Source organism: Centroberyx affinis, unplaced genomic scaffold, assembly GCF_046629955.1.
Source record: "Centroberyx affinis isolate AG114_WGS23_722 - 3 ecotype Tasmania unplaced genomic scaffold, CSIRO-AGI_Caff_v1 ptg002993l_1, whole genome shotgun sequence".
Lineage (NCBI taxonomy): Eukaryota > Metazoa > Chordata > Actinopteri > Beryciformes > Berycidae > Centroberyx > Centroberyx affinis.
In genome coordinates, this window is record NW_027281097.1 from 47,010 (window position 1) to 119,098 (window position 72,089).

The window sequence follows — 72,089 nt, forward strand, 5'->3', positions numbered from 1 at the left end:
GGAAATACAACATCGCCAGATATGTGGCTCAAAAATAGAAATCAACCACTGTCTGAACTAAGTGAGAACGAGCTGGAAAGCACTTTTATGAATGGGAAACTTGGAAGAAATAATGATTTCGTTCACAAGGGGAAACGTGGAATTAACACCGGCACACAGAAGGAGCACAAGGCCCACGGAGACAAAGCATCTGGGCCAGAGGTGAAGGAGAAAGATATACCCCTTGTGGGAGATGGTGCTATCAGCGCTGTGAACAATGAAAGGATCATCGCATGCAGCTATCCAAGTGCCATGGTCAGTGATATAACTGAACTTTTCTCCCAGGTGTCTAACCACCCAGGAATCAAACAAGTTATTGTACATGTGGGAGCCGCTGACACCAGCAAAGGGGAATCAGAACTGCTAAAACAAGATTTCTCCAAACTTTTTAACAGACTTGATGAGCTAGAAATGCAGTCATTTATCAGTGGGCCTCTTCCAACAATTGACAGAAAGATAAATGAATTCAGCCGCCTACTTGCACTGAATACGTGGCTCTCTAATGCCTGTGAGTCTCAAGGGATACATTTCATTGATAACTTCAACCTGTTTTGGGAACGTGATGATCTCTTCAAAGGAAAGGGTCCCCACCTAAACAGACGTGGAATTAGATGGCTGACAGACAATTTTCTACACTGTCTGAGGCACCAAACATCTTCCTGCCCTACTCTCCATCAGCGAAAGGCTCCTCCGCAGAAAGAGTGCCAGCTCCAGGGTGACAACAGTGACCCTGCTCCACCTGCCCTCTCTGTGGATCCCCCCTCCACACTCCCCCCACCTCTGCCCTGGACTCCCCCACCTCTATTCCCACTCCCTTCTGACTCTCCAGCATCCCTGTCAGTACTCTCCTGTCTCTCCTCTTAGGTTCTCAAGCCAGATGGAGGACTTGGTGAAGTCTGGGAACTAGTTTCTACCAGCAAATGTAGCGAGTTTGCATCATTTTTTAATGACAAGATTCAAGGCATCAGACATGCTATTAACTCCTCAATGCCAAACAAAAAAGCATCATCACGGCAGTCTTCCAGAAGTAACTTGGTAGGTATGACACAATTTAATCCCATTGATGACAAAACACTCGAAGAAACTGTCTCCAATCTCAAATCATCCACCTGTTGCCTTGATGTTTTACCCACTAGCTTCCTTAAAACAGTTTTGAGCAGCCTGGTGAAAGAAGTAATACTTGTAGTTAACAATTCTCTCCAATCTGGCATTTTTCCAAAGGCTTTGAAAACTACAGTCATTAAGCCTCTCCTAAAGAAGAGCAGATTCGCCTGAACAATGACTCAGGCAAAGTCTCTGTTTTAGTACTGTTGGATCTTAGTGCTGCCTTTGACACTGTGGACCATACAATTCTATTACAAAGATTAGAAAACTGGGTGGGACTCTCTGGAACTGTCCTTCAGTGGTTCAAGTCATATCTTCATGACAGAAAGTACTTTGTCTCCATTGGAAACTGTGTGTCCGAGCAGATGGCCATGACCTGCGGGTCCATTTTGGGACCTCTCTTGTTCAATTTCTATATGCTTCCTTTAGGCCAAATCCTACAAAATAATAAAGTAGCCTACCATAATTATGCAGATGACATGCAAATCTACATATAACTTATCACAGGCTCATGGTCACAGGTGACTATGGACCTGTTGAATCTCTGTGTCACTGCATCGAACAAATCAATGACTGGATGCAACAAAATTTTCTCCAACTAAACAGAGATAAGACCGAGATAATTGTCTTTGGAGCACAGAAAGAAAGACAGAATGTCGGCTCTCACCTTGACTCCCTGTCTCTCATAACTAAGAGTCAAGCCAGAAATCTTGCCGTTATCCTGGACTCAGATTTAAATTTCAATAGCCACATCAAATCGGTAACTTCGTCAGCTTACTACCATCTAAAAAATATTGCAAGAGTCAGAGGAATAATGTCCAAACAAGACCTAGTAAGGCTTACCCATGCCTTTATTTCCAGTAGATTGGATTACTGCAATGGTCTGTTCACAGGGCTTTCAAAAAAAGCTCTTCAGCAACTCCAACTTATTCAGAACGCCGCTGCCAGGGTCCTCACGAAAACTAGGAAATACGACCACATTACACCAGTTCTAAAATCCTTACACTGGCTACCAGTCACTCGGAGAATTGATTTCAAAATCTTGCTGCTTGTCTACAAATCACTCTGTGGCTCTGGGCCCAATTACATCTGACATGCTTGTGCCATAAGAACCTTCTAGGACCCCCTGGGCTGGCCTACTGGCTGTCCCAAGAGTTAGAACAAAACACGGTGAAGCATCGTTTTGTTATCATGCAACACAGACCTGGAATAACCTCCCAGATGATATTAGACAAGCCCCGACTCTGACCACTTTTAAGTCAAAGCTAAAAACTTTCCTATTTTACACTGCCTACTCTACCCTGTAATGGCTAAAAACGTATCTTTTCAACTTCGCTTTTAAATAGCTTTCATTTTAACTGTTTCTGTTCAGGATCCCAACAGAGGTGACACAGGCAAGTACGAATTTTCATTTGTCTTGTCCGGGTAATGCTTACTTGCGCATGAGTGAACACTATACGTGGGGGAGACAGAGCTTTACCCTGTATGATTCTCATCCATCTGTGGATGGTGAGGTTTTTGACCAAGAGGATAATCTATGATTCTCGTCTGCCTTAGGCAGTGAGATCTGATGTAAATATCAGATCAAGAGTAGAATCAGGAAGGACAGGGGAAAAGAAAATTCAAGAAAAACATATGGGTTCACTCACAATGTGCATCTAAAAGTGGGAGTATTTGTTGTGTTCTTTTATCTTTCTATTTCACTTGATTTGCTGCACTAGTTTACTTTTTAAGGCTTTTATCTTTTGTATCTCTTGTCTGTACTTTTGCACTTTTTAATTGTAAATCCTTTACTGTATTTGTATTACTCTGTAAAGCACTTTGAATTGCCCCAGTGTATGAAATGTGCTATACAAATAAAGCTGCCTTGCCTTGCCTTGCCTTGAATCAGCCAATCAAAATAGGAGCAAGGATCAATCACTGGGGACAGCAGTGAAGAATGGAGTACTGCTGGAGAAGGGAAGATTTCTTCCTTGCCCAAGCTAAATAAATCATCTTGCCGCTGCACAATAGCAGGTGTGTGGGAGGAAGTCTGCAGGGAGCATGGAAACAGTGATTAGCAAAGCGGATCCACTTATAGAAAATCCACCTTCATTATTTTTTCCAGACCTCTACGATAACATGTGCTGTATGTTTTCTTGTGCTTTCTTATTGCCAAAACTTTCATGTAATACTACATAATAGTAAACATTTCACATGGCAATATGCAATAATGGTGATAGGTTAGCTTATGTGAAATGGTTGCATACTGACTTAACAGTGATGAACAATGGAAATAACAAAACAAAGTTCATAAAATATGTATAGGCATTTTTTATAAGGGAAATCAATCAGAGTTCAGTCTCACTTTTCAACCTTTCCCTGTAGAGATTATTTCACTTATTATTCACTTTGTATTATCCAGTAAGAATGCAGAGCATGGAAACTATTTATTTCTCATCCTTGAATGCACAAACGTATTTAAGATCGATATTATGAAGCAATGTTCTATTGATCTGTGTTTTATGAAATACAGTGCTGAAATATACGAAATGCTGTGAAAAGACGAGACGACCTTGACTGCCTTTGCGAAGTCTGGTTCGCCTTCGCTCCTGATCAAGACTGCAGACTTGTGTCTGATATGTTTGAGTCAGACAGATACCTGGGAAAATGTGACCACTTGACAGTTAATGTGGGTTTCAGTGGCTGACAGAATCAATCGTGAGACTTGAGTTGAATGGACAACAGATCTTCCTGTTGTGCTACACACGAACAGAAAAAAAAACCCTGCTGCAGTCAATCCACACATGTATGCACACACACGCAAACACACACACACACACACACACACACAGATTTTTGTTTAATGTAGAGCCAGAGGAACCGGCTGATTGTTAATTGGGCCAGTGGATAAAAGGGCTCAGGGGACAGAGCCATTTGCCCGAGGCAAGAACTTGGCATGAGGTGGCCATCTAGTCTCAAGTCCCTGTGGTTGAACTGAGCACACTAGAAACAATTAACAACCTTGCATTAGTAAATACACATGTTTTCCCCCAAAAAACCCAAACATTAGCTGCACATTATCTTAGGTTGCAGGGACATGAGTGATATTACAAATGGAGATTGCAAATTCACATGAGCACATTTCTCTCTCTCGCCCCTCTCCTCTCTCAACACACACACACACCCCTGTTACATCAGCCTACAGCCATCTATCCCTATACTGTACTTAGCAGCAGGGAAGTAGGGGGGAAGCTGTGGGGGAAGCTGTGATGTAGCTGCAGTCTTTTTAATGAGGAGCTCTTGTGAGAGCTCTTGCACTGGCCTTTATAACAACCAGCTGTTCACATCCAAATGACCACTTACAGCCCAATGGGACCTTCCTTACATTCCACTACAAGAAGAGGATTGGATTTGTAATAATGGAGGCATATGTCCAACCCCAAAAAGAACTATAGTTTTCCTGTAAATTTAAGGTGCTGTACAAATATCACACATATAGGAATGTTACAGAAATATTATAGGAATAGCCTATTCCTCCGTAAAGCACCACACATAGGGTCACTATAAACACACGATGGAGTACAGACACTATAAACTCCTATTGGAATGTTGTAGGAATATTAGTCGTTTTTCGTTCAGGTGAGGCCATCGTATATTGAAAATCAATAAAAAGCCTAACCACCCTGAGGATGATTAGAGGAATTCTCCAGGGTGCTGAAAAGTGTCCCCTTTCTCATCTGAGAGAGGAAACAACGGGACACACCCGCCGGAGCCCATTGGTACAACGTCACGCAGAGAAAATACCCGAGCGAAGGAGGTAAATGAATTACAAATGAAACGAGGAGGCGGAGAGAGGGAAAGCTGAGGATGCAGGTTTGGTCCATAACACAGGCTCCCCACTCGAACCACAGCAGCAGCAGCTAAACCTCGGTGAATAGGCTACGGTGCAACTTCCACTGGTCTCATCAGCTGACGACGAGGAGATGCGTCCGCAAAAGCTTTGATTCGAGCCCCCCCCCACCCCCTCCCATCTGTACCGAGGAGCATCCCGCACACTGAATTCACTCCGACGGGCAGGCAGACGGGCGAGCTGACACAAGCCAGACACGATGCGCGGATCTGCCCGACATGGGACAGCCGTGGGATTTATAGTGTTGCTCAACGCGCTGCTCCTTGCGACGCAGGCTGCAGAAGAAGGACTCTTCACAGACCATCTGCTGGTTCAGTTGCACGAAGGCGCACAGGATGAAGCGCACCAACTTGCAACACAACATGGGTTCCAGAGTGCCCGAAAGGTAGGGATGCTCGGATAAAATTGTGATGCATGCGTGTCAGCAATGAGCTATTTTTGTTTCTTCTTGATAAAGCCAACCGTTCATGACTGATGTATTGTTGCATATCAAAATGTTCATATCATCAATGATTTGGCTCCACTACTAAAAAACAAAGCTACTATCCTATCACTGTTACATATAGTCCACTGTATTTAGCCACACAGCCAGTCCAGTAGACCAGGTCTAATTACATACTGAGCAGGTCCTCGAGGTTTCCTTTTGGTTTGACTTACATTTACACTTTTGCTTTGACTTCATTAAAATGACGTCATCCCTACTAAAACGCAGGGCCTGGTGGCCATGCCGCCTAAAGGGTTATGGCCCCTAGAAACTTGACTCTGTTCAGGCCAAATTGGTCTATTTTGAAACACATGAGACATTCCCATTTCAGTGTCCTTTGATGGTCAGAATCAAATTAACCCGGAGTCATCCTGTAAAAGGTGTCTCTTTGAATAAACAGCGTAATCACCAAGGTGCCAAGGGATTCCACTCATATGGAGGCCTAGTGTGAGCTCATCCTTAATATGATGGATTTTATCTGTGCACATTCACTCACTAAATTTCATCAAAACATGCTGAGAATCTGCTTATATTTGTTGCCTTACTCAGATCCGCTTCTTTTTCTAAAGGGTAACCCTTTCACATGAAATTAATAAGAAATACATCTCTTTCTCTGTCTTTCTCTCACACCACACACACACACACACACACACACAAGCACACATACACACAAGCATACACACACACACACACACACACACACACAGCATATACACACATTACGTGCCTATGAGGGCCTTGTCTGAGTACATGGCATTTTACTCAGCCAGGCCAATATATCTTATTAAACAGCTTGATAAATGCAGCACCCATCACCCCATGTCAAAAAATGTAACAAGCCATTCATGGCTGAGCCATGGAAATAATCCCCTGACAGTGTGTGCCTTGTCACATGTCAAAATAAATGTGTGGGTGAAATTGGCTGGAGCGTTAGCCAGTGAGGCGTAGCAGCGAACAGAGGGGTGCTGGTGCTGTTATGAATGAGGATTTTCACCTCCACAATCAAAAATCCTGCTCCATTCTGCAACTCATCATAATTTGTGTGTGGTTTTGTTTTGAGGATGGCTATCAGCATCATTGGCTTCACTGGTGTAGCATCACCAAGTCTCTGATTGCTAGTTCCTTTTCTTGTAGGCACTAGATCGTCCCCCCATCCACTGCTCCCCTGCCTGCCAGGTTATGTAATCGGCAGCTATATTTGTCTTAATGGGATATGCATCATTAAACAATGTCTGTGCCATTTGAATTATCTGCTATTGTTGCTTAATTAACTAGACCAGGACACAATACTGGTACACACACTCACACACACATACACATATAAATGTGTGCACAAAGAAAGATAAAAGAGAGAAAGGAGAGAGAGAGAGAGAGATCTGCAATCAGCCAATATTAGACAAATCCTTAATGCCAAAAAGAGCATTCAGTGGAAGCCCAGTATTTTGGCAGCATTTTTCTTAGCTTTGTTGCTCTTTGCGTCACACATGAACCACAACTGCACTTTCTGGGGATAACAATAGAATTATAGAGAAGTGGAAGATAAGAATAATCCCCAATCCTTCCATAAGAATTTCATTTTCACATTATATCTGACAGCAAAATCTGAAAGCATTTATTTTGAGGATTGACCTGTAGCCTGAGTGTTACTAAAGCATAAGGGTCTTTAATCTGTGCACAGCGCCTTGGGGAAAGCTGTGGATGATGCATCTCATTTCCCTGCCCTTGTGATTTATTATGGTTGATTCCAGCACTGCACTCCACTGCCTTAAAATAGACCCCACACTAGAGCAAAGGGATTGGTACCCTTGCTACCTGAATGATGACCTTGTTTCCTTCTCTTCCATTTATTATCTATTCTGATTTGCCATTCACACACTTTCTGTCTCTCTGCCGCACACCCTCTGTGCTTGTTGCCTCTGTGTTATTGTGTATTTTTAATCTCTCTCCTCCTGTTCCTGCTCCTTCTCTCCTTCTCTCTCTCTCTCTTTATTTTCCCAGCTTCCTTTTGGAGAGGGGCTTTTTCACTTCTATCCCCAGGACACCTCAAAGAGGCGGAGCAAACGCAGCGCCCGCCACAGGCAGCGCCTCCAAAAAGACAGCAGGGTAAGCATACATGCATGCACACGCACACGGATAGATACACACAGGGAAATGTACACTGTGTCTTTCCTGACCACTGCTGCTGTCATGGCTTCCCTTTCCTTTGCATGACAATGGTTTGTTTGAGGCTGGTGTCTACATATATTACTTTGAAGAAAGAGGATTATTGCATCGTTATATTATTGCATTGTGCTGATATTACTGTATGTCTATGTAATTTTTAATTACACTATACTACAATATACAGTATTAACTGTTTACATTTTCTGCTGTGCAAAGTTGATGTCAGGAGCATTGGTCTGCAATGAATCACTTATGATTACAGCATTCATTAGGAATGGTTGTGATTAATTTCAGTGGTATCAGCACTTAGCAGCAGGAAATCATTCCATCAAACCCCATAGTGATAAAGATGTGCTGTCTTCGTCCATCAAACAAAAAGTTATAATTAATTCTTTCAGAGACTTAATGCTGAATAATGATGAAAACTGAATGAGCATGTGTCAATTGGCCATTTTAATGAGTTGTGGTTGATATGTAGAACACAAGCTGAAAAGACCAATGTTTGCCTTTGCAAATATGTATCAAAAATATATATGCAATCCATGCATATTTTACACTAAAATCTACTCACATACCAATGATACAATGAATACTGTTCAGGAAATCAAAGGCGAGTCATTTCTTTGCAGTTGTGCACCAGCAATATGTAAATGTCCATGGAGCATGTTCTGTAAACATGGATCTCATTGTAACACATTCACCTAGTATTATTTGGTAAAGACAGTAGTGCAGTCTTGCTTTGTAGAATTTATATATTCTAGAATCTAATATATATATAGCTATATAGATTAGAGAAGGTCGTCCCTGATTTTATCTCATCTTGTTTAGACTGCTGCAACTCCCTCTAGTCCTGCTAAAGGTTAACTAATTCAGTATCTTCTTTTAAACCACTTCTTAAAACACATTTTGATTGACTTGTTTTCTTATTTTTGATTTTTGATTTATTATTATTATTATTATTATTGTTGTTATTATAATAATTATTATTATCATTGTTATTATTATTATTATTATGATTATTAGTGGTAGTAGTAGTAGTATTTGCGTTGTCTTACAAGTTTTGTTCTAATATGAGATTCACCATTTGAAAAATGTGATACCTACTCTTACAAAATGACAACTGACATGAAAGTAAAACTAATTTTGGAAAAACATTTTTAAGTTATAAGCTATTGTAAGCTGTGTACCTACCTAAATACAAAAGATGGAATCTTTTGTATTTTTGAACAAATGAGTGATGAGCTTAAAGTTAAAAAAAAAAAAAAATCTAAAAATGGATACATACTGTATGTTCTTGTCTGTTTATCATCAAACACTTTGCTCTGCCTGCACACAACAGAGAGATCTGTGCTGTCTTCAAGCTCATCTCTAAAATAAAACTGTTTGGCTGTGTGCTGAGTGTGTGTTTAGTACTGTCCACTGTTGGAGGTGGGGAAAGCGGGGGTCCTGCTGCAGACAATGAACTAACCTCTGTAATTGTGGTTGTGAGAGGTGCTAATGAAAATAAATGTGAGCCACTCCACCGAGCTAATACGGCTAATGGAAGTGAGACAGCACGGACACGGGCAGGTCTACGTTCCAGATGCTGGGTTTTAATCAGATGCTTGACATGCTCATATGCAACACTGCAGTTATTGATTTCTGTGGATCTCTGAAATGGATGAGGTCAGCTCATCCGATTTAATGTTGCCTGTTTATCATTCTGAAGTGTCCCCCTCCCATTTGTCCGGGTGGTATAGTGACAGTGTGTGGAAATTTCACTCCTTTATGGAAAGAGTATACATTTATTTTCTTTTTTCTTAAAGATTATTTGTTGGGCATTTTCACCTTTAATCAATTCAAAGTAGAGATAGACAGGAAAGATTGTGAGAGAGGGGGAGATGACATACACCCCATACATACACCCCATACATTTATTTTCTGAGCCACATTTACACCACAGTTTGGTCAAAAGGAAACTATTATTTTTTATTAATTATTATTATTATGAACAACTTTGTTGCATCTGGACTTCTATGAAGAGAAATAATAAATGAAGGTAAGGTTATATGTAAAAGAAGAATGACACCCGTTTTAAAATGGTGTGTTGAGTCCATTTTGATTTGGAAGGAGTCGTTGCACACTCATAGCCTCAATGCAGTTAATACACCAAAAAAACAAAACAAAACAATGTTCCCACATAGCAATGTTCAATGCAGTGTCTATTGGATGTATGTGTTAGTGTCTTGGGAGCCCATTAGTTTGTAGGACTCTCTCTTAGTGGAGCATGCTGACCTACTTCTGACTCTTTTTGTCTCTTTTTATCTTTTCTCTGTGCCTCTTCTTCATGCCTTTAAGACTGCTCGCTGTATGTTGCTGCCCTTTCTTGTCCTCCCTGTCACCCTCGTCTTTTTTTCACGATGGCACATCCTTTTATACTATACATCCGTCTTCACATCCATGCTTTCCACGCATTCATCCATGTGTGCATGCATGTGTGTATCTATCCATCCATCCATCCATCCATCCATGCGTCAATATTTTTTGCATAAAACCATAAGACACTTACATTCATAAGCCATTTAGGACATACTAGGCACTGGTTGTGGGAAATAAAGGTGGATGATAGAAAAATGAATAAATCCATGTCCAACATAAGCAGCATCGCTGAGCCTCGAAAGACACATGATTGAGAAAGACAAAAGGGAAATGAGGATGAGGAGAAGGGAGAAAGACAGCTCAGCTCTTTGATTTGAGGTGAACTGAGGCGTTGCGAGTTCTGAGCAGGCAGTGGGCAAAGGCAGAGAGTGTGGCGGTGCACGGACTCTGTTTGATGATGTGAGTGGGCGGTGTGACAAGCTGGGTCAAGGCCTGTCTCAAGGGAAACACCAGCTACCCTGCCATGTGATGGAAGAAATTGATGATGGACAGACGGAGGGAGGGAAATGCAGGGACAATAAAGAAAGTGTTTGTAGATTATCTGCAAATGTGAAGCTAAAAATGAGACGACAGAAGTAGAAACAGGCAGATTTGACAGGTGTACAAGAGATTGAAAAAGGGTAAATGAAAAATTTGCTTCACCATTTAGAAATTTTCCAAGGCAGAAGGTAAATAAGCAAAAAAAATACAATGATTTTATTTTGCCTTTTGTCTTTGGAAGGATTTACTGATGTGTTGATTTATGCTTTCTGATTGCTGCACTTACGCTGTGAAAGAAGGATCTGGATGAATAGGCTTTGGCCATTTAAAAGGCTGTCTTAAGTGCTGCTCTCTTATCTGTGGTGGTAAACACATTGGACAGAGCCTGTGTCTCTCAGTCTCACTTGAGTAAATTTGCTATGGGTGAGCGCAGGAAGAATATTTGGCAATAGAAACCAAATTTCAAAATGTAACTTTGAAACTTTGAACAAGATGTTTAAATTATTCTTCTATTATTGGCATCACCAAGCGTGATTCATTTGGATACAAATGTAGAAGTCAAGAAAATGGCTACAATGTATCATAATTCCGATAAGGCCTTCACAGAAGGGATTTCACAAATTTAGGATTAATTTGTAGCTCATGATGACAACCTTATATCTCACTTTGTGTTCTATGTGTTTTAAGTGTTTTACTTGTGGTTCATTTTTAACCATTCTAGTCCCTCTCTGTCTGTTTTAAGTGAGCTTGCCAAAGCAAATCCCAATCAACCAAGTTGAAATGGCAATAAAGTATTGAACATGAACTTACCATGATGTTATGTAAATCCATATTTTCTGTTCTTTCCAACACACACACACACACACACACACACACACACACACACACACACACACACACACACACACACACAAGGAGATCTAAACCTTCAAATTAAACTACATTGTCCTTGAGTCAGTGACAAACAGAGCACAGTGCTTTCTTCGTAATAAATTTCAGATCGAGAGGTTCACACCGGGCTGAAAATTAGTCATCTTTTGCTAAAGAGAAAATAAAACACTTGTTTTAGCTATTACTCTCATGCATATTAGATGCCTCTGCCTTCCTTAACCTCCTCAACCTGCCCAGTGTTTCTAAAGGTGTGAAAGTGTTTCTTTGATTAGATTCAGTGAAGCGTTTGTTACCTTGTATGAATTGGGATTCGATTTCACATTTGAATTGCTGAGTTGTTGAGTGAATTCTTGAGTGTGATGCCAGATGCTACATATGTGGAAATAGAGTATCATTGTAAAAAATGCCATCTAAGACATTTATCCCTATCTATGTTCTCTGTCCTATGTTATCCTCTAGTTTTGCTTAAGTGGTAGGAGCTATTGTGGCAACTGTCAATAAGCTTTTTTTTTTTACTCTAAATCACAGCTGTTCTTTGGCTTTCATCCTCCTCTATGTCTGTTTGATAATACAAAGAAAAACAAGGAAATTTGTGATTGTAATTGCGGAGGCTTTTTGTCTGGAATGGAAGCCTGTACTGGGGGGAAAAAAAGCTCCATCTCATGTGTGGCAGGTGAGGTGGGAGTGGGGGGCCTTGGCTCCAGCTGCAGCCCTCCTGATTGGGAGGAAGAGAATAGCTCCCTTGATTTATACGATGTTTTCCCTTAAAGGAATAGTCCACCCCAAAATGAAAATACACTCATTACCTACTCACCCGCATGTCAGTTGAAACACCGGTGAAGTTGGTATGTCCACATTAACACACAGCGAGTTAGCTAGCACAGCTCCATGTCAGCCTTCTCCAAAACAGCTGCAGTGGCCGGGAGCTGGTTCTGTAGAGTTCCATAAAGGGCAAAAAATGACAAAGAAATTACTCCAAACAGCTTGTGCAGCATAAATGTTTTGTAGTCAAATGATTGCACTGTGGGTCCAAAAGTCCAATATTTACCTCATTATCTCCTAGATTATCCCCACTTACAAAGCTGCAGTTGGCCTACAGTGATCAGTGGCAGAAGAGTCTTGCTGCCTTCAAGTGCTCCTACTTCCAAAAATGGACCTTGAAACAAAAGTATCTTTTTTTGGTGACTATTTTAGAAACAAATGCCACAGAGCTACTTTGTGCTGCAATTTTAATATGTTTATTGGCTAAAAGGTGTTGTATATGCATGACACCTAAAAGTTAAACAAAGACTGAGAATGTCACATCTTGGCATTGTGGGTATCATGTCAAATTTGACTTTCCCATTTGTATTTACCACTTTATTGGGTCGTTCAAGGGTTGTACCCGTAATTACAATATTTCCGACAGCATTTGAAGGCAGCATCTGTTTGCTACTGTAGGGTGACTGTTGGTGCATTGTAGAACAAATCCTTGTCAGTGAGTAAGATCTAGGAGATAAAGAAGTAAATATTGGACTTTTGCAATCGTTTGGCCTCACAACACTTGGATTATGCTGCACAGGCTGTTTCAAATAATTTTATGGTCGTTTTTTGAGGACAATAAAGAACCAGTTCCCGGCCACTTGTTTTGGAGAAGGCTGACATGGAGCTGCATCAGCTGACTCGCTGTGTGTTATGTGGACATACAAACTTCACTGGTGTTTCGACTGATAGGATTCATTTTTGCGTGAACTATTCCTTTAATGGTACAGTACAGCAGAGATGGGGTTACTGATTTTCCACGCACAGAGCAGCACACTCCTACATCTAACCTATCAAAATATATTCTATTTTTAGTGATGTGTTCCAGCATTACTTGTGGAACTGAGTTTATTTTGGCCCTGTGTAGAGCAACAGCCCTTTAGTAATATGTTTGGAGAGATCATTTGGTGACATTAAACTGCTCATGGCACAACCTGCTATTTGATCAATTATTTATATGCTTCCTCCCCCAGGTGAAGAATGTCTTTGAACAAGAGGGATTTAGCCGTCAGAAACGAGGCTACAGAAATATCAATGATATTGAAGTCAACATGAGTGACCCCCTATTCACCAAACAGTGGTATCTGGTGAGTAATCAGCCAAGCAGCCGTCTGCATGCCGCCTGACCTTTAGCACCAGCCCACATTCTTCTGCCTTAATTATTCCGAGGCCAGGCATATTCACCACTAGTTCCTGAATCAACCTTGTTATTCTTTCTTTAATTAGCCCAGCCAATACCGTCCACGTCATCTCATTGTTACATCCATGCCAGCTAGCTTCCGCCCCTCTTGTTTACCCCAACTGGCAAGCGTGACTTTTATGCCGCGGCAAGCTTGCCGTCATTCATTTGGCACGTCAGATTAAGCACTGTGCAGCGGAGATGCAGCAAAGTGCTATATCATTGACATTTACTTCCCCTTCTCCTCACCTCCGCTCTCCCACCCCCACCAATCCTTATTCATAGCACACACACACCCCCCCCCCCCCCCCCCCCCCCCCCACACACACACACACACACACACACACACACTCACATCCATGTACGCACACACATCCTCCATGTTGACTGTTTCTCTAATGGTGGCTCACCTGGGTGCCATGCGTCACGGCTGTTCTCCATATTGTCCGACTGATTAGATAAACACAGGCCAGGCGGATGGGACCCCTGGGCTGGACCTTAATGTGGCTGAGGCTTGGGAACTGGGCTACACGGGCAAAGGAGTTACCATCGCAATCATGGATGATGGTGGGTATTTGCAGTTATAATGAGTATAATACAATAAATATAAGAAAGAACAATTGCTTTAAGGTCTCCAGAATAAGTTTGGTGACCACTGATACGCAGCATGTGTTGGATACAATTGGCTTGGAGTGATTTGTCATTCACTGATTAAGGTGATTAGTCACTACATCAGATTGTGATGCATTAAAAGGACCAAAATTTGCAAAAGCTACGTAGGCACTTGTGACAAATTAAAATTAGACTTTGATAGCTATTGCATTTCTATCAATTAATGCTTTGTCACAGCAAGTATTTATTTTACATTGATGCCAACCATTTTATTCCCAAAACTGATTCATGTCAAAATCACATTTCAGGCATTGACTATCTACATCCGGATCTGGCATCAAATTACGTGAGTTTTCCATTTTTATCATTATATATTTAAACTCTCTCCTGGAATTCTTTTACTGGTGTTAATATTGGAAACAGCGGTTCAGGTGGTGGATTTCACAGATGTCATGTGGTGCGCCACTGGCAATGGCAGGTGTATTCCAAGTTGCCTTCATGGCTGCCGAGTCTCCTTGTATTCCTGGAGGACGCAGAGACAGGCAGACGGCCAGCCAAGCTGTTTAATGTTAATGCACACTGCGCCGTGGCAGGCACAATGGCAGGCCGATCTGTCACAAGCAGAGATAATGCCAGGGTAGTTGGCGCTGCATAATGTGAAGCTCTATCTCCAGAATACTGATAAAACCTTAAAGGACAGGGAGGATTGCTAAACGGAACAAGGAAATACAGAAGACTTAGTTTGATTTGACTATAAAGTTTTTGACAGCCAGTATTTTTTTTGTTTGTTTGCTTCCTTTGGTGTTGCTGGACTGCAAACTTATGACCTTGTGCTAGCTGTTTTGAGTGTCAGCTAGAGGCGTGACTCATGTTATGGCAGCCCTGAGTCTTGGAAAGATGTGTTTGCAGTGGGTTGCCAGTATAACTGGAAGGTGTTGTGTTCTTTAATGCAAGTCCAAATGCAAACCTGCTCCCAAAGAAACTGAGGTAAAGCTTTTGTGAAAGGGTGAGTTACAATGTTGCGGTGGGATCAAAACATTGAAAATGATGCTCATGTTGCCTTCCTTTTTAACTAGAATTTTCATATGTGTAGATTAAGAAGCACCAATAGTATGTATACTAAATATTGTTAAAATTTTGTTTAAGAGATAATAAAGAGAGAGTCCTGATGCCGTGCACTTTCTATTTTGCTTTTCTGCCTTAGGTTATGCACACTATGTGGTCCTTTTTCATGCAGCTTGCGTAAGTGTGTGTGTATTTGTGTGTGTGTGTGTGTGTGTGTGTGTGTGTGTGTGTGTATGTGTGTACTTGCCAATAATGTTTGCCTAGGCCTTGCATGCTTCTTGCCTGTGAACAGAGATGAGCCTTAGCCCAAAAATAACACTCAGCCTCAGCTGGGGTGATGCAGGAGCATGCTCCACCGGACTGATGGATCATGCTGTGCACAGATCTAAAGTGTGTGTGTGTGTGTCTGTGTGAGAGAGAGAGAGAGAGACAGAGAGAGAGAGAGTGTCTCTCTGTGTGTGTAATCCTATTTTGTTACCATCGTCACAGTCTTTTGCAGTCCCACAAAGACCTCCCACTATCAGCTGAATAAAAACATTAAAAAAATTAAATGCTTAATATGGCACATGGGGTTCATCACATCATTCAGTTAGGTTTAAATTGTGTGTGTGGGTGTGTGTGCGTACTTTCTCACCTTCACTTCCTTGTCAACGTGGAGTCCGTTTATGATATATTTCTTTCAATTATCTTGGAACACTGCAATCAGCCACTATCAATTGCTTGTATATGTGGGGGCGTTTCATTGTGAGCCTCTTATTGTTCGAGATTTCCCATTTGCTGTGATGCTCGTACTGTAACAGCTCATAAAATGCATTTTAGTACGGTGAATTATTTTGGAGATTGCGTGTGTCCTGAGATGAGAAATTTCTAACTTGGTAGTTCAATTTCATGCCAGATCTCACTGCAAATACCAATAGTCACAGTACTTTAAATTGTTTGGATAAAGAAATATGTCAGTGCAGATTGCTAGTATTGTAGTTTACTACTTAGAGATGTAATAGCAGATATATTGTTTATTCTGTACTTGTAACAGATCACGGTATTTAACTGCTAGAGGGTGCGGTTGGCGTGTGTCACTGATATGAAGGAAAAAGAGGAAAAATGTGGATGGATTCTTATATAATCAGCGGAGACGTCGACCAATGCAAGACTTTATGTCTCTTTTTCTGTCTCTAAGGGAATGGTGTGCAGGGCGCTGAGGGGTGTCATTGGTTTTTGTGTCCCTTATGAGGATTATGTTGTCGCAAGTATTACTCTCCGTCTGTACTCTATGGGAAGTTACCATGACAACGTGTTGTGATGTCACGTTACCACGAAGTTCATTTCATATGTGTGCGTGCACCGCACATGTCCTTTTGTTTGAATGTGTGCGAGAGAAAGAGTGAGAGAGAGAGAGAGAGAGACAGGGGGAGAGAGAGAGAGAGAGAGAGAGAGAGAGAGATTGTGAGCATCTATAAAATTGTTGTGTTAAAGAGATTCACAGATTTATATTGTTAGGCGCTCAGCACACCCTATGACGCAAATGGCGGGCTCAATATGATAATCACATCCATTTTTAAAAAGGAGCTGGGGATATACAGCATCTCTCTTCACTTTAATCCCGTCAGTTGGCTTGGATCTTGTGTTATAATCTCACAGCACTTTCTTTGTAGGTCATACAATACCTTTACTTTGAATGATCATACTAGAGACTTTCAAGCAAGGTCACATTATACACAAATCCTATTGTAGCTCTCTTAGATTATAGGTTATTGAAATCAGATCATATGGACTATTGAAATCAGTCGCCCCTTTCATGCTGGCATATTATAAGTGATACTTGCATGTTATTCATCACTGAGGCTCCTTCATTATGAACATATGGTAGTGTAATAAATAAATATTCAAACAGCCACAATCCTAGAGGAAATGAGAGGCTTCACTGGTGGATGGATTGAATGTATTTGCCTTTCAGTTCAGCGTTCTTTATCATTTTACCTTCAAGCTGATCACAACTTTATCTTCAACCTTCTTTGGCCTAATTGTTGCCATACTGGCAGATCTGAATCTAGAGGAACAGGGCAGAATAGCCTCTCCTACAGCTTTGAAAGGCAGTGACACTGAGCCATTGCTCTCTCAAGTACCATTTGCTCCAAGGACAGTGAAGAGGGAAGTGTAGTTGGGGAAGGGTTAAGGTGATTGAAGCTGGACAGAATCCATTATTCTGACCCTGGTTGTTCACAGAAGACCAGAGGATGAACAGAGCCTGATTGATAGCAGAAGACGAGATGAGCTTCAGAAACACAGCAAGTGATTCATGGGCATGCCCCCATGTTATTAGTTACCAGGTCGCAGCAGTTTTCACCCCATTTAATGGTAAAAAAAAGCAGTTGAGCACGGCGTGTTCTCGCATCACAGGTGCTCCGCTGAGATAATAAGATTCTCAAGCCAATTCTTAGACTAAGCTTGCTTTTTGCATTTTACCTATGATCACAGTTTAACCACTGTCATGACACGGGTGTTATGTCACCTGTTTACAATTTTTTGTTTTGTACTCTTTGATACCTATCTCAAACAGAGAAACAAAGACAGAGAGAGAGAGTAATAGAGAGAGAGAGAGAGAGAGGGAGAGAGAGAGAGAGAGAGAGAGAGAGAGAGAGAGAGCCTAGACGGCAGCAACCCATTTAGCCCGTAACTCTCTATCAACACATTCTCTCCTTAAACAGTCACAGAGGTATGAACCTAACTCCTCAGCCACTTCATCATGCAACCCCAGTCGCTCTGAGCATTTCTACTTTCCTCTGGTTACCTGCTCCACATCGTGATAATTAGGGAGTTTCTCCATTGGGCCAGCAGCTATTGCTGTTTGGCTTCTGTCTTTGTCCCTGACTGAGTCATCTCTTCTAAATGCCAGCCAGCACAGCTGTCAGCCCCAAGCTTGGCAACAGCCTCCGTGATTGATCTAAAGTGTTCAGTTCTATGGCTAATGAGCACGGCTGTGGTGTCGCCGCAGACATGACCACGCAATGCACCTGTGACTGGGTACACAGAGCAAAATAAATAGCACTCCAAAAATGATTGACAGGCAAAGGAGCGATGGGTAAACAAGAGAGAGACGGAGAGAGACAGAAAGAGAGAGAGAGAGAGGAGTGGCATAGAAAGATTACAGCCGTCAGCGCTGAACTGAGTGACGGTTTAGGAGAAGTGTTATAAAAGGAGCAACAAGTGTGACTTTTCCAAAGATTTCTGTTGGATCTGTTGTGTGTGTGTGTGTGTGTGTGTGTGTGCGTTTATGTTTGCGTGTGTTTCTCTCCTCCAGCCCAGGCTATTCTGGTAATTATGTTGCCTGGATTGATTACAGATGTGTGTCTCCCACATCTGTTTTCGCCTGCTTTTCCGCTGCTGTTCATTCCGATCCTATTACTTTTAGCCACGTGGAATTAAATGCCGGGAGTGAGCGAGGCATCTTTTTCTCAGCCTGAAATCCCTGTTGTGACCACACATTATCCCAGTATTGCCACTGATTAGATTCATAGACAGGTATTGCGCCAGGGTGTACAGTACCATATTCAGATCAATGTGCATGTTTGTATTGTATTCAGATGTGCATTAGTAGTTCATATTAGGAAGCCATATGTAAAATCATAAAAATGGTTTTGGAGAAATAGAAAGAAATAACCGCCTGAGTAAAACCCCAAAGTATTCCAGGTGACAGGTGGCTGTGATAAGGTCAGCGCTCCACTAAGAAAAGCTTCCACTGCTCTCTGTCAGAACTACATCTCTGCCTTCCTTTGTTTTTCTCTTCTCTCCTCTCCTGTTTTTGCGTCTCTGTGTTGTGTTATTCTGAATCCATCCGTTTGGTCCTTTCAGAATGCCGATGCCAGCTACGACTTCAGCAGCAACGACCCGTTCCCCTTTCCGCGCTACACGGACGACTGGTTCAACAGGTAAAGATCAGCCAGACAGCCGAACCTGTTCCCAGGTGCTCTGCTGTGGAGCTGCTACAGGGTTAACAATAAAACCTCCATTGTTTCTATTCATTGCGTGTAAGCAATGCAGGCTGATGTTGTTTTGTGTGTAGAGTTGATATAAGTGTGCATGCATGTGTGTGTATGCATGTATGTTTATGTCTACATATACCGTATATATACAGTATGTGTGTGTATGTGTATAGGTGTGCACGTGTGTGTGTGTGTGTGTGTGTGTGTGTGTGTGTGTGTGTGTGTGTGTTTGTAGGGTGCTCTTTGGCTCTCTCAGGGGTCTGGCAGCTCTCCTCTATTGATTTTCTTTCCACGTAGCTCCATTAAGTCATATCTGCGGCCTTTAAGCAGTGCTGCAGTATAAACAGAGCTATTGTCCAACACAGCACAATATAAAACATAATGCCTATTTTTACCTGTTCAGTTGGAAGATATAGGGGTGATAAAAAAAGCGGGGCTGCTGACAAAGACTCAGATCCAGACAGACATCAGTCGAGTCTTCTCAGGGTCACAGTGTCCACAGCGCGGGCCTTCTGTCTGATAGCACCTTATCTCCCTCCCATCTCGCCATCGCACTGCATGATCCACTGCCACTGCAGAACACGTCAAGGACAAGACAACTATACAGGGAGAAATCTATCCTTTCTCACCTTGCTCCCCCTCTCTACGCACTCCTCCACCATGCTTCCATCTGCTCAAATACGTGTGTGTGTGTATGGGAGCGAGAGGTAGTGTGTGGGTTCGCTAGTGTAGCTGGTGCTGACTGGCGTGCACAACTCACTAGCTAATCAGCTGGTTGTTATAAATAGCTGCCTGTCTGGCAAAGCATGCTGGGAGAAAGTAGTTGACTCTCTGCAGTGGCCCTGTGGGAAGCACAGGGATAGATAGATAGACACACATCACGTGGTGCACACAAAACACTGATATGTATAAACATGTTCAATCAAATTGAGACAAATGTTGCAAGCGCACACACATATACACACACACAGACACAAACAAACACACACACGTGTGCTAAAATACCCTCAACATCAACCTAAATCTTCAAATATCAACTACATATTGACGATAATAATATTACAAAACAGGTAAGTACATTTTCCCATTTTCCCCATGTAGACACAACTTGTAGCCTCTGCCTCACCTAATATTATTAATATTATTCAGATCGCACAGTTACAGATTCTTTATGCTAATGTTCATTGATTTCTGGCCGTGCAAAATGCTACATCTCTTCTATAAGCAATTTCCTCATTCTAGTCGGACACAAAATCAACAAAATCATCATCTAATCTGGAAAATCTGATCTGACATTTAACCCAATATATATTATATCCATTATAAAATCATGTTAATTCTATAAACATTGTCTTTGTTTCTTTCTATCACCAGTCATGGCACAAGATGTGCTGGAGAGGTTTCTGCAGCAGCCAACAACAACATCTGCGGTGTGGGAGTTGCCTACAACTCCAAGGTGGCAGGTGTGTGTCACATCAATGCTGCAGTTTGGACAGTGAGAGGAAAACCTGATTACAATCAGCATACAGCGATGTTAGCAAATAACAATTCTGCTGATAGTACTGTGAAAGGACCTGGCCATCATTTAAAATATAGCTCGCTCTCTGCTGGAAGGGGGAATGTACTGTAGAGGAAATATATATCATGCATAAAATATAGGCACTGCGTAGTTTGGTATGGAAGCACACTCAAATGGTATACCTTTACTGTGTCATAGAATTACTGCAAATAGCAAAGGTCAGTTAGAGTCCACATAGCAACATGACAACACCATCAATCCAGACAGCTCTAGGTTTCCGCTCCATATTGATTTTTCTTGAAATTTGCTCCGGGAGAAACACAGTAGAAATAAGAAAATAACTATTGACTGCTTGATTTGTGCGCTCCTAGCAGGCTAATATTACTTTCTTGCCATTGTTAGGGATTTTGATGCTGTAAATGTGTTGTATTGTATTTCGGATCATCGCTGTAGATATTGCAAACATAAGCAGCTGATAAGATTTTATAAATTGCTCATTTATAGTCACCTAAACTGCACTGTGCTCCAGCAGCAGTACGAGCACATAGCAAAAGAAAAACCAAGACTAGCAACATGAATAGCAAAGGGTGATTCACATGGACATTGATGGACAGTCTTACCTTACTTGTTTCTCCTTCAGGTATCAGGATGCTTGATCAACCCTTCATGACTGACATCATCGAGGCATCATCCATCAGCCACATGCCCCAGGTTATTGACATATACAGCGCCAGCTGGGGTCCCACCGATGACGGCAAGACAGTGGATGGACCCCGAGAGCTCACGCTTCAGGCTATGGCTGATGGAGTCAACAAGGTAAGTGGCTATCAGACCTACTGTGATGAAGGAAAGAAAATTATGGCAAATGTTGGTGAGCCAAAAATAAGGTGTGCGTCAAACATAAATGCACACTCGTAACGATGCAAAGATGTAGGGATGTCTTTTTTGGTGTGGACACTGCCAATTTAGAGGCCACCACTCCAAAAATAATTAAATCTGCAGCCCTTCAGTCGTGGCATCCCTAATATGTTAATCTTAATTGATCCCCATAAGAACATTCTCCCACTGTTTCTGGAGCTGGTAGAGATTCTGTGTTTTGCGGGGCGAAAGCTTGCGAGGGCTGCCAATGGGGGCTTGAACGTGGGCCCTGTGGTTTAAGGATGATCTCCCTACACACTATGCACACACACACACACACACACACACACACACACACACACACACACACACACACAGAGTTAGCATGCTGACAGTGCCACTGCCACTGCCTTTTTGTTTAATCATCATGCACCGTGCAGGCAGGTGTGGGTTGCGTGTGCTCTGAGATGACCCTGGGTAGCTGAGCAAAATTGACTGTAATCCCTGATCATATAAACACAACTAATCAAGCAGCCATTCTGCACTCGGCCTCTTAGATTCTAATGATCACTTATATAAGCTAATGTGTAGGCTGCACAGGATGCATGCTGTACAAGAACAGGAAAATTAGACATTTTAAATTCAGGAGGAATGTATGTTTTGTCAGCACTTCAGAGGACTTGTCATCCCCCAACCCCAGTCTCCATCACTTCAGTCTAAACGAGTTAGCATCTTGAGCGTGACAGTATGGTTTTGCAAATTGCCGTGGATAATGGAAAAAAAAAATCACACAGTATGCTCTCAGAGCGCGGCAGACAAAATGGAAGACAGAAGGCCTCGGGCTCACAGGTGAGCTCAACGGTTCTCAAACGTCTCTTTGCAATTTAAATGGAGAGACATGAATAAGCACGGTCTAGAGAAAGACATGCCCCTCCTCCACTTCACCCTTTGTTCCACGGGGAAACAGCAGGGCTTTTGTAGAAACAGGTGCAGCATTTGTTGAAGAGGAGCCTCTCTCTATGTTGAGCCAGAGTTGGTTGCTTTATTTTTCATGACACCTTATTAGCATTAAGGGCTATACAAGCATGCATCTAGTAGATTGCATGGAAAGTAAGAAACCTTACAGTGTCAAGACTATGCACAACAACAAGCACTTGTGGTCCAAGTTAAGGTGGCTGCAGTGTTAAGATATGGACACCTTTGTTTAATATTGACTATTTTGGCATAAATATGTTCTGTAATAAAAGCTTGTTGATTTGCCTGGATGGTGTAGGTGAATTACTGCAGATTGTTTGTACATAGCTTTAGAAATATGTTGTCCATGATATCAAATTCCATGTGGGGTCATTTTTTTTTTTTTTAAATGAAGATAGATAGATACATAGATAGATAGATAGACAAATTTAATGTAGCCAAATAAATCATTTATTTTGTCATTCATCTTAAAAACTTAACACCGTGCATTGAATTATAAAGAACTAAATTACAGTTCTCTAAAATGAATGTCTAAATGGCAGCGTACTTTTGTGGAAAAATACGCTGAGTTACTGTATTGTTCAGAGAAGGTTTTGTTCTGGAATAACTTCACCTTTGTATTGCTGAGAGCTGAGAAAGCTCCAACAACTTCATCTTCCTCCAGGATATTTATTGTAGCACGAGTAAATAGGTTTAGGTAGAGTGACCAAATCTCTCTCTCTCTCTCTCTCACTCTCTCACTCTCTCTCTTATTGTCTGCTATTGATCTCTGTGAAACTGTCCAAAGTGCGCAAAAGTTTCAGAGCGAAAGAGAGACAGCGCGTCCCCGTAAGCATAGCAACTCACTCTCCCACTCTTGTCGTAACAGTAGCATGGGATGGGATCAGGATGATCACTGGTAGGACCATTGCCTCCTACACAATGTTTAGTGCAGATAAACGTGCTTTTATTTATCTTCTTGGCATTGAAATCCTTGTGTGGACGCCGCAGGCTCGTATCCACCGTAAGCACTTGTCCAGCTCCGTCTTGGGTTTCGGGAAATTTATAAAGCTAAGGCCATATACCGGCCAGTGCGTGAGTGAGTGATTCAGTGAATGACTGAATGACTCAGTGCGTGAGTGAGTGACTCAGCGACTCAGCAAGTGACTTACTCAGTGTGTGAGTGAGTGACTCAGTGAGCTAGTGAGTAAGTCAGCGAGTGATTCAGTGAGTGACTGAGTGAGTGAATGAGTGACTCAACAACGTAGTGAGTTAGTGAGTGACTCACTGACCCAGTGAGCGAATGAATGAGTGAGAGACTCAGCGAGTGAGTGACTCACAAAGTATGAGTGTTTCAGTGAATGACTGTGTGAATGACTCAATGTGTGATTGTATGACTCAGCGAGGGAGTCAGTCAGTCAGTGAGTGACTCAGTGAGTGACAATGGTGGGAGAAGTAGCCTACTCAAATCCTTTACTCAAGTAAAAGTAAAAATACCCAGACACAAAATGACACAAAGTGAAAGTACCACTTGGACATTTCTACTTAAATAAAAGTATGTAAGTACTTGCTCTTTAATGTACTTAAAGCATTAAAAGTAAAAGTACTTGTCTTATTCCATGCGCACTTTGGACAGTTCCACAGAGATCAATAGCAGACAATAAGAGAGAGAGTGAGAGAGTGAGAAAGAGAGAGAGAGAGATTTGGTCACTCTACCTAAACCTATTTACTCGTGCTACAATAAATATCCTGGAGGAAGATGAACTTGTTGGAGCTTTCTCAGCTCTCAGCAATACAAAGGTGAAGTTATTCCAGAACAAAACCTTCTCTGAACAATACAGTAACTCAGCGTATTTTTCCACAAAAGTACGCTGCCATTTAGACATTCATTTTAGAGAACTATAATTTAGTTCTTTATAAATCAATGCACAGTGTTTTGTTTTTAAGAAGAATGACAAAATAAAAGATTTATTGGGCTACATTCAATTTGTCACGAAAATAACTGAACGACTGCATGATCAAGGACAGCTGTGTGAATTTACAAAAGCTATGTTGTTCTATTCTGACTGTTAGGGACACATCATGAAAACAGGTTAGAGGTAGACATTTTCTGTGGGAAAAAAAAAGGTTCATCTGTGCTAATCAACAGAGATATCAATAACCTCTGACTCTGGTAGATTTGGTAATCTTGACACTGTTTCAGTGGCAGTGCACTTTATGGGAGACGACAGATAGCAGTAATATCATGTAAATAGACCTACATTTTTCTTATATTTGGTGCTGCTGTCACATTTACGTGCCTTTTATCTGTTTAGCTCTGAAAAGAGATCCAATTTAATACTACTAGTATAGGCTGGAGGCTATGGACCAATGTGGAGATCTTTCAAGTCAAGCTTCACTACCATATAACCTAATCTCTCTCTCTCTACTCTTCTGCTCCCTATTTTTCACATTCTTTCTGTCTCTAACCAATCGTCAGTTCCAGTGAATGAGAGCTCTCAAAACATAAAAATGTGGAAGTTACCAGAGCTGGAGAATAATATGGAGCCACAAACATCAAACTAAGAAGCTTGATAAGAAGCTTGATACTGACAATTTTCTAAATTATATGTCTTTGAAACCCCAATCCATCTGAAGATTGCCCTCTTGTCATTGTTTAATGTTTTCAGTTGTGAATATTGCTTGATATGTCTTTGATATATGAACTTGATTCTTTCTTTATGACATGATTATGTAAGTTAAGTTCTATAATTTGTAAACTTGCACACATTGACAGCTATAATTTCATTCAGGTTAAATCCCGCAGAGTGCGTTGGGCGTTTATTTCACTCATATAAGTACCACTACTTGTACCACAGTGCTTGACGTGTTTTCAATTCACTTGGATGGTGATGTTTTAGGGGCGAGGAGGAAAAGGCAGCATCTATGTGTGGGCATCGGGAGACGGTGGTAGCTATGACGACTGTAACTGTGATGGTTACGCCTCAAGCATGTGGACAATCTCCATCAACTCAGCCATCAATGACGGACGCACCGCCCTGTATGATGAGAGCTGCTCCTCCACCCTGGCATCCACCTTCAGCAACGGCCGCAAAAGAAACCCTGAGGCTGGCGTGGTGAGTGAGAACATTATATATGTGTGCGTGTATAATATAATACACGTAAGAGACCTTTTGTTTCAGTTATCTAGTTGAAAGAGGCTCAAAAGGATTTTATCTCTATCTTTTGTAGCAAGCTTACCTAATTTTTTTGACATTTCATTGTTCTCCAACGCTGCCTGTCTGAATGGGTGCAGGCATTTTCAACCCTTTCAGCATTCACAGACGACTGAATACTTGTTCTTAATTTTCTTCTACAGTCTTTCGCCATGGCAGCTCTGTCCTCATTCATTCAAACAATTGACCAAGTTGGAAATAGACTTTTTTCAATCGGTCCAGTATGCAGTGTATCCTAGGCCTTTCGGGAGATAGGACAAGACCAGGGATATAAGACCTGAGAAGCTGTTACACTGTAATTGCAGGGTGGTTGTGAAAAGAGGTTCAGATGGAGGGATTGGTCTTCTGTGATTACCTCCCTTGACATCCTGAAGCATCACTTTCTTTCAGATGCTCAGAAAAGCAGCCACATAATCTTTTGTGTTGATCATGACATTTAGGGCATAGTTTTCTGTGAATGTGGTGTTAAGAGGAAAAGTTAGAACGGAGAGACAGGAAAGTGCATGTTTTACAGTTCATGGTCTTGGCTTGATTTTTCTTATTGTCAGAAAACAATTTTAAGTGTGAGGAAAAAATAATTTTGCTACTGGGTAATGATGTAAGCAGAACTTTATTTGTTTTTTGTACATTGTGTATGAATGAAAAGCAAGGTACAAAAGTAAACTTATCTAGTGAGGTAGTCCTTTTTTTCTCAACCAAATATGACTCTGCTACATAACATGAATACATCTCTCTTTACTGTATCTGCCTTAAGGCTTAAGAGTATGGCACACCACTTCAGCGTACTCCAATAGGCTATAAATGTAACTGTGACTGGCTCATGATTATTTCAGCATTTACCTGGGGAATTGTGTCATCAGACAGTGATGCCTGGAAAAATGAGCGAGTGAGTCACCGGAGTCAAAAAGACCCATACCATTGTACTTTGAAAGAGGAGGGAGCCGAGACATGGCAACTCTTGTGTACTTCCCGTTTTTGTAGACAACTGCCTGACCTTGATGGTATTTTAATTTTAGAGAGTCTAGAGTTGTTATCTGCAACCTTAGCACATTGTTTAAACTTTCATTGCATGCAAAGGAGCATGTACATGCCTGGAATATTCACTGGCAAAATATACCGTGCTTGTGTGTAGTAAGAATTTCCCAGTGTACAAAGGCAGCAGTGTTTGTGTTGGGATTATGCCAATCACCCTTGGCTGTTGACAGAGCCAGGGATCTTCCCTAGGGTTTCCCCTCTCTAATTGCATTTGATCTCTGATTATTTCTAATTAAGCACCAAATTAAAAAAAAATCTGATGTTTATTCAGTAAGTATAAACATAACCAATATGCTAACTACTGTATGTGACAGTGCAGCTAATATACAGTACACAGTCTTAATTTCACCTTTTGTGTTTGACTTCATTGCTCAGCCAAACTCCATAATTCTGCCATAAAATTGTCATTTGAGAATAAATTCTGTTGATTGTGTGCAGTTGTTGGAATTACTTTAATGCGTGCCAATAAAGGCACTTTCACAGCAAATTAGATTGCATCCATGTCCATATCTCCTCGTCCTCCCTTGCCTCTACTTCATATGAGTAAGTAGCTCATTGAAAAAATTTCCTTTTTGTTTCTTTCTTTCCTGTGCCTGTGTTATGGCAGGCCACCACAGACCTGTATGGGAACTGCACCCTGCGGCACTCTGGAACATCAGCAGCAGCTCCAGAGGCAGCTGGTGTCTTTGCCCTGGCTCTTGAGGCTAAGTAAGTACTGCAGCACCCACAGAACTGTAATAACTGTGATTATTGATTTAGATGGATTGTCTATATTTGGTATTATCACTTTGTCTCTGCTGGAGAGTGCCACCTGCAATTGGTTAGATGAAACTGGTAATAATGTCACAAAAAATGCTTACAACCATTAGATTTGGCTAATCCTTTATATAGCAGTATTTGACTTGAAGAACACTGTACTCATGGTAATGATTTCTAAGAACTTAAATTTCCGGGTAAGTACAACCTTGAGCTTTCTCGTCTTTCATTTCCTCTTTCTTTCTCTGTCTCTCTCTCTCTCTCTCTGACTGTCACTCTCTATCTATCAGAGCCTTTCTTATAATTATCTCCCTCCATATCTGAACTCCTCAAAGGCCCAAATCATTTCCTCACTCTTCACAGAATTGCTTCTTTACTGCAACTGGCATTAAGGCGGGCAGGATAACTCAAATGAAAAGTGAAATAGTTGCTCTCTCGCCCACATATTACCGACTCTATGTGCTTGTGCCAGGGAAACAAATCATATTTGGACCAGTGTGTGTTCTTTATACCTCATTACAGGGCTGAAACACAAGGTTTATATTGTTAGGCTGGGCTCAGAGCTAACGTTTATGTTTTATTGATTACTGCGTGGCCCATATGCATGAAGCGGAGAAACCCTGTGCTGGATGATGAAACACACTGGAACACCCTCTTATCTTAACCTGCTGGACTGTTTGTCATGGTGTTATTTGGAAATACTTAAGCTTGTGTTGTTGATCTTAACGACAAAATGTAACATTATGTTTTGTCTTTGAATAATCTCAACAAATATTCACACTGTGGCAAACGGCGACAGCGAATATTGTCATACATTATGAATTTATAGTCATTGTGAATTCAGTCTAATTGGGTCCTTGTGGATCAGAGAAAACTTTAAACATATGCCACTTAGGTAAACACACGCCCTCAATTAGAAGAATGTGACAGATTCAAAACGTGGTAAATTACTGCTTCTCAAATCCCGGAGGTGAGCCTTTCTCCCAGATGCTTCATTTCTCACATTAAAGGCTGACAAGATTCTTCTGCTGCCATTAACTAACACCGGCAAGTGGAGTTGGGTAAAGAAACACTGTTTGCTTTGCACACACAATAATGATGTTGCTGTCAGGAGGAGCGGATGCTCGATCTGTCCGGCGGTAAATAACCCACCATGCTGTTAGAACAAGTGCAGAGCCTTTTTACTGCCCAAACACTCTTGAACCAATGCATTGGCAGGAGTCAGTGAGTCACCCAGAACAAAGCTGTCACTACACACAGCCAAGATAAGAGAGGGAGACACAGACAAAAGCTACCATCTGCCTCAAAGCATAGAGACTATGATGTTTAGACATTTGAGAGCATATAATCAAAGCATAACCATGGATCAGGCCATATGCCATTCATCTGAGATTTACCAAGGTCTACTGAACACCTTTTTGTCCTGTTCTTTGTAATATCAGCAAGTGGATTTTTCACTATTTGCTGCCAAAATTTCAATTTTCTCCTTTCCCATGAACCTGCTATAGATGAGAGGCAGCGATAGCTTGTCAAAGTTAATGGAAAAAATGGAGGAGCATCAGTATTGCTGCCAGCCTGTAATTTCTGACTTACTGTATTCTCTCCCCGCTATCACCCTCCCCTTCCCTAATCCCCTGGCTCTGTCCTGTGGATCCTGGTGACTGTTACTCCGCCCCAGCCCTAACCTGACATGGAGGGACATGCAGCACCTGTCGGTCTTGACCTCCAAGAGGAACCAGCTCCACGACGAGGTACACCAGTGGCGGAGGAATGGCGTGGGCCTGGAGTTCAACCACCTGTTTGGCTACGGTGTGCTGGATGCCGGGGGCATGGTGAAGATGGCCAAGGAATGGAAGACCGTCCCCGAGCGTTTCCACTGTGTGGCCGGATCCATCCAGGAGAGCCAGTGAGTGTGTGACACATGAGTGTCATATCACATATTCTAGTGTTACAAATTGCCCCGGATTATGGCACAAGGGACTGTGAGATCACATCCTATGTATTGGTAAAGTTCTTTAAAATGATCTTCTTATATAAGGTTCTAAACATAATGTACTTCCCATGTGCTATAATGTGAGCTCCCTCTGCCAGGCCTCTGGGTAAAGTGGTGCTTTGATTACAGTCCAGCCATCTGGCCGGTGCTGTGGAGGAGATCCTCAGGCTCTGCCCTCATCTTTCACAGATGCAGCTGTCTATCTCGGGTGCTTAGGGCACCCTCCTTCTTCTCCTCTCATCCTCTCCTTGTCTTCCCACATCTGTCTCCCCATGCATCACCCACTCCTCCTCCTCCCGTGTCTCCTCCATCTCTAACCTTGCCCTTCATTTTGCTTGCTCTTCTCTGCTTTTTAACCTCTCTCCCTGTCATCCTGTCCATCCACTCACACCTCTACCTCCTCTCCTTCCTGCATTCTGTCTGTCACCCTTTCATCCATCAGGTCCTGATGCTTTGAGCCTGTATCTACTCCCTCGTGTGATGCCTGGTGGTTTCATATGGCTCAACCTCTTACACACTATAATTAGAGAACCACACATGGCCCAGCACGATGTGCCCTAGCAACACTGTCAATTAGACTGACTGACAGCCGGGAAGGGATTCCATGCGGAGGTGTTATTTACTGTGTGCATGTGTGGGTCTGTGGTTACATGTGTGTACTGTATGCATGTGTGTATGAGTGTATTGTATGAGTGTATATAGTGTTCCATGTGTGTATGTATAATACTAATAATAATAATAATGCTAAACAAACACACCAAAAAAACACTTTACAGAGGAAAAAATGTGAGGAAAAAACATATAAAACCTAGCATATAACCTAACATATAAATATAGAAATGGGTTTTAAGGATAGATTTAAAGAACTGAAGTGATTTAGCCTCAACCTTAGCAGATTGTTCCACAGTATAGGGGCTCAGAGTGAAGATCGGTCAGCGTATTTGTGCCACCATAGAAATCCTCAACCCCTCATTTTACTCTATAATCAGTGCTCCACAGACGGTGCAGTCACGGCAACACAGCGTGTGGGTGTGTATCGTGAGTGTGTGCTTGTGTGTGTGTCTGCGTGCGCACGTGCCTCCCTGGAGTACAATACCAGACAAATAAGGAGCATTCCTCGGAGTCAAATGGCTTTTCACTGCTGCCCCAGGGACATCTCATATAAATAGAGGAGAGGAATTTGCTTCTTATGCCCATTTGTTGTCACACGAGACAGTCCTTGACACTTCAGGATTGCGTCGCAATAAGTGGCATTGGTTCTTTGCTCAGACAGTGGACGAGCCTTAAAGGGCTCAAAAGAATAACCGTTAGAAGGCGTTGTGCTAGGGTTTGTGAGAGAGAAATGCGGAATGTAACATCTTTTTCAAGTTATTTTCGAGCTGTGATAAGAGTTGTGGTGCTGAGTCTGTCATTCTGTCATATTTTTCATCAGTTCAGTATTTCCCCGGCGGCACCAGAGGGCTTCTGCTGCCTCTATTGTGGTAGAGATATAATTACAACAGGCTCACCTCTGATGATAGTGTATCAGTACAGAAAAGCAATAAACACACAAACACACACGCCCGTACTCGCGCACACACTGCTCAGCATTGATCTGATAGCTGCTTTGGCAGGCTGTAGCTTACTTAGCTGGAGCAGAACTTCTCATTATCAGTGGTGCCGGCACGCGGCACCCCACCGGGCCGTGGGTTGTTTTTAATCTCCGTCGGTCCTGCCCTTTAGAGGTGTCCCCTCTCCCTGTTCTATGACCGAGTCCCGTAATTACTCTCGCACATTATCTGATGGCAACTGTGTACCTGCTGTGCAGGAAAATCATTTTGCGGGGACAAATTGAATTCTACACATATTCACATGTAGAACAGTAATGCTCACAGTCACAGATTCTAACAAACCAATGAGAATAACAATAAGATGAAAGATATCTGTTAATTGCATGTTTATAAAATTAGATTTTAGTTGCGTCTTAAAAGAAGATACAGTTTATGGACACACACACACAAGCGCACACACAGAGAAACCCACTCCTTGCTTTTACACAGTCTTACACTAATTCTTTTTTACCTCTTTTTTATCTGCCCTAGGAAGCGTTTAGGAAGTCATATTGTTCATGGAAACCATTTAGTTTTTGGTTATGTCAGACTCCTCAACATACAATGTAGGGTGTAGTTTACTGTGAAACAGTAAACATATTTCACCAAGTCAACCCTAAGCAGCTCACCACTGCACTCACCTCTGTGTACTCAGCATAATGCTCTATCAATCATATTTATAACAGAGTGCTATCCTGCATGAGTCTCTCTCACTCAATCTCTTTCTCCCTCTCCCTCTCCCTTTCTCTCTCTCTCTCTTTCTTTCTCTGTCTCCAACTCTCCCTCTAGCCTTCTCTCCACCCCCCCATTTCCTACCCCCTGTGTTAATCTGAGCAGGCAGTAATGGCACAGAGATGTGGCCTGTGCCTCTAATAATGCTATTAAGTCTGCTCATAGCTCTCGGCCAGCCCTGACCACCCCTGCCCTGCTGTGTTCTCCCTCTTTCTTTCCATCACCAAAAGAGATGGGATCAGCAGTGTGTCTCCCTAACCACAAAAGAACAACAATAGCAAGACCAACCTGCCCTTACACTCTGTTCTGGACAAATCCATTTCATCCAAAAAAAGCCCTCATTCATGCATTGAAGAAGAGCTAGAGTTCAGAGGTAGTCCAATTTTTGACATGTTTTATAACTGAGATTATTAGATAAAATAGTAGGATCTGAGGTCTTTAACTATCCTGGTTACTAAACGCTATTTCAAAACTTTACTTTAATAAACTTTAATAATGAAATAAAATAAAATAAAAAATATTGTAAGAGTAAGTCATCCTGTGACAGGGGTGTATGGTACCAAACAAAAATGTAATCCCAAAGAGTATTTTGGCCCTTGAACCACAGATAGATTTCATGGCAAAGCAAGCAGAGATGGCACTCGTCATTGTTGTTTTGCTGTGTGGGAGCAAGCTCAGAAAGAGGCTTGATTCTCTGTCAGGGTTGGTTGCGTCTATAGGCAAAATAGGTCAGGTACTTACTGGGGCATTCAACGGAGAAGGGGGTGGGGTGTGAAGATAGACTGAGAAAGATAAAAATACTTCTCGAGCTAGCTTTGGCTCTCTTAGCTACAGGGATTCCCACAGCCCCTTTTTTAACATTCATATTTCTCAAATAAACCTTTTTCATTCCCCTCCCTCTCTCTGCCGCACCATCTTAACTCGTTTCATCTGTTTTTCCCTCTCCAGTAAAATCCAGTCTGGCAACAAGCTGGTGCTGGCCATCACCACAGACGCCTGCCAGGGGAAGGACAACTTTGTCCGCTACCTGGAGCACGTTCAGGCGGTGGTCACCGTCAACGCCAGCCGTCGGGGCGACCTCAACATCAACATGACCTCACCCATGGGCACCAAGTCCATCCTGCTGAGCCGAAGGCCCCGTGACGACGACGCCAAGGTGGGCTTCGACAAGTGGCCCTTCATGACCACCCACACCTGGGGCGAGGACCCCCGCGGGACCTGGGTCCTGGAGGTGGGCTTCCAGGGCGAGGAGCCACAGCGCGGAGTCCTGAAGGAGTGGACCCTCATGCTGCACGGAACACAAAGTGCCCCTTATATAGACCAGATAGTGCGCGACTACCAGTCCAAACTGGCCATGTCCAAAAAGGAGGAGCTGGAGGAGGAGCTGGATGAGGCAGTGGAAAGAAGTCTGAAGAGCTTGCTGAGTAAAAACAACTAAACACCATCTGCATGTTGCCGACTCTTTCACTCTTTTTCTCTTTCTCCCTCTCTGCAATCTTGCTCTACACTTTTCTGACTCTCTTTGCATCTCCTCAATTCTCTTCCTCTCTCTCTCTCTCTCTCTCTCTCTTCTTATCCTCCCTTTTGTCTACCTCTCTTTCCCCTGACTCTTTACTCTGCCTTTTGTTATGAAGTGTTTGAATTAGCCCCCCACCTACAATGAATGTTTCTTGTAATCCAATCATGATAAAAGTGTAACCTTGAAATAATCTGTTCTACATAGAGAAAACAAAACTATATCAACTGGATTTCTGTCTGTTTTTTTACACTCTACGGAATTGTACATAAACAGAATATAATCCACTCTTTCATGTTCTTGCTTTAACTGCCCTGCACCTCTCTTCTGCCAACTGTTGTACAGTTTGTGACTGTAAATGATTTTCTGTGTCATTCTACTTAAAGTTTAATATCTTGCAAACAGAGCAGTGATACTTCTTTCTGTTTATATTTTTGTGACATGCACTGTTTATATAAACAAAGGAAAGGAATGTGTGATTCATTTTGCAGCCTGTGGTCCTCAGTTCATATTTCACAATCTTTGACGTATACTATAATAAATCTATTCAGCTGTTTGTTTAAGCACTTGAGTGATTTGCACCACGCTTGAACAGACTCTTGAACTAAAAGTAGCATGCAATTTTTTTGTCATTTGAATCACCTAATGAATGTGATCTGGGTTCATGGTTTAGGAATATATTCCCTCACGTTTGGACAAGAAAATCCTTTTGAAAAGTGGAACATTAACTATTCTGTCCATATAATACACATGCTTTTATTAAAGGTGCTACATGTAGCATTTTAACATCAATAAATCATATCCACATTAATTTTGAGACATAATTACACTAAACAAACAAGACCATCGCCAAGAAGATTGGCAGCCTCTACACTGCGTTTTAGATTGTGTCACCAGGTCGGATTTTGAGGGAAATCTGCTGTATTTTATGGCACAAAGAGAGATTGCAAAAAAAGTGGGCGCTGTTCTTTAAGCGCATACAGAGCGAGTAGCAACATCCTCTTTGCAATGGGAAGCAATGGACTTTATGGGAAATGTAGTCTTAATTTTGAGAAACACTAGCACTAACAATACCACTGGCATGAGACAGAGGCTACTACTTATCTCGACCATGGTCTTATTTGTTTGCAATAATTATACCAAGATATCACAATTACTTTGTCAATGATATATTGATGTTTAAAATGCTAAATGTAACACCTTTAAGCTTGCATTGTCCTGTCACTTTTAAGAAGCTGATGTGTTTTGATCACATGCTTTTGCCAGGGTGTCTTTCAGTCACATTTTATTCCATATATGTTCCAGTCACACGCTCTTCTTTCTTTTGATTCACTCTTCTCTTTTCCTTGGACTATCAATATGCACAAATATTTTTGTTTCAGACAGTACACTGTAGCTTATTTCAGCCCACAAGCATTTCTTGCTACGGCTATTTATCTCTTCAACCTCGTACAGTATCTGTTGCTCACTCTCCCTTTCCTATCTCAGTTTATCTTTGTCTGTTTCTCCCTCAATTCCTCCTCCTCTTCCTCCTCCTCCCTCCTTTCTGCAGGGAGAGTGGATTATACTAAGTGCAGAGGGCATTGTGAACTCCTTAAGGTCACATCGATGAAAAATGGATGAGTCTCTGTCTCCTCCACAGCTGCAGCACTTGAAATAACACCTCTTATGCAGGAATGAGAGAGAGTACACACATACACACATGCCTATGTGTTTATGACTTTCAAAGCAGTGTGTGCATTGCTGCTACACTATTTCAACCTCAAAGCAAACAGAATGAGGGAGTAGTTGATGTTTGAATCTTTTTTTATTGTTCAATATATCAAAGCAAATTGATACACAGCAAAACTGTGCTGAGGGCAGGCAGTGGCATCCAATTGACCAAATCAACTCATAGGGGGAAAGGTGGGGTTCTAAGGCAGAGTTTAGTAGGGTGGCATAACTCAGCATTTCATCTCTTTTCTTCTGACTTTTTTATAGGTGACTTGGAGTTTCATTTCTCATTCTCCCAAGTTTTCAGACAGTAAAGGTATATGGCATGAGCATGGGTGCAAGTAGAACAACAACAGGGGTACTTATGGAACCAGCTAAACGTATGCTGGACGCAAGACCGGAGACTGCAAGCAAATGGAGGAGCATCAAAAATCAGAGCAGGAATGTGTAGTTGGCCTTAAAGCGTGGTTGATCTCCCTTGGAGACACAAAACATTGGTCTTATTTAGTTAAGGAACAGTGGCATTTTATGTAGTCTTTTACTAACATCAGTATTGTCTTCTTGTTAGTGGAGCCAGACCATGTGGAACCCTGGAGGAGTTTACCGCGTCTTCGAGTCAGGTCTCATGGTTTCAATGTTTCTTCTTGCTGGACTTCTCAATCATGGTCTCCACCACCATGGCAGTCTCCTCGTAACCCTTAACCTTGCGGTCGTTGGAGAACTTCTCCACAGACTCCACCACCTCCACCTTCTCGTAGCTCATGGAGTCTGGGGTAAAGCTGCTGGTGCTGGAACTGGAGCTGGTGCTGGCTCCGCGAGGGCCAGGCATTGGAGTGGGCCCACTGGGGCCCCCGTTGCTATCCCCATTTCCCTTTGGCCCAGAGGGTTCTGGGGTGGGCTGTCTGGGGCCAGGACATGGGCCAGGGGATGGAGGGACAGGGCTTGGATCTTTAGACCTAGGGTGAGGTTCTCCGTTCTTATGCTTACCCTTACCACCACCACCATTGTCCTTTCCTTTTCCTCCTTTGCCCTTTTCTCCTTCTCCATTGGAGGGCAGAGTGGGACTGAGGGGTCTGGGAGGTGGCATGGGCTGAGGAGCTGGTCCGTAAGGTTCGTAGGGGGGCATCATCCCGTTTCTGATAGTGACATAGATGTGGCCGGCAGACGGTGTGGAGGTGTAGAAGCAGGGGTCCTGGTAGCTGCCGTCCCCAGTGACAAGGACATAACGACCCTTAGTATAGAAGTCAGCGATTGGCTCAGGCTTCTTGTACTTCCTCATTCGGTCTCTGACAATGTTGCAGAGTGTGTCAAAGGCCTTGCTGATCTGAGCTCCGTCTGGGACATCCTGTGGAGACACTCCAATGAAAACAGGCATCTGTTCTGTTCTCTGCACCTCCTCCTCCTGTACCTCCTCAGTTGTGACCCCCTTCATCTCTTCATCTGCAGCCTCCCCAGTGGCTCCTCCACTTCTCTCCTCCGGACCACTGTCCATCACATCTTTAGGGGTCAGCTCTTTCTTCTTCAGGACTTTCTTGGCCAGGTTCTTCTGGCGAGGCTTGATGCTGGTGATGTCTTGGATAGCCTGGGTGATGTCTGGAAACACATGAGGTCAAAAGTCAGCCAATTGGAGTGCTTGTTGAACTGAGCAAACACCAATTAACTGATTCCTGGTGTGTTACAGCCAAAAACATTTTTAAGGACCAGCCTTGAATAAAAAACATTTCACCAAGCATCCTACAAAAACACCTCAGTGTTACACCAAGGCTAGAATTTTATTATGTGCTAAAAGTGGATCACATTCTGATCCATTGTGTGTGTGTCTTTGAGTGGTCAGGTAAGATTAAATCTCTGAGACCCCGTTAGCATAGTTGTCTTTCACAATGGCTGCTGATTGTGTGTGCACTCAATAGAGATTATCAACATAAACCAGCTGTGATATTGTCCTCTGATGCTGTCCTTACCTCTCCCCCTGGTTGGTGCAGTGGGTGTGTGAGTGTAGCGGTAATTAGTGGTGAACAGGGTAATGGGGGTGCCAATTATCGCTGAATTCAACCTGCAGAAAGAAGGAACAGTAGAACAGTAAAATTTCAGCTACACAATAGACATATGTACTTAACAGCTTTCTTGCAGTTGCCCATGGGGTGAAATATAGGAGCATCTACTAAGTAAATTGACTCGTTTTACCAAGAAGGAAACAACAGGCACTATTTAACATGAATAAATCAGAAGATAGACTTAATAACAACCATGGTGCCTGCTGTGTCGTAACAGAAAACATTTGCTGTCAGGCAGTGCCATCCTGTGGCTGCTCAACATTAACCCAGGTAAGGATGCTGACTCGTACATATCCAGTTAACGCCGTATGTAAGTCTGATCCATTTCATTTGAAGAAGTATCTTGACCTCTGGTGGACCAGAATTAAATTGGAAATTGTCTGAAGTGAATTTAAAGAGGTATGAAACCAGCTGTTAATCAGTGTTCATGGCAATTCTATGATGAAACACATCCACCCTGATCTTGACAATACATCACATAATGCTTTTTTGTGGATTTTCTGAGCAATTTAATTATTATCTATAAGTATTGATAAGTATTGAATAAACCTGCTTAGTTAATTAGCAATGGAAATGATTTACCTTACTGAACAACAGGACAAATAAGCTTAGGTCTATCTGATCGATAATCAGTCCTTACACGTCAATTATTTAATGTAATGGGCGCTTAGAATTATAAGGTCCTAACTAACTTTTTTGTTTTTAGAATTGACTTGATCCACATATTCATGATCTTTGAACGTTACTTTGTGACTAAGTGATGCTATATATTCTTTTTATATAAAAAGAACCTTTTAGGGTTAAATATTTAAAAGGATAGAAAGTACACAACAGTTTTACCAGCTGAGACGTCAAATCTTTGATGCTCAATATCTCAGAACTGCACTCCACCCAGACAGAAGGTTATAATAATTTCAAGCTCACAATATGTTAGACATTGAGGTTATCCCTTTAGACCAATAATATGTGTCACATATAAAGTAATTACCAGATTATCTAACTCATTGAACAAGGGGGCCTAAATGGAACGCAGCTTTGAAGATAAGATTCTGTTGTATGTGTGTATGTGTGTGTGTGTGTCTGTCTGTCTGTAAGCACCCTGTGGAGGCAGTCTACCTGTTGTCTTCATTCTCGATGATCCTCTTGTACCTCTCCAGCTCGTTCTCCAGGGAGGTCTGGTACATGGCCAGGTGGCGACACTCGTTGGTGAACCTCTCCAGAGACTTCTCGGCCTCCTCGATCTCCTTCCGCAGAGACTCAATTTGCTCGTTGTACAGCTGGATCTCGTCGTCATAAGTCTCTTGTGTGTTTTTGATGGCTTGCTCCAACATTGTGGTCTGAGAGAGAGAGGTACAAGGAGGGATTAAAGAAGACATTGTGATACATGATTTTAAAAAATAACAAAGCCCCTGCAGGAGCCTCACCAGCACATTGCATAGGTCACTAATAATAACACTATGTGGTGCTAATGAAAATGAGAGGGAGAGAGAAATGATAAATGAGCATAAAAAATAAAAGCAGGAATTTCATTAGTGCACAGTACAGTTGTTGCTTACCTATTCAATATTTCATGAAAAAAAATGGTGCAGATGAAAACAGCTTCAAAGTCTTTAGATAAATAAAGCATTTTATAATTTATTTATATAAAAATAAAACAATAAGATCTCAACAGCTAACAACAATTAGACGGTATGACATTGTAAGCCTCTATGGGATACAGACATTCAAGAGATACATGGTACAAAACATGAGCAGAGTGAAGAGCAACATTTGGGAGGATAGCAGAGGTATGTCTTTGGTCAAAACCTGCAGGAAGAAAACAAGCGCCCACATCAACAAACACTCAGTTGGGGGAATAAATATGGTTCATAAATTTGATTATACTGTATTCCATTAATTTGAAGCAGTCCCTGTTTCTCTCATTGATGTTCTGTGAGGAAACACTTTGCTCCCACTAAACCTGGAACTACACTGCTGTCATAAGAAGGTCATGGCTGACATCTAGTGGTACTTCTGCGTCATTAAGCTATTATGGCAAGATGGGTTCAATAGATTAAGTGAATGGATGTTTTTCTAAATTTGAAAATTAAAAATATTGTGCTTTAAAGAGATTCCTACACCTACCTACGTTATGAGTGAATTGTCTACCATCAGGAAATCCAATGTCTTCAATTAAATACTGAACTGATTGAATGGAAAGTGATTACAACACATAATATGAGCATGGGCCCATCTGTGCAGTGTCCCTGTCTATTATCTATTTGAATCTCCTTTTGTCACTCAGAATTACTTTCCCTCTTAAAAATGTCTTAGAAATAAATGTTTGCACTAGTGGAGAAAGGGATGGAGACTGCATGTAATCAGTGTGAGACCTCCTGTTGTCATGGTGACAGTGTGACCCACCTCAGTCTGTAGGCGTTGTCTCTGTGCCTGCAGCTGACAGAGGGCGCTCTTGTACTCCTCCAGCTGGCTCTGCAGCCCTGGCACCCTCCTCTGGGCCAGCAGCTTCTCCTGCTCCTTCACAGAGTTAATACAAAACAATGAGGAAAGCACAGTATACCATCACAGCATGAAGGTGACATCACACCCACTCCTCAAAACAGACTTGCTACTAAGATCAATAGTCCACCTCTTTCTGATCTCTCACTGTATTAAAAGCTTGACCCTTGAAATCCATTAATAAGAATGGGGTCACACTCCACAGTGAGGATATGTTGAAGTATCAACATTGGACTCTCCAAATAAAGTGTCACCATTTATTCTCCGGACAAAACACTTTCATCACTCCACCCTTCATCCATTCTTTTAAATGAACATTTCGTACAAGGATCACACACTCACTGGTCTGAGTGCAGTGGCCCACCTACAAACCAAGTGTTTGAATTGAACGGCAGGCAATACTGTCACAGAGGTACAGATGATAAAAGTGATGTAAGTGGCATAAAAGCGTCTGGTGTCAGAGGTTTGGTGTGGGACACTTGATGGATGCTAACTATTGTAAGCAGTCACACTTCTCAACATCTCAATGCAATTGCAGATTGGAGTTTTAACTATGCAAACGTTTCTCCAAGGCAGAGCTGCTTTGTAGGCAGAAGCAATCTTATTGGTTGAGTTAAACCTCAATGGGCAGAGCCAAATAACCAGTTTTCTGAGCGCAAGTTAGCTAACTGGCAAATTAGAGGTTTTTTTTTTCTTTCATTCATGTCCATGGCATTCATGATATTGGAAGGTCACTAGCTAACTAGCTAACTAGCTTACCTAGATAGCTATACAGTAGTATGTTTGAACTTGGAAGGTCAACCAGCTATGGCTAACTAGCTATATATATATATATATATATATATATATATAACTTTTTTTTTCAGTTAGTAGCAAGAGTGCTAGGCCTCATAATATTAGCTTCCTCCTCTCTCACACATTTTCTTTTTCACTGGGCTTAACATTACTTAGCCAGAAAAACTGTGGTTCTTTGGCTCCGCCTGTTGAGGTTTAACTAAACCAACAAGATTATTTTTGCCTCCAATCTGCACCACAATTGTCAGTGACTGGAGCACAGATTAGCATACACAGCCATTCCTCCCTGCATTTGCTTCATTATGTGGTCTGACACCCTGACTCAGCTGGTCCATCTGTCTGTCTGTCTGTCTGTCCAACTGACTGTATGTCTGTTTTCCGCTCTCACAAACTCACAAACACACAAACACCACAAGCAGGCACATGCACCCTCACATATGTGAACACGTGCAACATGTGCCCACCAGTATACACACATGCACATACACCCATATACACCAAAACATGGTCAGACTGAGAAGTCAGCACTCTCATCACTCTGGGACACGTAGCCAGAGCTGACACACATACAAACACCGTGCACTCCCCCAGGCATTGTACTCGCACATGCTCACACACACGCGCGCACACACACATACATGCAGACACACAGAATGACAACAAAAGTGACCTCACCTCGGAGATGCCCACTGACATATTGGGAACGAGGGGCGTTGTCTGGTTGATCTGGTGCAGAATGTTTACGTATGTCTGGATCTCTGCAAGGTTCTGTATATAGAAGATAATATAAAAGACAATATAAAGATATATCACTGAGCAAAGAGAAGGAGATCCCACTGAATGTTAACATGTTTTGTAGAGAGCACCTTAGACATTCCATTTTGCACTGGTCTGCTCATTCACCTTTCATTATTTAAGCCTATATTTTGCACATCTCATTGAAGATGGAGCATGAGAATAACTGAATGGATCCAATAAAGGGTTTTCATTCCTTTACAGCAAAGATCATTTCTTTTCTAAATCCATGTGTGCTGCAATCGTGATCTCAGACTCAATAATAGAGGGCAAATATATTTCCGTTCTCCAAGGGGATACTTCCAACTCAGGACCACAAACCAAATATCCCTGCGAGATGACTGCCCATTCTTTGCCACATAATGTAGCTATAGCAGTGCCTTTTGATATGCTATCTCAATGCTGCCTCAATATTGCACAGAGTCATGGATTAATTCATAATCAAAAGTAGCTTTGTTTGGAAATAAAAAGGGAAATTGCTCTGGCAAGAAAGTCTATGAAAACTATGCCTGGTGCATTATGTAGCGGACTGGTTTTCTTTTGTCTCTACATTTTTCTGCCCATTTTGCTTGCTTCTTCAAGCCATTTCTATGCACATCTACATAGAGCCATATGTCTCTCTTTTTCTGTGCATTTCTGTCATGTTTCAATGCCTATTTGGGAACATTGTCACATTTACCCCCCTATTGTTTCTTCACTTCATTCTTCCATCATGCTATCACAGAAGGTAAATTGAAGCTGAAGCCCTCTTGTAAATCACAACACGTCTTTTGTTACCCTCTGTAAAAGCATGAGGGCTGGGATTCTTTGCCTTGTTATTAGAGGTACGGTGGCCTTGCTTTTGAAAATTGCTGAAGCAACACAGAGAGAGCCATGCATTGTTATGTAATATTCTTAAAAGCAATATTCTTTGAAGTGGAATAGGTTCTTCCACTCCCTGTGAATTAGCCAGGAAAATACATGCAAAACACAGTTTCCTAGGAAAAGAGGTACGGTCAACAGGGACATTCAGAGAGTGTCTTTGAGGAGGAAGCTCCCTGTTGTGTAATGATTAGGTTTTGTAATTTTTGTAATAGATATCTATTTAATAAAAAAACAACAACAACAACAAACAACAACAAGCAGGGCATGGGTACTTACAAAGAGTAGGTTAATTAGTAGATTGAATTGTTGTGTCTCTCTCTCATTTTTAGATTATTTTTTGGGCATTTTTGCCTTTATTAGATAGTTCAAAGTTGAGAGAGACAGGCAAGACTGGGACAGAGAGCGGGGATGACATGCAACAAAGGTCCCAGGCTGGATTCCGACCCAGGACACTGTGTTTCCATGGTGCACACCTTGGACCACTGAGCCACCAGGAAGCCCCTTATTGTGTCTCTTTTAGGTTCTATTCACTATTTGACTCTATGTTGAATCAGTCGCTATATGTGCCAAATTTCAAGTTGTAATAGCCCTATTAAGAGCAAAATGTCAGAGATGTAAACTTTAAAAGGGGATTATTAAAGCCATTCCTGAGCGATTGGATTTTACTGACCCAGTTTGTAAAGGCCATCCACAAGGAGAACTATAATGTAACAATCAATTCAATTGGCTACTGGCTCTCCCGTATCTATCGTCGCTCTGTCATCAATAAATCCATTGATTTATATTCATCTTGCTAATGAAGCCCATTAAACTCTCCCCACAGCCACTGACAAAAAATAGATTTCTGTTACACTAAGCCTGTTTAAGTTTGTCTTTGTTTGCAGTGAACATCACTGACCTTCTTATGTCTATCTTTAGTGGAGTTGATGTCATCCTGCAGGAACTGGGATTGGATCTGGAATTCCAGATTTCTCAGCAGAGCACTGTCAGCCTCCTGCCAGAGGAGAGGAGAGGAGAGGAGAGGAGAGGAAGGGAAGGGAAAGGAAGGGAGAGGAAAAGAACAAAAAGCGAAGAAGGGGAAAGATACCACAGGGAAACGGAGAAGATGGAGGAGAAGAGTAAAAGAGGCAACGGAGCAGAGGTGGTACAAGGTGAAAAGACTGGGAGTTCTCAGGCTGCACAGCGCCATGTGTTAGGACCCATAACTGGTATTGATGCAGCAGTGAAATGTGTGGTCATCATGTTGTATTTCAATACAACAGAGCCAAAGAGTGCGTTCACTGAAAACTCCATCATCATTAGTATGAAATTTGAACAAAACCCTTCTCAAAAATGTTATTGATACAATTCAAAATGTTTAATTTCTTTAAATAGGTAAATAGGTTGAATCTTTTATATTCAACATTCTTAAAACTCTTATTCTTATAAATTAAACCTCTTGTCCATGGACCCAGGCTCAATAAAACATATTGCTATAGTCATTTGGTGACCTTCCTAAGGAAGAACCACAGTCCACAGGGTGCAGAATCAGGCTCGATATCAATGTATGAGAGTTCTATTACAAAATGCTTTATATCAATTTTAGGAAAAAAAGAAAAATTATCTTTGAATTTCATCATTTAATGTCTCAAAATAACACTGAGGATCCGGACTATAAAAGTGTTTTCACTTTATTTACCTAGTATCCTTTAAAAGCACCATAATTAGATTTTTTATCCTTTCGTCATTTTGTACGCATCATTTTGGAGAGAAATTCTGTGCTGTTAAAATCCAGTTGAATATTTGTGTTGTGCTTTCTCTTGTACAGAGCTTTGCATCCATCAAAAACAAATCATCACTGAATTTCCATCCATACCTTGTTTAATTGTTCCAGCGTGCCCCGCAGCTGTTCTTGATACTCACATTCATTCCTGTATCTAGAGCATAAAACATCAAAATTACGTATCTACATGAAAGCAATGCAATTTAAAGGACATTGTGATGTCGATTGTCGAACTATAGCAATCACTGGCGCAGGACTGTGTGTGCCAATCTGTGTCTAATTTTGTGTGTTTGTGTGTGTGGTTTGGAAGGGGGGGGGGGGGGGGGGAGGCTTTTACTGACAAGCATTGACTATCCATCAACTTTTACATTGATTACACCCATTGTGTCCTTACTTACCCTTGTCGGCTCACTTTGAGACAAGCCGTGCTGACAACTTGAAGCACGGCACCACTGCTTTTGACATTCTGTCTCAAGGCTGTTAATCAACACTATGGGTGGTGAAATCTCACTGTCTCCACTATCTGATCTAAACAGAGTTGGTCAATACTCTTCTGAACCACTCAATAATATAGTTGTGCTCAGTTGCCTGGAGGCAGCCTTTCATTCACCATGGTGGTTTCTATCAAGCAGTGCTGCCATTATCACAGTTTGACACAACTCTTATCTTGTATTACCAGTATAAAGTATCAATCCCTCATCAGCACCAGCGTTGAGGAGTAATTAATTACACGTGAAAGACAGGATTACATTAATCTGATTACAGAATGGTTACCATGGTAATCTGTTCAATTTTCTGAAAAAAATACATGTTAAGGGAGAGAATATATTTTGATTATGAGATTATGGACACAAACTTTAGTTTACACATGTTGGCATCGTGGCTGATAATGGCTGTAGATAATTAAATTAACATTATTCAAATTACAGTCTGTAAATTACAATAAAAATGTCTGTCTAACATCATATTCTACGACTATTATGACAAAGTAATCCAAAAGTATTTTACAATAATCAGAATACATTTCTGTTTCAGCAATTTAGAGTATTACCTTCCTGATTGTAACTTTAGAATTTTTACATAAATGAAGATGTGATTGAATTAACATAATTTAACTGTTGTGGCAACAATTTAATTTATAGCTGTTCTATTCTAGCAGTTTCAAAAATGTGAGAGGCAAGCTGTGATGTGGCACATAGGTCTACGTTACATACATGCTGACATTGTTTTTTAAAATTTTTTTGTTTCTCTATGTTCTCTTTAATTTTGTATCCTGGTCTTTATGTCATAAGAAAGGGATCAGTTGGCTGCTGTTTTTTTTAACAGTTTTGAGAAACAAAATTTCTTCATGTTATATCACTTCCTCTTAATTTTTTAGTAAAAAAATGTTTTATCCCTATGCAGTATTCTGCCTCTGAAGAAGAAATCTGACCTGACTTGTGTCACAGACCTGTTGAACACACAAACACCAACCATTGCCCACTCTCTTACTTGCTGGTGAATTCATCCAGCATGCGGCAAGCATCCTTCAGCTCCCTCTCCAGCTTGGCGTGGTCGGAGGACAGCTCTCGGATGCGCTGCCTGTTGACTTCGATCTGCTCTGTGAAGGCCTCCTCCAGGCCGCTGGCCTCTTCCATGCGCTGCAGCGTCTCCAGCTGCTTGCGGAACACAGCGTTGCGCTGCTCCAGGACTCGCGCCCTGTTGATGTAGCGGGCGAAGCGGCTGTTGAGCTCCTGAAGGCTCTCCCAGCCCTGGATGGCTGAGGCTCCCGCAGAGGTTTCAGAGTCCTCGGGTTCCTCCTCAAAGACATCGGAGCGCTCATACTTTTCCTTGCGCACCTCGCGCAGGTAGCTGGTCTTGAACATGGTGGTGCGTGTCTCTCCCCTGCTGCCTGGGTTGGTGGTATCCCCGGAGTGCTTGATCCCCTTCAGCACCTTTATTGTGTGAAAACTCGGGTGCTCACCCTTGGCTGTCTCATGCTAGACTAAACGCTGCCCAGCACTGGCTGGCGGCGAAATAGCCCCAAAAATCTCCCCCCTGGCTGCGGCCACGCATGCTGCATGCCTGGGGCCTTCCAGAGTTTATTGATGCCTTTGTGACTGAGATTACAAAAGCCATGCCATTGATGACAAAGCAGAAACACAAAAACAAACAATCGGTTGGCCCGAGAAAGCACTGCGTTGTCACACACTATTATAGGGAGGCCTTTTGGTTTTCAATCAGCTGTTTTTCTAGATCTCTGTTTGATTTGGGAAATTGGATGGTGGCCTACCACATGACAGAGAAGAAATTGTGTGCGGTGCGCTTTCTATGGAGTGTGGACAATTACTCGTGTGCCAAAAGTAAGTGTGGAGCACACTGTGTACGCTGTGCCAAAGAAACAACTCATTTTCGTTCGCAAGTTGGTACTATTGGCATTTCGGTCCACAAACTCGAAAACATTACACATAACAACCCCCTAAAAATATTGGTGAACATGCAGCAGAAATCCATTCAAAGCATTTGGTAACATGCAGGCCTAGTTGGAAGACTATGCTGTATGCATTTCAGTTCCCAAAACAGTGTCATGGTTGTTATAGTATTTGTTTATAGCTATCATGGAATGAAACAGGCCTAACAGTAAATAACTGAGGCTGCGGGCTAAATGTGTAGTGTTACAGTAAGTAAAATGATTTAAATCTTTATTCCTACATATTATGATGTTGGTGTTCATGGTAAAAATCAAAGTGCAGAGCCCAGACTCAAATCTACAGCTTTATGCCAATAGTGACTTTGAGCCAAACTATGTGATGATGCTGGTGTTTTGCCTGGGAGGAAGACTCTGAAGCTGAAATACCTCAGTATGTCTAAAATGTTCTTTTGCTTGAATAATAGCAAAGAGCCTCTAGTTATTTCCACCAAGTCACCTCTTTCTGTCTGTGTATTTCTCTCTCTCTTGGTATTTTCATTCTTGCTCTAACACTTTACATTTACCAAAGATGAAAGTAAGAGAGAGTGAAAGAGAGCGAGGAACAGAGAGAGAGAGAGAGAGAGAGACCTTTCGGCATCTGCTTGCTCTCTGCTGTAAGCTGTGGTACAAGGTCAGTCAAAATGTCCCTCTAGACAGATCTAGCAGGCTGTCTGTAAAAAGGCTGAATGAAACACGTCAAATGGCTTTACATCAGCATTTCAGCATTTTTTTGGCCCTAGAAAAGCCCATGGCCCAAGGGCAGACTGTGACAATTAAGCTGTGAAAATTAAGCTACTAAACAAAAGCTTTGTCGATATACAGCTGAGTTTAAGGCATGCATATCTATTGCCGATCATTCAAAAGATACATGTATACGCATTTGCTTCACATTTTATCACATAAATATACCCATAGAGGCTACTATCTTAATACACTTGTGTAAAACAAACTTCCAACTGAGCTAATATTGTATATAAATTCTCATCAAAGGTGGGAACGACACAGAATATCAAAAATATCAACCTTTCTTCAGATGGATGTAAAGAATCTGTGACTTTAATAGGTGAGTCTCAATGGTCTGGATCCCAGAAAGCTTGAGGGCATAATACATATTGCAGCACAAACTGCTACAGATATTCTACTTGAGGAGACTTCACCCCATCGACTTTTAAATGACATTCAGGCAGCTTTGCTATTATTTAGCATTCAGCATTGAACATTTCCCACTGCCCCTGACTAGGAGGAGGTGAGGAGCTTCCAGACAAATCTCTCCAGGGCTGTTCTATCCAGCTAACGAGGAGTCACTCAAAGGAGGCAAACTCCTTACCTATGTGAATCTTCAGGTGTGTCCCGGAATCGCATAAAAGACCATGTGCAGTGAGTATATAAAAGGCTTATGTCTATCTCAGCCACTGACCAACTTGATTAGACATGCTGAAATGCTGTGTCAAGCCTTCAGAGTATTCATGATAACATCCCCAAAACATGTACTGAATTTAAACACTAAACATATATATCTAACATGTTCATCCATATAAAATACATAGTAAAATGCATTCAGGGGTATTACCAATGCCACTGGTGTGACAAAACCTTGTGGTGAAAAAGCACTGCCTACTGCACAACACAGTAAAATGGTGGACATCAGTACATACCTGCTCTAGAACAAACACAATCACTCAGACTACATTGAGATGTCCCTTTGGTCACCTTTTGTATATAAACTGTGTCTCCACAGCCAGGAGGAAATGCTCTGTGACTTTTATGGGTGCCGCTAAACCTGCAGCCAGTCAGAGAAAGTTGGCAAGTTCCCGATGTGTATGGGAAAGAATGTGTAATTTTTCTTTCTGTCAGTGGGAGCATATGAGGTGCCGTTGTAAACAGGACTCCCACAGACAGAATAATACACTCTTGTATCCAACACAGGCAACCAAACACAACTAGACAGCGACACACAGCCGCAATAACTACACACTAACATACATACAGAGAGAGAGAGAGAGAGAGAGAGAGAGAGAGAGAGAGAGAGAGAGAGAGAGAGAGGGAGAACCGCAAAGTGACCACATTAGTATGAATGGTTTGCCCAGTTGGAATGAACAGTAATGACAGTGTGGACGAATACTGGCACACAGTATGGACAAATACTGACTCCCAAAGTCAGCATCCCCAACAAAACCTAGAACCAGCCAAAACAGACTGCATCTGTTCAGATTTAAACCCCGGATATATATTTGTATTGATTCTGTTTCACTACCACTGATTCTCCCATAACGTCGTCACACATAAATAAGCTTACTGTCTTTCCACCTTCTCGCAGAGACCATAGATTTTTGATCTTGTGCGTAATACTTCATGGCTGAGGAGAGATCACCAGGATACCATCGCCCTCTTCTCCCATCTGTATTCATTGGTTACGAGGGGCTGTAAATCCTAGCCCTGGGTGAGATTAGAGAGCTGTCCAGGATTGGAAATGAAAGCCCAGTGTTTATCCTGCTGGTCAGGCCTTCTGGGCTGTGGTGACAGGCACTGGATAGGCCTGACAAGTAAGTAGCTCCTGATATTTAGAGGGCGCTAAAAATTAATAGAAACATGCACCAGCTATTCTGTTATCTCTTATGGGCTGAGGGTGGATATGTCAAGTTCTGAAAAAAAATATTTTTTTTCTCCTGCTGTGACCAGGGGATGTTTTTAATCTGTGGTAGTGCTGGTTTACTGGTGTCTCTTGTTATCAGTTATTATATTTAAACTGCACAGAGTGTATCTGTCAGCACGTACACTGAATGTGAAAGGAGGACACAAGAAGCCATTCTGCTGCTATTGACAGGTGAGAGACTGTCACAGATGATGTAGGAACAGCAATGCTAGCTTTCCATCACAATAAGGGATTGATCCTAAAAAGTCATTGCTGCTGCTGCCTAGTGTGCCCATTTATCTGCTGTTCAGGATGGATTACCGCAAAGGCACTGTAGTGACAGCTTTCCATGGCTCTGTCTATACATTGACCCAGAGAAGAGAAAAGTCAGTTTGTGTGAAAAAATTAATTTACAGCAGTTTACAGTGTTGCCCCTTATCAGATCAACTTTGCAGCCCCGAGAACTAGTCAGCTCTTGACTAGTTGATTCAATGTAGAGATATTTCTCCTATGGCCTATTCAAGAGGTTTATAACCAGGAACAGCAGTTCACACAACAAAATGAGGCATTATAAATGTCCTGTCAGTGTTATCTAAGAATGCTTTACTAGCTATCATATTGCCACTTATTCAAAATGGGCCAAGATTACAGTCTTTTGGGACAATGATAATCCTGAACATCTGGGACATTGATTTCTGTCCCCAACACCATAACGCAATCAATGTCCCTTTGTGTGCAGCCTTGTGAGAGACTGGCAATCGCCTTCATCTTCTGTCAGTGAACACCGAGCACCTGTTGTTTCATCTGAGACCAAGACAGAGAATTTTGTAAAACAGAGATCGGTAGGTAGTCAGTGACACAAAGAAACAGTTACATGAAATGCTATTAGAAAGCAGAGTGACTCCTAGTCTCTAGAGGTTCTTCGAGAGGCGATGATGATTGACTCGGCAAAGCCTGATGACGGGCCAATGGTGATGTTCTTTGGAACACCTGATAACATTTTAGTCTATATTAATTAAAGTCGGAGGACGGAGTGTATTTTATCACACAGCATTGAAGGAAAAATCCACCCTCACTCTTACACTGCTAGATGTCATCCATGTGTCATGTTGAGCCACCACAGGCAATTATTTTCCGATAATGGAACATCAAAACCAGAGAGCCAAACATTATGTTATTACGAAAATGTGAATGTCCTTTAAAAATTACAGTTTGTTGAATTCAAACTCATACAGTAGTTGGATTATGTAAATTAACTGTTAAATTTGCACAGAAGCAAACTGACTGGAAGACAATTTATGAACAATTATTCATACATCTCAATTATCTGCAACCTTGAATCTATTACTTTGTGATTCACTTTAACCAAACGCCTTATTTTTTTGCGCTGGAAAGTCCTTAATTTCCCCATTACATGAACATTATCCATTAAAAATAACATAGCTTTAAAAAAAAAAGTAAGGGTTTTAAAGGGATCTATTCATGGAGACGCTAGTAATTAAGTATTTTTTATGCGTTTTGTGCACAGTTGAATAGGTTACTAATGAAATGGATGGTAAATGGGCTGCATTTATATAGCGCTTTACAACAAGCCTACATTCACCCATTCAGACACACATTTGACAAGCGGACTGGAAGAGCCGGGGATCGGACCACCGACCTTCTGATTAGTGGATGACCCGCTCCACCTCCCACAGCCGCCGATTAATAACTCCCTTAACTAATTTTAAATGGATTTTGCATGAATTAAGGGGTGAATTAATGTAAATGAATGTAAATGTAAGGTTATTTTAAAGGATTAGCCTACTTGTTGGTAATAGCCTACATCATTTCAGAAAGTATTTATCTAATGAAAATAAATGAGTTTATGAAGTTCGCGCAGTTCACAGCTCTGCAATTTCTGTCACTGCTAGGTGTGAAAGCTATCCCCGCACATCCATCAGCCATCTGTGTGAACTTTCAACCGCTTCAAGGTGCGGCTACCATCAGTCATGTTTGCTGATAAAATAGCCTACGCGTGGGTGAGACCTATGACCACACTTCTCTTCTCAGCTCCTGCTCACAGGGCTGAAGAATCAAACAAACCCTTTTATCATCCAAAACCCACGCAAAATAAATCTTAATTTTGGTGAGGGTTTCGAAACAATATTGGCTGGTTGTATCATCAGTATTAATTAACCATTAATGATTAATCTATAACGCTGACACTGTCAGATGTAGATAATGATCTGCTGAAGTAATCACAAGACATTTAAAGTATGAATTGGATAGTAATTATTATGATGATGAGGGAGAAATGGTGGAGGAGGTGGAAGTTTGGGATGATGATAATAATCATGATAATGATCGCGTAAAAAAAAAAAAACCCACACACACACACACTCCTCTCTCCTCGCCAACATGAAGGATGTAGAGATCTTTCAGGCATCACGTCATCACATTTACCATACGAGGGAGAATAGACGCAAGGAGACAAATGGAGCGAAACTGTCCGACAGAGAACACGATTGGACACGCGTCACACACCATACACAGAAACCAATCGCATTTCTTTTTTTCTTTTTTTTAGAATTAATTGAGAAAACTTAACCGTGCAATGTTCTACTTTCTTCTACTTTGTGGGTAAGTAGGTGTTTCTGATTTGTTTTCACTCGTGCGTTTTGTCCTTAGAGACCCATTAGAGATTAACATTTCCTCTACAGTCGTTATTATCCACCAGTTGCTTACACTTTCCGTTATGTCTATTTTATTATAGGCTAAACAGCAAAAGTTCAGTTTCGGCATTTTCTTTAAACAGAGCAATGTTTTTCTTCCATGGTAAGTTATTTGCAACAGTTTTACGGTGGAATTGCACAAATGGGCTACAGCAGACTCTCTGTCGCCTCGATAGAAATAATTGCTTCCTGTCACCTGTTAAACAATCAAAGAAAAAAAAAGTCTGCGTCTGTGTGTGTTGTTTACCATTTCTCCGACATGGACGACTTAAGTGTATAGCCTTTCCTTAGTGGCTTATTATAATGCCAATAATCCACTAACACGCTGTGATCCATTTACAGAGGGGCTGAATAGACTCCCCTCAGGCTTTGTAAATAGGGCTAATTAAGCCTGGTTTCATAGCCCTGACTGAATGTACATTTCAGTTTTGTTCACGACCTGCTGATAAATTAAAATTTTCAAAGGCTAAAATATTCAAAGGCTCAGCTTGTATTAAGCATAACACCTTTCTCTTCTTTTTAACCAGTTACCTGAAGGGAGAATCATATTCCCTGCTTTTTAATTCAAGACATTTGAGCTCATGGGCGTTCTCTCTCTCTCGTTCTCTCTCTTTAATTCATTGAGAGGACCTAGAGTGTGTGGACTTACTGTATGTCTTTGGTTTGCCAGGTTTATTGCTTCTCTGCTGAGACACAGTACATGACACAGTGTTGTAATCTGATTTACTGTCTTTCATATTTCTTGTGGTCGGTTGTCTGTTTGCAGTGAACTATGTGGTCTCCACTTAGTTCACATGGATGGAGGTGACCAATATTACTGCAAATCAAATACCTTGTCATCAAACGGAAGCTATAGTCTATGAAGTTGTTTCACTGTAAGGGCTAATAAATAACGGATACTTAACTTACAAACATTTTTCATGAGAAAAAAATGCTTCAGGATTACTCCTGAAGCACAGGTCAAACAATATATTTTGGCCAGACATACAGTATCTCTTTGACACCGAGTCGTGTTTGACGAACCCTGGCCTGGGATGAGTAATGCTGAGATGAGAACTTTCTGTTCCAGGTGTTCTTCTGGTTCCAAAGGAGATTCAGCCTGATCGAATATCCATCTTCACCCAAATACCTTACCGGTTAAGCTGTTTCCTGGGAGTCATTGGCACCATATACCAAAAGGCTTCATTATTTTTCCACTTAATTTGTTGGATGAAACTGATATTGGTCTCAAAAACTAGTCATTCTAAACCAAGTAAGAGTGTGTGGTAAGACATGGGGGATTCCAACATCAGCCACTTAGCAGCGGCTTACGCAGAGACGCGGGACCATCTCCTACCCACTGAGCTGGATCAGTTCATGGACAACTACGACATGGACTACGGCATCCCTCCTGATGAGATCCCAGACACCACGCAGGGCCAGGCCTTCTTTGTGGCCACCATTGTTATCGGCGTGGTCCTCGTCTGCATCATGCTTATCTGTGGGTTTGGAAACTTTCTGTTCATTGCCACGCTGGTGCGATACAAAAAGCTCCGCAACCTCACCAACCTGCTCATCGCCAACCTGGCCATCTCAGACTTCATCGTGGCAGTGGTGTGCTGCCCGTTCCTGGTGGATTACTATGTGGTGAAGCAGCTGTCCTGGGATCATGGGTTGGTGCTGTGCGCCTCTGTCAACTACCTCAGGACTGTCTCGCTCTATGTGTCCACAAACGCACTGCTTGCCATTGCTGTTGACAGGTGGGTCCCAGAGGTCTATGATTTCTTTCATCTGGCCATGCATGTGTGTGAATGTGTCCTTGTGTACATGCACGTGTGTGTGCAGTTTACCATTTGCCACCATTTCTCACACAAATCTTCCTGCACTTGTCAGAATGGGCAGGTGTTTTAAATTAGAACATATCTGTGTCCATATATGTCAGTATGCCTCCCCATCCTGCTTATTTTGACCTTGTAGAGCCTTTCAGTGAGATTTTATTTCTTGAAAACTTCCACCTGCTTGGTTGTTTTATGAACATTACATTACAGTGGAAAATCCACTCCAGCCACACCTCCTTCCCTCATTGTTCCCTTCTTCCATTAGTTCCTCCAACATCAGAGCCTTACATCCGCCCGCCTCATTCTTCATCCAGCCTTATTGAAGAGATTTTGAGAGATATTGAGCCACTATAAAATGTCTTTGCTTCTGAGAATGAAAATCCAATGCTTTTTTCAGCATCTCGACAGAAATGAGCTGTAAGATATTTCATGAACACAGGCAACAACACAGGTGCCACCAATTTCTACTGTATTTTTTGCTCTTACAGTATGGGATTTGTTTTGAATGGAAAATGACTATTGTGAATGTATTGTACTGGAGAGAGACAAGACATCGTAAAAATGAACTACAATTGATTTTTCAAGCATGTCTTTATTGTACATTATAATCAGCCCATCTCTGTTTCTACTACTCTACTCTAAACCACTAGTTTAACTACATGTAGTGAAAAACACACTGACCTCAGTGGATTTGTCCACTTTCCTCAGAGATGCAATCCTTTAATAGCATAAACTGGCAGCATACTGCAATTGAGATTCAGGGCCTTGGCTTTATCATTATTTATTACTAATCAAAAGTAAAATCAAACCTTACTGCATTTCAGTTTTGCTTGTTAAGGTCTGTTTGTGCACACTATGACCACAACTTCAAAGGCACCGTAAAAAACCCCCACTTTGATTAATTTTCAGTTAGATCAGCTTGGGAGAGCGCATCAGGGAATGATCCCCTTGCTACTGTGTTTAGTCTGTAACAGTTACACATCCTTTCCATGTTGAGTCCATCTGTATATTCCCCAAGATAATGTATCTTTGCCAGCTACATTATCGATTTACCCGTTGGCCCACTGTTAAGGTGCCTTTGGAGTGAGTGTTGTTTGATCTCTGTCCAGAAACTTAACATCAAGCCTGGAAGGAATACAAATCATAGATTATTGCATGTAATGTAGTAAGGATGCTTAAAAAAAACATCACTAGGTTCTATGCATGATTCTACATGATTCTACTTACTGTTCGTAGATATTGAATTCAGCTAAAACATTAAGTATTGCAATCTAAATTGTCAAAACTATCAAACAACACACACATATGAACATACACACGTACACCATTTTAACAAAAGTCATTTCTAACTTCTAAACTAACTTGTCTACTATCACAGTATTTAAACTTACTCAAATGCTGTGTGATGATGTGACTGATTTAAATTAGAACACTAGAAAGTTTTCAGCTAAAGTTCAATGGAGTGTCAAGAAGTGAAACAACTGGCCAAATAGCATTTATATATATTTTTTATTTATTTAACAAAAACATGACATAAATCACCAGAAGACAAACAAACAATAAACACAAATCAAACTTAACACACTAAGTCACACTAAAACAAACCAAAATAATAAACACAAACATATACCATATCACAACATATATCAGTAGGCCTAATGCAATAATGTTTTTGTCCTCCTCCAGGTACATGGCCATAGTCCACCCTCTGAGGCCTCGTATGAAGTACCAAACCGCCTACTGCCTGATCACAGGAGTCTGGATTGTGCCCATCCTGATCTCAATTCCCTCCGCCTACTTTGCCTCTGAGACCGTGTACCCTCATGGCGGCACGACCCCGACAACACACAAAGTCTTCTGTGCCCAGATCTGGCCTGTGGACCAGCAGGCCTACTACCGCTCCTACTTCCTGTTTGTTTTTGCTGTGGAATTTGTCGGGCCTGTGATCGTCATGGCGATGTGTTATGCCCGGATCTCCCGTGAGCTCTGGTTCAAGAACGTCCCGGGTTTCCAGACGGAGCAGATTAGGAAGAGGCTGCGCTGCCGACGGAAGACAGTGATGGTCCTGATCGGGATCTTGACGGCGTACATCCTCTGCTGGGCCCCATACTATGGCTTCACTATCCTGCGAGACTTCCATCCGACGCTCATCTCCCGCCAGAGAAACTCATTAGTGGCCTTCTACATCATTGAGTGCATTGCCATGAGCAACAGCATGATCAATACCTTCTGTTTTGTCAGCGTCAAGAACAACACAGTTAAGTACCTTAAGAGGATTGTCCTGCTGCGCTGGAGGTCCACTTATGCCCCCAGTAAGACTGTGGATGAGACAGACATGAGGACCTCCTCCATGCCTGTGACAGAGGAGATTGAGTGCATTCGCCTGAGGTGAAGAGAAGAAACTCTATAGTCCGATGGTCATTAACGGTGCATTCAGCTGTCAACTCCATCGGTAATTCACTAGAAGTAATTTCTATCTCTACTGAGCCGATCAACCTGACAAACTCGGCCGACATTCCAGCTGTCAACTAGCTGAATTTTGCGTGGTCATTGACCATCAACAGCCAATCAGATTTCTGTACCTACTCCTTTTCCCACTGGTGTGACAACAATTCCGTAAATAAACGTTCCGCCTCATGACAAAAAATGGATGATGATAAGTTGATCACCATGATTCAGGGTTTTCCCATGCTGTATGATTATTACTTAAAAGGGTACAGGAAGATCAGTGGCCTCTATTGTTGGTGCTAATGGTAAGTTCTTGTGTAGTACTTTTAGGAGGGAAATAATTTAATTGGCGCTGAAATATTACATTTTACTACATGATTACCAAATTTGAGATAACAATACAGTGTGTAAAGTTATTCTTTGATAGCAAAACAAAATGCAGCTATACATTACAAAATCAGCATGAGAATGTATAGTTAATTATATTTCTCAGTGGGATGTTATCCTAATCAAAACTTTGTTACTGCATGAGACCAAAGGTGGGAACTCCAACACTATCCAACATTGGCAGTGTGAAGGTAACATAAGATAAGAATTGTATTGTTGATATACAGAGATTGTATAGTGGTTGACAATATTGACATTAACATGGAGCTTTTCTTTCATGTTTTAAGCACAAGCAGTGCTTAATTTGTGCCGGATCCTGCCAGAACAGGATCGCGGTTTTGGACTACCTGCATTCCGGTACCTATTTGCGTGGACCCGGCACGTGGTGGCATGAAATGTTTTTGTTTTTTTTGTCTGTCATGTAATACTCCCAATAGTTGACTCTTCTTTCCTTTACCCTCCCTTCCAAAAACCTAATGAAGACAGGCGATTACCCTATTAGAAAGTAACAACAAGCGCATAGTAATCACTAGTAATCACTTCACACATGAGTGAGCTGCTCTGCAGAGTATGTTATGGTAAACTTCAGACATCGTCATGGCTAAAAGACAGTTGAATTTGCTGTCCATATGTCCGCTGTGTGGACTATTTTGGAAAATTAGACAAGGTAAGCATGATTTTTTTTGTTTGTAAATGTGTTAGCATGTTCTGTAATCTATTAGGTCTCTGCTGGGACAATCAAAATTCATATTTGCATAGATGACTGCGAAATAGACATTTTTTGGAGTGCGGACCTGTAAGTCCCACAGTTAAATATGCAGGCAATTGCGCATGTTATGTTGAGTGTCCAGAAATAATTGGTAATAACATGAGAATTGGTTGACGTGAAGGGCTGTAAGCCACATCACTGTGGGCATTTCAAAACCAGCGCAGTCCAGCTGAGTGTTGCATTTAGGTCTACTTCTAGCTGCACCACGACATGTTTTATTGCATTATTCGCTGACATTGTTTCCTACATTCAAAATCGATATCCTATGAAAGTATTTGTATTCAATATTGCTGCGTAACTACTCGAACCAGAATTTCTCTGGTAAATGGTTGAAGCCATTGCAGTTCCCTTATGTATGATTAGGATGTCTCATAGTAGCCTATGTGGGCATTTTTATGTTGTGCACAGTGCAGTTATATCTTTAGTCTACTACTTGAAGGGCAGGTTTGTAAAAATTAGCATTATGTAGCCTATGCAATAATCAAATATTGCTGTAGGTCCCCAGTAGTCGGAGCTCTAAGGTCATAGTCGGTCATTTAGTAATGTTTAGGCTGTTAGGTCTACAGTAAGCTATATGGCTGCACTGAGCACCACCGTGCCTCCAATGCGCAATTGTCTTGATATGTTCTGGAACCTTTTCCCTCCACACCGACTCGCGGGAACACCGACCCTTTGGTGTTCCGGGACCTCATCATTTACAAATTAACCACTGAGTACAAGGAAAAGTTAAAAACAACAACATTCCATTATTTGAATGGGACCACGTGTGTGTGTGTCACTAACAGCGACTACTCTCACAGTTTTGATCCGATTTGGATCAAACTTCGCAGATACATTCACAGTTAGGCAAGGACCTAACTGTGGACACTAAGGACACTACTGATTTTTTTTTCAAATTGGTCAAAGATTGCTGCTGCTGTCCACGATCAAATGTTTCACTGTAGGAGTTCATTGTAATGTCTGGGGAAAATGCAAGTGTCGTGGGTGTATCATAATGTGAAAACGCCCTCTGAGTGCCATTCTAGTTTGACATTTTTTTGTTGTACTGCTGCCAACATATCTGTCCAATAGGCCCACTTGATAGTAGGTGATATGAAACAAACTGGACCAATACAATGTAACAACTAGGGAACTCTTTTTGGACTGTAAAAGGACTATTACAATGTGAAAGCCTTAGTCTGCAGTACATACATACTACTTGTTGTGTCCTTCATATTATGCTTATACAACATGTATTATCAAATGTTGGAAGAGTTGTAAATATTGGCTGCTAATGCTCTTCATGGTGTTGTCTACTCATATAATGCTAATCTATGTATTGCCTACATTCCTTTTAATTGCACTGGATTTCTTTTCTGTAATATCATAGAGTCTTGATACTAAAGAACAAAGATCAGTTTCATCATGCATCATTGCTTTTGTTCAGGACCTTTTGTATCTCACTTTTTGTGTGTTCTCTTTCCCTCTTTGCTTATGACAAGTAAATTAAAAAAAAAAGTTTTCAGTAGAAATGTAATTTTTTGTGGGATATACAGCACTGAGAAGATTCCTTTAAAGAACTGATCAGCCGTGAACGAGATAGCCAATGGTGTTATTGACTACAAAGAGATATTTCCATAAGCTTTTGTGTATCTTACAAGGAAAAAAAATGTTATTTCTATATTGTTCTTTGATCCTTGGTTGTGTTTTTGATGAGCAACAATACAGTGCATGCTTACTTTGTTGTGGATCAGTGCATTTTATGTGTGCTTACAGTAATAAACAATGAGCCACTGAAAAAAGCTGTTTTTTAAGCTGCACTTTTATTCACATTTTTTTCTCTCTCCATGTGACTGGTTGTCTTCCACACACTGCCATGGACTGATTCACATGCACACTTGCACATGCATGCACAAATAGTGGGGGGTTGACAAACACTTACTGGCTATTTTTCCAAATAATGCAAATTAATTCCAAACTTGATTGTGCTAAGGTGCTCGATTCGATTTGATGACTGTCGCGCATCTGAAGTGATGATGTTAACATCCGTGAGACGCGCTGGTTTACACTGCCATGCTGCAACTCAAGTCCTATTATGAACACTCAGTGTGATTCCATGACTCATTCTGCAATGTTTCAACCACTCAAATATACAAAATGAATTGACAGATTGATTATTTTCACTAAACATACACACATCACCCAAAAAAGAACTGAATACAAATGCATATACTGTAGCTGGCAATGTACCTTGCATTTTTCATCTAAAACATCACTGGTAAATGTCATGTTTGATGTCAGTCCCTCAGAATCAGAGAGCAAGGGCAACCACACAGGGAGAAATCCATTGTGGAAGAGGCAGATAGCAATTTCTCCACCGACAGTAGCCTCGATAGACCATAATGCAATGCAGCCACAAGACATGCTGCGTTTGAGTAATATGTGCAACTGCGATCATAGATACGATCCAATGTTCACAAACTAGATGGCTAGCTGGCTATAATTATATGCCCATCCACTTGCCTTTGATTGAAAGCAATAAAAAGCAAAAAACAAGTTCACACCTGTTCTGTGGCGGGTGTTGAAAGTCATTCTGTGAAACGCAAGAAATCACTAACTGAAGTACAAGTAGACAAGGCAGGTTGAGGGAAGTTGGGTCGACCAAAAACAACACTTCAATCATAAAATAACTCCTGGAATGCTTTGAGCATCACAAATTGATAATGTGTAATAGTGTAACAGTATCCGAGGGTGGATTCTCCTTTAATAGGGAATACTGCAGAGTTTCTTGGTTCACTGGTTTCTAACTTTAGAAACATTTCCACAAACATGAACATGTACTTGCTCATAAGAATGAAATCTATAAGTTTTTAAAGTCTGTAAACTTTTTTTTGCTCATAGACGTATTATTGATAGACAAGCACAGCTGAGGCTCTTTGCTCAAGGCAAATTTGGAGCAAGCAATATGGTCTTTTTTTGATGCATGTTCTTGTGGGTCAACCAATCTGTTACAATTAGCCAGTTTGTTAAAATGACAGCAAAAACCCAGCTAAAAAGGTATTAGGTCACTCAATATATTATTAACTTAATAAGCTCTTATTAAGCTCTTTTTCTAATACACCATTTAGTTATGTATAGGGAAATATGCTGTATGGTATCATAACCAAACATAGCAATAAAACAGCATTAAAACAGAATTATATGCTTTTCATATGATCCTTTCAAAAGTTCAGTCAAAGCATGTGTACATGAATATAGTATTTCTTCCAAACAAGCGCTCACAAAATAAAGCAATTAAACTTTTTGCACATTGTGTTGAGTTTTACGGAAAAACATGCCACCATGGTTGCAATGCAAAAATACAGCGTTTGCATTTTTGCTGCAGTGTTAGAATTGGACGTCAGTAGGGAAGAAATTAGGAAACTCTGAAAGTTGAAGAAAACTCAAAAGTTAATCCTCTGTATTATCAAAATGATTCCAAATCGCTTTAGCCCCACTAAATTAAATGTTTTAGCCTTTAGTTCAATCGATTGCAATTTGCAAGTTGTTTGACATTACAAATTGCACAGATGACTGTTAGCTGCTTGTGGTCTCTACCCTGGAAAGTACCATTGTATCGAACCAAGCTATAGCTATGAAAACCAATGAGATGTAGGCTACATTGGAGCGGGTCGTCCAAAACACAAAAAACACCAGTGGTGATCAGCCTGATGCAATGTCTGCTATTATCTTTTCTGCTATATTACCCATGTTGGTGGCTTGTGAAGGATACCTAGAGTTTTACTCAGCTTGCAGGCTTTTTAACTCATGGTCAAGCCAGCAAAATAAGCTAATGCTTCACAACAGTATAGCTAATACATGCTGCATAAATGCAGTAGGTAGCATGTTGACACATGGAAAAAGACAATTATGTGTTTCTGCTGTGCTCACATTGATCGTCTACCTAGCCATAGTCAGGCTCACTCTTATATTTTGCTGTTGGTAAAATAAGTGGGTGAAGTAAAAATTAGCATGCCTACATGTAAGGGATAATGCCCGACGAGGTGTCTATTATCGGGAATTAATGGACGACAGGGAGGCGCGTCGGATGGTTGCCTCCGCAGAGTCCATTAATTCCTGATTATGGACACCTCCAAGGGCATTATCCCGCTTATACCATGGTCACTTGCCAAAGAAAAAAAAATTAAGACCATTAATTTATATTTTCATGCGTTTTGTGATCAAAATCTAAAGTTTTTCACAAGCCATAACTCAGTTTCCCTGGTAACACCTGAGGGTTTGAGTAATACCTGGAACAAACTACCATCCCATAAGGTTCTTATGCAATGGAAACGTTGTTTACTACTCCAGTAAACAGGATGAACCTTAGACATGACTTGGCAACGGGAGATATTTCTAGTCCGCTCAGCTCATAGAACCCTTTGGCTCAGCTATGAGACAGAAAGCTAACGTTATGCTAGCAAGATTCAAAGTCAATAACATTGTGTACGGTTGACAAACAGTAAATATAATTTGACAGCATGTTTAACAACAAGACTAGCTAGCTGTCCAGCTATGTCACTGTCCCCTAATCAATATCAAGATTTTCATGAACATACCAATTGTAAACGAAGGCTTTGAGTGCGTCCCTGTTGCTATGGTTACTCATTTTAGATACAGGCTGATACTACGTAGCCAGCGCATTAATTTATAGTAGAACGGTGAACAGACAGTTTCACTGGAACTACTTAGTAGGTGTCCATTATCAGGAATTAATGGACACCCTGCAGCCAATCAGAATCGAGTATTCACCCAGACCATGGTATAAGTCTATTTGTTTTCCCCCTAGCTATACATTAATATTTTCAAAGAGGCCAAAGTGGCAACAAACAGGGTCAAGCTGACAAGTCAAGATGAGCTGAACTGCTAAAATCCAATCTTGGACAGAAATTTAAAAACTCTCACATTAGATCTAATCTATAATTAAATTGCACCTTTCTGGTCATATTGCAAGATCTCTTTTGAATTGATTTTGTAAAAGCAGTATGTACTTGTGAAATGGGTGATGGGAAAATGCATGAGGTGGGGAATAGGGAAATCAGAAATCAGTTGCTGTTTTCAATTCAGGTTCCCATCTCTCAGCAGGCATGTATGGCAGAGGGCTTTTTTCTGATTAGCTGAAGACCCTGTTGTACCAGGCATGCTGCACTGACCAGTCTGCTGCTTAGTTCTACCAAAACCCATAGCAATGGGTTAACGCTTGCTTGTCATAGTACAAACCTGCTCACATACACAGTCTTATCAACCATTATCCAGTAAATACTAAATAGCAGTCACATATTGTCCCGGAAACATGTTTAAATTAAATTGCATCGGGAACCACAACCACTTCTTCCTTATCCACCTCATTCCACAGTGTGCATCACTCTTATTGTTTTACAGTGAGCCAAGCCATGCCTCTCCTCATGGGTAGTAGTTGCTTATTTAGTCTGTTGACAGCTTATGGAGATTGTCCACTCTTATGCTAATTTTCTTATAGGCTGTTGTTTGACACTGGGGACTGTTTATTTTGCCATTACCAAGGACCCTGCTTATTACCCCCATTAGTCTCTGTGTTTTGGCCCCTGTGGGTGAAGTGTCAGTTAGTGCAGGGAGAAAGGTTCTGATAGTACTGCTGTGTGTTTTTTTTCCCCTGTTTCTCCCTTTCCTGGAGAACCTGCTATTAGATCCTACAAATAAACACATCTCCAAACATTTATTTTGCTGGCAATAGGCACCTCAGCTTCTCATTGTTTGCCTTCAATGGGCACTTTCGTGGTGAGATTCAAGTCTTTTCTTTACACACCATTACACCTCTCAAGATCATATTACCCAGTTGTTCAGGAGGCCTTCAAATTTTCCTATACGCAACAGACACCTGCACTGAATATCTTCCCTTAAAGTGCTATCATTCTTTTATTTTGTGAAATATAAAGAGTGAATAAATTATAATTTTCTAATCTTCCTCTGATTTGAGAGGGTGAAATTATACAAGTATACAGTACAATACAATTATACAAGTGACTGCATTACCAGCAAGTCTTATTAATACAAAGCAAATACAATTGCGTAAAGAATATCCTCCATGGGAATGCCTAACTTTAAAATGAAAAAACGTGCTTTACACTTCTCGGGTCCTTTTGTTGTTTGCACAAATGTTTTACATTATACAAAGAACATTTCCCATTAAATGGCTTTGCTGATTTGTGGGACGATCCCTTCAAGTGAATGGTCACTTATTAGGGGTGTAACGATACACTCAGCTCACGGTTCGGTACGATACACGGTACAGGCTTCACGGTTCGATACAATGACGATATTTTTAACAAAGTTTAAATGGAAACAAATGACTGTAGAAGATTCTTTGCTTATTGTTTAGTAGACATAAAATGTCAAAAAAACAAAAATTTTAACTTGAAGTTTAACCTATTCCTACAGTTTATTTTATAATGGTTTCTTTCTTTGTTATATATTTTTCAGTGCAAAAAGCAAATAATGGAATCTGTTGAATAAAATAAATCAGCTTTTAACAGCGGATGCTTGTCTAAATGAAACAAATTGTAAATTAAAATAAAATGTCTAAACAAGGATGTCCTCTTTACAATTTGTGCAAATGTCTGAACATGGTTGATCTAACATTCTCCAAACACCTTAGTTGGCCAGGCAGGCCACAAAACTTAAACTTAAATGAAAACAACAAATATGTTCAGACACTGATTTTCTAACCTAGGAGGACATGTTTTATTTTTATTTTTTTAAGAAAATTATTATGTCAACATTTTCGGGCAGCAGCTGACACACACTGCCAGAATTTGGTAGTGACAACCGAATTTATGAATGAGAAGGAGAGGAGAGGAGTAAATTACCACTGTGTCTGTACAGATAATCTCTGTAACCATAGTAACGTTTACTTCAAACCAATATGGCGGCTACCACTGCCTGTGTTTTCAGTTTACTTGACACCACGTCAATTTATCCATAAGATCTTAATAAACCGCCACAGACAGCAGCGTCATATTCTATTTTTCCACCGCATGGACTTGATACTTTCAACCGCGACATTTGGGCCGGGCCGAGACCGCAGAACTGGTAGGAACAACCGTTTAATATCTATAGGAACAACTGCAATGTTGAGGAAACAGACTGGATAAAAAATTTAAGAATGTCTCACAACATTTACCTCCGTCTCTTTCAAAATAACGATGATAATGTTACCTAACGTAACGGTTGTATTTCGATTTCCTGTTGCACGCTACACACCTGGCTCATCCGGGTCTCGAGTGAACGTTGGTGTCAATGACGTCATAACGCCAGTCAGGCAAACCAAACCAGTAGGATCTAGGATTGCTGATTCCGCCCTCTGGCGTTTAAAGTATGTAAATGAAAACAAAGCGTAGTCTACAGTTTGGTGGCGCAGCTAATTGATAAGCTGTAGGCTACTTGATATCGCAAACCATTTTTCACCTCCACGATGCCTATCGTCACATTTTTGGATCGCGAAATATCGTCCCACGATACATCGTTACATCCCTGTCACTTATTGATAACTTCAACAAAAACAACAGATTTTGAGTCAAGCTCTGTGGTGTTGCCAGTGCAAACAATGCAAGTGAAATATTGTCTTTAGGGCTATCACTTCCAATGCAGCCTATATATTGCACTCCTGTTGATTGAATCTATTCAAATGGGGCTCGATTCAGACCTTGACTGTGCTGCACATTGAAGGTTGCTTTTAATGGCACACCCCACTGCACCAGTTCCAACCCTGGAGTTACAGTTTGCACTGGGATGCATGGTGTACTGATAGGCATTTGAGGTCACTTAAATCAATGTAAATCCACCATCACATTATGACTTCTGACTGTGACTGATGTCCATTTGTACGCTCCTTTACGTACACATCTGAAACAGCCCTCGCTTTGATTTCAAGGTGAAAAGAACAAGAAGTCTGCATACTAATAAATTCTAATGACATTTAATAGGATATGAATTGTTCAGTTGCAAAAATTTGAAGGAAATTAAGTAGTGCAATGCTGTTGATCGGTCTTTGAATAACTGCAATGGTATTGAAAGCAATTTGAAGATTGTCCACAACTAAGCAAACACAATGTGTCCTGCCAGTTATGTGCTCTTTTTCAGGGATCATCAAGGATATGGCACTAGGGTGCATGGAGGGTGCCAAGAAATCATTTAAATAATTCAGTTAACAGATGTGCAGGGCATCCAGTGCAGCTCAGATTGTGCATGGATAGGGCCAGCATAATGTGGTGCACATTTGCAGAGCCTGATTGTACAGCCAACATCCCTCCCATGTTACTCAAGGTAACATACACACTTTTCATATTGTGGCAAAAGGCGCTGCATCATGATGTTTCCCCCTTCCTGGTGCAGTTGTTAAAGACAGTTAGCAGATGCACCATATATATAGAGTAACTGCTGTATGGTTGTTGGCCAAGCTGTTTACCTGAACCTTTGATACCCTACGATTGAGTATCCTGTTGCTATGAAAAATATTCCTGTCCACCTGATGTTCTATACAGTGAAACATTCAAAAGCTTCACCAAACTAGACACCACCTATCCAGTTGTCCTGTGCTTGATTTGTCCAGTTAAGAAGACACCATCTGTCCAAACAAATAGCTCTGCACTATCCACTGCAGTGTCGATTTGGGTAGCTCTAGGCTGATGAGTGGTTTGCTGCGCTTTACCCATGAGAACTCTTGCTAGAATGACTGTTTATAAAATGCTTAAAGGACAAGTTAAGCGATTTTGGACCTATTTATAATTTGTCTCTTACGCACCTGTAATACTTGGACCCACAGACAATATTGTCTCTTGAGTCAGCTATTGGTTGAAACGGCAAGCTCCCGTTGCTAGCCTCTTGCTGCTAACAAACAGGTATGTCAAGAAACACATCTCCAAACAAGCCATTTGTAGGCTCCACAGGAAGTTGAGAGTAAACGAAAAAGTTGCAAAGTAAATAAACTAAAATTAGCTCTGATTTCATGACATAATTCTGCCATTATGCGCACTTTCACTGATCAGGAACTATTTTTCTCTGCCGCAGTACAGACTGCTGTGGGGTGAAAGTACACTACTGGCGCCATGATCTAGTTTTGCGGATGATCAGGCCATATTGTAAAAAATTGCACATGGAATGAAGTTTGGTAGAAGACTTTCCACTGAGCCAATATTGTCTATGTAGTAGTAGTAGTAGTAGCAGTAGTAGTATTTTTAGTATTATCAAACATACATAAATACATACTTTCATACATACATACATACAAGTGTACAAAACATTAGGGACACCTTCCTAATATGGACTTAGCAAGGTGCTGAAAGCGTTCCACAGGTACGCTGGCCCATGCTAACTCCAGTGCTTCCTGCAGTTGTGCTAAATTGGCTGGTAGTGGATATCTACTCTCAGTAGTTTGTTCCATCTCGTCCCACAGACTGGGCAGGTCAATACATTAAACTTAATTCATTGTCATGGTCGCGGAACCATCGCTGGACAATCAAGGCATTGTCCTGCTGAAGAAATCGATTTGCAGATGGATACACTGATGCCATGAAGGGATGCACCTGATTGGCAATGATTTTCAGATATCCTGAGGCATTCACACGTTGCTTCACTTCTATCAAGGGGCCCTGTGTGCCATGAAAACACACCTCACACTATCACACCACCACCAGCCTGCAATATTGACAAGCGGCATGATGGCTGCATTGACTCATGGTTCTCTTCATACCCTAGTCCTCCCATCAGCATGACACTACAGGAACCAGGATCCATCAGACCAGGCAATGTTTTCCCAATGCTCTAGTGTCCAGTGTTTTCCTTGTTCCTTAGCGCACAACAACTGATGTTTATTGTTTTTTTTTTTTGCTCAAAGAAGTTGAGCTCTGTAAAGTCGTAAGCTGCCGTACCACATTTGTGTCAAGATGCGACAAGTTGCCGTTCTTTTATGGGTCTTTTAGCACCAATGTTACATTGGACTGTCGGTTGCCTAACTGTAGTAGCACAGTATATGTCCTTTGGGTAGTGGATCATTCCAGATAAACATGGGACACTGTTAAACTTGAAAAACCCAGCAGCGTTGCAGTTCTTGGCACACTCAAACCAGCGTCTCTGACACCTACTATCTTACCCTGTTCAAAGGTACTTAAATCTTTTTTCTTGCCCATTCTCCCTCACATACACAATCCAAGTCACAACTGTCTCAAGCCTTAAAAATCCTTCTTTAACCTGTCTCCTCCACTTCATCTACACTGATTGAAGTGGATTTAACAGTGGATTTATCTGTTCCAAGGATAAAAAGCAGCAAGTAGCAGGGCTTTCTCCTACCGAGCACCATCTCCCTGGAACAGTCTCCTATTGATCAGAGATGCTGACTGTGCAATCTTTTAACAGCAGACTTAATCGTGCCTGTTTTATTTAATGACCAAGTCTAGTTGGTAATGTGAAAATGACACACTGATATCATGTTATTGTGTTTTGTATTTATTAATTCTATTGATAGTACATACATTTTATTGTTTTGCTTTTCTTACAAATTGATTGTACATTTTATTGTACTTGTTTGTACTTTCTTATTTGTTTTTGTTTTGTGAAGCCCTTTGAGGCAGGCTTTGTGATATTGGGCTATACATAAATAAAACTTGACTTGATTTAACAGGTGAAATCAATTAGGGATCATAGCTTTCACTTGTAACCCATTTACATCTGGCATTTCATGCGACTTGCATCCAGATTGTATCCAAATGTGATTTATCCACAGTACTTTAGAAAAGGAACATTTGTTATCAAAAATGTGTCTTCAGCAGCTCAATAGAAGTCTGATTGCCCTGCCCCGTTCCCAGAGATGGGCAGTATTTCTGTTAATTGTATTTGAAATATGTATTTCAATTACTTTTGAGTATTTTGTAATTTGTATTTGACAGGGCTGAAAAAATTCAAATGTAATTTGTAACAAGATACTTTAGAGTGGAGTAATTTTGTATTTTCAAAATACTCAAAATACTTTCTCCATGATGGCACAGGAGGCGGTTAACACCAGAAATATTTGAAAAGTTAGCTGTTCTTAAAGGCAACTAAATAGTCTACTAGAAGAGAAGAAAGGTTGAACACTAAAGTGAAATCTGTCTGGCATTTTGGGGCTATACTGTGTGAAAATGGTGTGAGTGTTCTCGTGTGCACACATGGATATGTGTGCAAGTGTGTTTATGCCTGGTTAAAATATGTACATACACAGTACAGGCATATCCTTCCTTCCTGTATGGTTCAAACTCTCACCAGAGCCTTGTGTACATTATAAAAATCTGAATGTTCTGCCATTTTGTACAAATTCTGAATGCCCAATGTTACAAATGTATTTTCCTGTATTTTGAAAATACAAAATACATGTATTTTATCTTGATACATTTTCTGGCTCCAGTATTTTATATTTTATTTTGATACATTTATTTGAGGGGTATTTTGTATTTTGTAACAAGATACATTTTGATGTATCTTTGCCCATCTCTGCCCGTTCCTTCCCCTGCAATATGCAAATTTCATTTGTCTCTAGCCGTGAGTCTCATCCATATCCTGCTGATGGTCGAGTGGCTCCTTTTCAGATCTGGCAAAGTTCTGCGCGCTCAGGCGGTGGAGCAGCTGCATTGAAGTAAATGGCTGTGTATCTGATCCGACCCTTTCGACACAAACGGACGGAACAGAAACGCACCCGTTGTAGCTGAGCCATAACAGATCCTAATCAAAAACCTACCCACCCTTTTTGTGGATGATATGTTGTCCAATTTCATATAAATCCCTCAAGCAGGAAATAATGAGATAGAACATTTTTCATTCTAACTATATACACATGTAGCTGTGGTGTGAATGATTGTCATCCAACATTGAACTGTCAGTATGTGCCATGACATAGGGAGAACAAAATTGAAGGGAATTTTCCCCAAAAACCTTCCACACTGTCAGTGGGGATTGTGGAGGCGGCCACAACCTCTATAGACCAGCTGGTGGATGCCTCTCTCCTGCAGCCAAACTGTCCCTGTGGTTCGCCACCAACTTCTGTTTGGCTTAACACACAGATTGATAATGTATTCCTCCTAATCTAATCCAACCATCTTTCCAACTGTGTCGCAGGTGTGCCATGAAATGGCCAAAAATGTGTTACTATGTCCTGTGTGCTCACTTTGACTGCACTTTGCATCGTGTGCATTGATTTCCGAAAATAGAGCCCCAAGGTTTTGAATAAAGGCAGCAAAGGCAGGCCTGAAAACCTCAGTGTGCACATTGAATCCAAGAATAGGAACAGGTCAAACGTGTATCTCAATCCGCCTAAAACCCGCATAAATTTACGCAGCTGAATCAACCTAGAAAGAAGACGACACTAATTTAATTCCCACTAGCAAATGATTTAAGATTTATGAGGATGTCTCTCAGCAGGACATTTGAAGGAATTTCAAAATTAATGCTTAAACTTCATCTATGGGCTGTTGAGGGCAAATGCAACTTTTTAATACATATTACAGTATAAACTTTGTATTTGAACATGTCCAGGTGGGTCAGAGTTGCAGAGAAATTATATAAAATGAATGAAAAATGCATTGACTTTATGTTTAAAAGGGAAATGTCTTTATTCTTCCACTCAACCTGGCCTGGAGTGTCAGACCCTTGTGTGTCTGACGGTGTTATCCCTGGAGGCAGTGATGGGTCTGTCTCTTGACCTGTCTGCCCACCTGACTCTCAGCTTGACCTGCCATCAGACACAGACCCAGCAGCTATCCAGGAAGCCACATGTGACATTAACAAAGTGTTGTTTCTATCTGTGTCTCCCTTCTCTCTCTCTCTCCTTTCTCGATCCCCATTAACATCAGCAACAGGGTTGACAGCAAATGCAAAGTATGGGGAGATATTGCTCCATACACTCCTCCATTTCGTGGTTAAAATGGAAACATGATTCTCCTCTTTATATCAACAGATGGGTAGGTGTCGCTTGGAGCATGATCAGACAACAAATGGCTATGAAAGGCAAAACCAATCTAAGGCCAGCTCTCTTAGATTGCCTATTTAATGCAATGTTTGTTCACTTTCCTACAGTCATATGGCCCACAGCTTCTCAGGCCAGAGACATTCTGTGACAACAAATCGATGGTTGGTCATGAATAATGATTCTGATTTCAGGCTCAATTAGTGCTCACTAGGGAACAATTTGATCAATACTGTTCTTTTAACACCGTAAATGAGGAACCGTCCATATATCATTGTTATAAAGAATCGGAGATGTCTGTAAACAGCAGTGGGCGAATCGAGAAGCTGTTACATGTATTTGTGTGTATTAAAGGACAACTCTTCTGTTCATTGTTCGTGAAATAGGTTGGAACCTAATCTAATAAATTTTTTCTTTCTTTCAAAATAACACACTTTCTTTCTGAATACCGTGTTCTCTAACAATTCTTCTGCCCCCATGGTCATTAGGTGCTATGATGTCTCAGCCTAATTTCCAGTATCACCACCTTGTCTTCAGTTCAAATTATAAGTATGCATGCTCCTGTTTAATCAATGCCACTGTGTAATTTCCAGACAAATAGGCTCAACTGAAAAAGTTGTATTCAAAATAAAGAAGCTGTGTGGAATATGGTCATGGCTTTCTATTTTCTAATTGGTTCAGTTGTCTCTCATAGCTGCTCAAAACAATATAAATAGTATATTTTTATACAAAAAATATACACATAATTACAGAAAGAAGACTTGGTTCTATTCCACAGCGTGATGACTCATAGGCTGAGTGAGAGTGAGAACATGTAGGCTATAATAACCGTTTGCTCTCTTGCCTGTGATGGAGAATGTTGATTCAGTCGAGTAAAGCAGTTGTTATTTCACATTTTTTGTTAAGGTAAGTGGTTATCAGAAAATGGACCCCTTAAAGTTTTGTAAAACTTAAAGGAATAGTTCACCCAAAAATGAAAATTCAGTCATTATCTACTCACAGGGGCGGATCTAGAGAAATATTCATGGGGTGGTAAGAGGGTGGCATGGAGATTTTAAGGGGTGGCAGAAATATATATATATGCTGATTTAATCGCAAACAATCACATATATCAGTATTTGCATGGAAAAGCCCCCAAAGGAAGATATTTTAACTCAAAAACATTACATTATTGTGGCACATGAGTAAAGCAGAATAGAAATATCTAAAGGTAGCATTAGAAATAAATAAATTGTTTTATTTCCAAATCTTCAAATCTTCATTTTTCCAAATACATGTCTTTTTTCATTGAACATAAGCCCATCACTTAGCCTAAAATGTGGCCATAACAGATCATTAAATTATATGCATTAATTTACTATATATACTATATATACTATATTTACTATATATACATATGTATATATATATATATATATATATATATATATATATATATATATGTATATATATATATATATATGTATATATATATATATATATATATATATATATACACACATATTCTGCCCAAATAAAAAGGACACAAGGATGTATATTACACATATCCATAACTTTGGTGTAATATTCTTTCCAGAAAAAAAGCCAGTGCAGCATGAAGTTGGCATGAACCTATAAGAGCTGAATACGGCGATTACCATGTTGTTCAGCAAAACGCCTCACAAACTTATTTAGATCCAAAGCTTTAGTGCGTTTTGATTCAGTGCTGAGTATAGCCAAACTTGATAATCTATTCTCTGTCATAGTAGACCACAAATAATTCTTTATGATCCCAAGAGTTGGAAACACTCTGTTCACACGCTGCACTGCTCACTGGTAATACTACAGCTATTTTGCTCATCAACCTCATTTCTTCACCGTATGGACTGCTGACTGGACTGCTGTTATCTTCTTCTTCTTCCTGCCATTACT

At 41.1% G+C, this 72,089-nt stretch overlaps 3 protein-coding genes across 4 annotated transcripts; 2 read left to right on the top strand and 1 right to left on the bottom strand.

The window, feature by feature from the left end:
- Positions 1-5,175: 5,175 nt before the first annotated feature.
- On the top strand, positions 5,176-33,952 carry pcsk2 (proprotein convertase subtilisin/kexin type 2). Of its 2 annotated transcripts, XM_071537201.1 has the most exons (12): positions 5,176-5,420; positions 7,518-7,622; positions 13,466-13,579; positions 14,130-14,238; positions 14,592-14,629; positions 19,198-19,274; positions 20,703-20,791; positions 21,488-21,663; positions 25,560-25,775; positions 27,517-27,617; positions 29,344-29,571; positions 32,928-33,952. In XM_071537201.1, the coding sequence occupies exons 1-12, from the start codon at positions 5,235-5,237 to the stop codon at positions 33,415-33,417; spliced, it is 1,929 nt and encodes a 642-aa protein (XP_071393302.1). In that variant the 5' UTR covers positions 5,176-5,234; the 3' UTR covers positions 33,418-33,952. The 2 variants fall into 2 exon arrangements, with proteins under 2 accessions (XP_071393302.1, XP_071393303.1); XM_071537202.1 differs by lacking the exon at positions 7,518-7,622.
- Positions 33,953-35,839: 1,887 nt separating this feature from the next.
- LOC139659004 (filensin) lies at positions 35,840-45,842 on the bottom strand. Its single transcript, XM_071537205.1, has 9 exons — positions 45,469-45,842; positions 44,071-44,131; positions 43,114-43,209; positions 41,232-41,324; positions 39,666-39,779; positions 38,379-38,599; positions 37,170-37,261; positions 36,052-36,801; positions 35,840-36,018 (listed from the first exon to the last, which is right to left on the bottom strand). Exons 1-9 carry the CDS (start codon positions 45,840-45,842, stop codon positions 35,840-35,842), a joined length of 1,980 nt encoding a protein of 659 aa, XP_071393306.1.
- Positions 45,843-53,044: 7,202 nt separating this feature from the next.
- Positions 53,045-55,981, top strand: prokr1b (prokineticin receptor 1b). Its single transcript, XM_071537206.1, has 2 exons — positions 53,045-53,511; positions 55,276-55,981. The coding sequence occupies exons 1-2, from the start codon at positions 53,045-53,047 to the stop codon at positions 55,979-55,981; spliced, it is 1,173 nt and encodes a 390-aa protein (XP_071393307.1).
- Positions 55,982-72,089: the final 16,108 nt, after the last annotated feature.

Bases quoted from the DNA above. Each gene is read 5' to 3' on its own strand.
- pcsk2 (XM_071537201.1), top strand. From the start codon at position 5,235: ATGCGCGGATCTGCCCGACATGGGACAGCCGTGGGATTTATAGTGTTG. The intron at 14,239-14,591 runs GTGGGTATTTGC...ATCACATTTCAG, and splicing joins CATCGCAATCATGGATGATG to GCATTGACTATCTACATCCG. The intron at 20,792-21,487 runs GTGTGTGTCACA...TTTCTCCTTCAG, and splicing joins CTACAACTCCAAGGTGGCAG to GTATCAGGATGCTTGATCAA.
- prokr1b (XM_071537206.1), top strand. From the start codon at position 53,045: ATGGGGGATTCCAACATCAGCCACTTAGCAGCGGCTTACGCAGAGACG. The intron at 53,512-55,275 runs GTGGGTCCCAGA...GTCCTCCTCCAG, and splicing joins CTTGCCATTGCTGTTGACAG to GTACATGGCCATAGTCCACC.
- LOC139659004 (XM_071537205.1), bottom strand. From the start codon at position 45,842: ATGTTCAAGACCAGCTACCTGCGCGAGGTGCGCAAGGAAAAGTATGAG. The intron at 37,262-38,378 runs GTAGACTGCCTC...TTCTTTCTGCAG, and splicing joins ATCGAGAATGAAGACAACAG to GTTGAATTCAGCGATAATTG. The intron at 36,802-37,169 runs GTAAGGACAGCA...ATGTGTTTCCAG, and splicing joins TGCACCAACCAGGGGGAGAG to ACATCACCCAGGCTATCCAA.